The 60,461-nt window shown below is 44.0% G+C and overlaps 2 protein-coding genes across 2 annotated transcripts; one reads left to right on the top strand and one right to left on the bottom strand.

Annotated features, from left to right (window-relative positions):
- Positions 1–6,316: 6,316 nt before the first annotated feature.
- LOC136628503 (myoneurin-like) lies at positions 6,317–48,236 on the bottom strand. Its single transcript, XM_066604459.1, has 6 exons — positions 48,205–48,236; positions 24,050–25,194; positions 21,866–22,035; positions 10,362–10,488; positions 8,966–9,074; positions 6,317–7,901 (listed from the first exon to the last, which is right to left on the bottom strand). The coding sequence occupies exons 2-6, from the start codon at positions 25,120–25,122 to the stop codon at positions 7,551–7,553; spliced, it is 1,830 nt and encodes a 609-aa protein (XP_066460556.1). The 5' UTR covers positions 25,123–25,194; positions 48,205–48,236; the 3' UTR covers positions 6,317–7,550.
- A 157-nt stretch (positions 48,237–48,393) lies between these two features.
- On the top strand, positions 48,394–60,216 carry LOC136628502 (THAP domain-containing protein 1-like). The gene is made up of 5 exons (XM_066604458.1): positions 48,394–48,540; positions 51,536–51,701; positions 52,735–52,825; positions 54,570–54,765; positions 59,547–60,216. The coding sequence occupies exons 3-5, from the start codon at positions 52,758–52,760 to the stop codon at positions 59,898–59,900; spliced, it is 618 nt and encodes a 205-aa protein (XP_066460555.1). The 5' UTR covers positions 48,394–48,540; positions 51,536–51,701; positions 52,735–52,757; the 3' UTR covers positions 59,901–60,216.
- The last annotated feature ends 245 nt before the right edge of the window (positions 60,217–60,461 follow it).

Below are 60,461 nucleotides of genomic sequence, written 5' to 3'. Positions count from 1 at the left end.
AGTGGTCACCACTTTACTAAGACCCCATCCACACCGCAGTATCTTGGTCAGTGTTTTGCATTGGTATTTGTAAGCCAAAACCAGTAGTGGCACCTATAGAGAAGAGATTTGCACCTCTTGTGTATTTCGGAGCCGCTCCTGGTTTAGGCTTGCTGTACAAGTAAAATTGCACATAAAAACTGCAGTCTGAAAACCAGTTTTTTTTTGCTGCGGGACACGGTGGTTTCACAATGCGGTTTTCAGCCGATCAGCACATGGTATTCGCGTTCTTCATCTGTAGAAACCGCAAAGCTGAAAACCACATCGTTAAATTGCTGCGTTTCACGTTAAGTTTTCAGTGCCAATTGGGGGCACAAGCTAAAACCAGTTGGTTCCACTTGACGATGGCGCCAAACTAATGGGGAAAAATAGCTCTACATCCATCCATTAAATGCTAAGTAATTGAAAGTTGTAGATACTTTTTTCAGTTTGGCATTGGAGGGTCTTATTCTGTTGATGAACATGAAAAAGCCCAATTAAATACACAGTTATACAAGGAAATACAAAATACCCTAAAGGCTCCTTCACACGGACATATAAAAATGCATACGCCCGTGTGAAGGAGCGCTACGGGGATTTTTACATGTAATGAGAAATCGTATGCCTGGGGGAACGAACAAACAATGTCACAGTTTGCTCGCTCACTTGGATAATCTAGTCACTGTAGAGAGCCTTCCCAAATAATAAATAAAATATAACTTTTAATTCAAAATTTAAAAATTGGGGGCATCCACTAATATAGATAGAGACGAACAAACATAAATTTTTTGATAGGGGTCTAGTAAGTAAGATAATCGTTGGCCGCGGTCACACCGAACAATCCAGTGATTTTGTTTGAATGATCACCGTTCCGTATAAAAACACATTAAGGGAGTGAAAAACTTTGATCAGATCAGTAAATATGATGAAACACGACTTCCTTTCTGTAGGATCATTTATTATTCACTTAGCACCAAATTCACTGCAACATCTGAAGAAAACGGATACCCATTCATAGTATACGATATTACACGACCGCGCCGGCGGCGCTCCCATGTCCAACAATATACGTTAGTCTGAATCCAATTATACCACTAATGGCAGATTAAAGATAAAAACAGAGATACAATCATCATGGTGGTTTGACCAGAAGACAAGAACGAGAAATTACTAAAATGTGTGACTAAATACTGAAAATGTGACATCACACACACAAAGGGTCAGAAAACTGCGAGAATGGATAAATGAAATTCAGATATTTGATGTAATATATGTTTTATTGCATTAAAGCATATCTGTCCTTCTGCATCAATCAGTAGTATGTGTGAAAACCCGATACGGAGATTTAGACTGTAAGCAGAAAGGGACATCTGTCCAGTCTTCCTGCAGCTTCCCTCTTCCTGCCTGCAGCATCTCTCCAGCGCGAGCGACCTGAACGCCGTCTATCGGGGGAGTATTATAAGACACCCTCCGAAAATAGGACTCTGTGCCTCTTTTGTGGCAAAAATATAATCCAGTGTCTTATTTTCGGGGAAACCCGGTACATGTGCTATTGTCATTCACAAATCTAAGAGTAGGACATGCTGTGATTTCTTTTACTCTTTGTATAGAAGAGCCCATGGGAATACAATGATTCAAATGAATGGGTTTTGTTTCTGTCTGATTTCAAGATCAATTTTTTGGTCCAAAAATTGTATTAAAAAAAGTTGTCCTTGTGCAAGAAGCCTTACAGCAGAAGAAAATCCACCGAGTCAAGATTTGGATTCTGAAAGCCGCAGCATGCTCTCTATGGTGTGGAAACTATGTGGATTTTCACAGTGGAGTTTATGCACTACAATGAGTGGATTCTGCAGTCAAAATCCACACACAGATTTTGGTACGGATTTTAGTATCTAAGGCCGAAAAAAACGACATGTCCATCCAGTTCGGTCCCCTCCCCCAATGTTGATCCAGAGAAAGGCAAAAAAAAAAACCAATGAGGTAGAAGCCAATTTTTCCCATTTAAAGGGAAGAAAATTCCTTCCAGACTCCAGTCTGGCAATGAGAACAATTCCCGATCACCGACCCTTCTGATGTAATCAGTGATATAACATATATATTGTAACGCTCAAGAAAGCCGTACCAGCTTCTTTTAAACTCCTTAATTCTCACACAGGTTTTCACAGTTCTACTTTTTGGACAGATTTGCTTTAAACTAAAACATAATTAAGTGTTTCTCAGTCCAGATCACACTACATGTTGCACCAATTCATCACATAACTTCATTACTGCCCGAACTCAGTAGCCAAATGTAAAAATACAAGAAACACCACAACATTACTGATACAGCATTGTCATTTAATGAAACATTACTCTTTGGTTCTCGTTGACATTATCATAATTACTGCCACATTTAATGCAACGGACCTTAAAGTGAATGTTCAGCCTTTACACTTTTTCCTTTCCTTAATCTACTTCTGTGCCGATTCTTTATAGATCTTCCTATCTTTTTTCCCCCTAAAATTCAGGCCACCTGCAGACTCCACAAGGGGGAGCTAGTGAGCCTACTGCAGACTATTATTGAGTTATTAACATCTTAGCGACCGCTGTTACACCTTTCGAGGGGGCGACCTCTGTTCATACATCCTGGGTGTTGGCTGTTTCTTAAAGCCAACACCTGGCGGCAAGATCGCAGGAAGCCGTGCAAATGTCATGGTAGCCGGAGGCCTTCTGAAAGTTGTACTAAAGAAAAAAAAGGAATAAAAGTTCCAAAAACCCCCCTTTGGCCATATTTGTAATAACAGAATCTCAATCTTAAAACAAAAATACATATTTGGTATCGCTGTGTCCGTAAAAGTTCGATCTATCAAAGTAATGCATTATTTACCGCGCGCAATGAACATTGGTCAGAAAAAAAAATAAAGAACGCCAGAAGTGCGGGTTTTTTTGGTCACCCTGTCTCCAAGAAAAAAATGCAATAAAAAGCGATCAAAAATGCGTATGTATTTCAAATAGTACCAACGGAAACTACAGGACGTCCCGCAAAAAATGAGCCCTCGCACAACTATGTCGACAGGGAAAAAAAAAAAAAGCTATTGCGCACAGATTGATAGCGGCAGAAAATAATTTTAAAAATTTAAATATATCTTTGGAAAGAAAATACGAATAGTACAGCAAAAAAAACAACAAAAAAACCCCTATGCATTTCGGGTGTTCTCTCTGTTTTGGTATCATAGTTATCGTACTGGCCCAAAGAATAAAGGTATCAGGTCATTTTTGTTGCAGTTTGTACGCCGTAGAAACAAGACGCACCGAAAGACGGCGGAATTTCATTTTTTTTTTCACTTCTCCCATTAGAATTTTTTGTACGTTTTTCAGTGTATTATATGGCACAATGGCACATTAAATAGCACCATTAAAAAATACAACTCGTTCCGCAAAAAACAACAAGCCCTCATACAGCGACGTTGATAGATAAGTAAAGGAGTTATAGTTTTTTAAAGGGGGGGGGGACAAAAATTGAAAAACTCAAAGGCTTGGTCACTAAGGGGTTAATGTGTGAAGCGTATGTATTTAGCTCCTGAGATCTCCCTCTGCTTTAGCTTCATGGCTGCGCAGGGAAATTCTGCATCAGAAAAAAACTAAAGCTCAGGTTGTAGCGCGGATATATTTACCAATCCGTCAGTGCCGAACGTTTGTTTCAAACAACATGGTACTACTACGTGAACGGTCACTTCAATATCTGTTGCATTAAAGACGGCACAACTAAAAGAATACTCAATGGAGAAAATATGCCATACAACACACGAGCACGTATATTCACAAAAAATAAACCGCTTCCCCTTCTAAATGTTGAGTTACTTGGAGTACATTTACCACATTTTGCTTTACAGCATGGCAATCTTTGGTAGACCTACTGAGTCCTAATTCGAAACATGTTTAGTACCGATTATCAAGATTTCCTAAAATTGGGACGCCTTAAAAAAAGTCTACATCATCATAGACTTTGTGGCCAGGTGAAAAAGCATATACCAGAATGTGAAAACAGAGTCCTAGAGGGATTAGTGGTCATTTTTGGATAGTCCTATGGCAGCACATGAACGGTTGATAGTGCCTCCACAACTCTATAGACGACTTAAACCAACAGCATGAACTATAAATGATCAATTTACTAATTAGTAGCCCAGCACCCTAAACAACAGAGTGTAATCCTAAATTTGCATCATTTAGCCCTCTATACAGGGCGTTCTCCCAGTCCCCAAGGCGGTCCCTCAGCTCAGCGGGTCTCTTGGTTTGACATCTACCAATCCTGGTGCTGGGATTTCTTGGTAGTCCTCCCCCTGCATAGGTTGCTGAATCACTTTTTTTCAACCTGGTGATCGGCAGATTCTGCTTCCTTTTAGTAGTTTCTTACTGTGGCTACAAAGAGGGATATTATGTCTACTGATTAGTATATTAACCTCCTTCCTACTCGCTGCTAGCTAATCACTGGGATGTGTAAGCAGTCTTAGGGTGAATTCACACGAACGTATATCGGCTCGGTTTTCACGCCGAGCCGATATACGTTGTCCTCGTGTGCAGGGGGGAGGCTGGAAGAGCCTAGGAGCAGGAACTGAGCTCCTTCCCCCTCTCTGCCTCCTCCCCACCCCCTTGCACTATTTGCAATGAGGAGGTGGGACGGGGGCGGGGCTAAGTGCTGTGAATTAGCCCCGCCCCCGTCCCGCCTCTTCCCATTGCAAATAGTGCAGAGGGGTAGAGAGGGGGCGGGAGCTCAGTTCCTGCTTCTGGGCTCTTTCAGCCTCCCCCCCCTGCACACGAGGACAACGTGTATCGGCTCGGCGTGAAAACCGAGCCGATATACATTCGTGTGAATGCACCCTTAGGTGTACCAATATGGCTGCTGCTAAATGAGTGATTAATGTACATGCATGGTAGGTCTTCACGCATGCACAGTAGATCTTGAGTTTCTTACCATTCCATCTACTGAGCATGTGCAAGATGCTGATATTGTGGGATCTTGGCATGTAAATCTCTCATTGCTTTGAGGAGCAGCAGAATCTTCTCTGCTGGTATTGCTTGTCCCCCCTCAGCTAATTATTATGCTTCCCTAGTCTAACTGACTTTTTCTTTCAGATGCCAAGATCCGTATCCCATGGGAAAAGGATAATGGTAGTGCCAGTTGTGAACAGCTTCTTCCTGGTGCGTAGCAGCATTTCGGGTGCTCTCTCTGTCAATCATCTGATGAGTCTTCTCTATATTCTGAACCTTAGGGATTTCTTTCTTAGTTCAAGGAACAACTAACTGATACCTTTCAAGAAGTTAGATCAGTGCAGGTTCAAGAAAGCTAAAATTCAGAGTGCCCTCTTCTGGCACTGATCAGAAGTTATAAAAAATTAGGTTAAAAAAATCCAGAGAGTCTGGCAAAAGTGTTAGGCCCCATTTACATGCAAAGATGATCGATCAAAATTTGTTCAAAAGCTAGGGAGAATGACAGTTTGAGCGTTCATTTTACATAAGATGCTAATGGGCACTAATGCCCATTAGCAGCTTATTAGCTTCATTTGCATGTAAATGAGGCTCGCTTCGCTGCATGCAGATAACAGCGAGTGGTCTCTTGTCTGCATGCAGCTCCACTGTTCTCCTGCAGGACTGCAGCTGAAAACAATGTTATCAGTGCTCCTGTGGAGAACTCAGCATGCAGTCCCTGCTATCAGCTCTCCGGCAGAGCGATGGATTTTAAACTCAACATAAAATCATTGTCGGCTGAAAAGCAAACAATGATACCATTTACACGCATTTTAGGCCCTCGTCCTGTGGTTCAAGAATGACTACAAAAAGATTGGAAGATATCTGGAAAGAAGTTAATCTTGACGCCAGGTCAAAATAACCTGTAAGCTTGACGCCCTGAGCTGGGTGGATTCAGATTCACCGCCTCAAGTAGACCTTGCTCTAGTAAAGCCGTAAATGAAAAACTAACTTTTCCTTCAGCTTTGTGGCCAGAATAAATCCGAAAAAGCCAGCAATCCCTCATTTATTAGCACATCAAATTAAAGCCCTCATCAAAAATGTTCTCTTATGAGTGGTAACAGTTTCCATTCTCTCTACGGGCACATGCCACACGTTCCACTGCAGCTTTGTGGGCAGAGAAAGGTAATGCGGAATCAAATCTGCAGAGCGGCTCAACTTTTATCAAACATAACAAGCTTAATTTATCATCCTTGGAGGGTACAGCCTCTGGCAAACAAATACCAGAAGGCACATCTAATTCCTAATCCCTCTCATGGTATCACTTTCTACTGTAAATACCCCTGCCCACCCCTCCCACTTAACAGCCATTCCATCAATTACCCCTCCAGAGAATGGAGGCAGAGTGTGCAGGAAGTTACTTCGGGCCACCCGGCTCTCTTCACCGCAAGAGGAATGACCCTGTCGGGACGACTATTTCCCAAATTCACTAATTTCAGTGATTATGCAGCCTATAGTCACCCTATCTAAAAGGTACTTTTATCTATGGTGTTGGGCTACGAATTAGTTAATTGCTGATTTATGGTTTACTGCTGTTGATTTGTCTCTTCCATTCAAGCAGTGGAAGTACTACTAAGCACTCGTGTTCTTCCTACGGATACCAGTAAACGACAATTTCAAGTACATTTTTCTCACATTTCTGTATGTAATTATCTACAGTAATTAAAGCGTAAAATGGTAACTTCTCTAGTGGTCTAGGGCAGTAAATTGGTTACTGGTTCAATCTCGGAGGGGGTGGTCTAGGTCAGTGAAGAGGTTGAGGATCAAATCTTTAAAGACCTTGATGGGGTAAATTGTAAAATGCCTGATGGTGTAGGAGTTGAAGTACCAATGTCCAGCAGCGACTCACCATTGGAGGCTCCCACTCGCCCCAGGCTATTCTTGTTCTGCCCTGGACTGACTGTACAGGTATATGTCTCTCTATTTTGGAAAACTCTGTAATAAATTTCCCTGCTGGACTCCTGGAACTAAAAGTGGAGCAGAATATTTTCCCTATGCACTGTCAGGTAAGTTACAGCTGGTTTTCTTACCACTCAGGAAAAAATGGAGACCATGGGAAATTGCCCTAATTGCCACCTCCAATGGCAGCACTGCTAGTGGGTTATAACTGAGCATCTAAGTTACAAAACCTGTGCTAGGCATCAGTCCGATACCACATACCACCAAAAAGTATAGCATCCACACCTTGAAGCATGGTAGTGGCAGCATTATACTGTGGGAATGCTGCTCTGCAGCAAGTACTGAAGGTTCCTGAATGCACAGCCCTGTGCCAATTTTCCTTGTGGAGATCCAGATGGTGTAGGGAATCTTAGGGCAATTCTTCTTAGGAAAGTGATGCAAAATAGCTCTCCTCCAGCAGGAAGAAAAGTTGTGTCCAGTGCTGGCTATAGGTAGCTATCCTGTAAGCCAATCTCCAACACCTTATGGAGCCCTGAGACATGACTAGGGGTATCAGCCAAACCAGAGGCAGCCATCTGTAGACCACACTGTTGCAGAGACATAAAACCCAAAGAGTAATGAGGTCTCTGCTACTGAGTTCTAGGAGTATGAGCGGATGTGTTCTGAGAGTCGCGCAGAGCAAAATCACTGGTTCCAGTTTCATCACCCGTAAACATGGAGATGTAGGAAAGCGATACCGGAGATACTGAGGAGTCTGTCTGGATGCTGTGATCTCCGGCAGGTGCAGGAATTGGTAAGGAGTCATTAGAAGGCAGACCCTGCGGTAGAGCGTGGCCAGAAAACTTAGCGGATGGCCTTCTGTTCTTGAAGAATCGTGGAGATGCGTGCTCTCGGTTGATCTGCACCCGCATGTCCGCTTTGTGCACAGTACGAATATGCTTCTTCATGTTACTTGGATGTCTGCACCCCTTCCCACAGATCTGCAATGAAAAAGGCGCTAGTGTGATAGCTGTAGGGATATACTGCAAGACGGTCTGCAGAACTGGATCTAGGTTATGCATGCCCCGAGTTTACTGCCATAGGCCATTAATTACATAAAACCTACCTTGTTGGCACCCCATCTAGCGCCTACCTTGTTGGCACCCCATATACCAATCGTTTCAGCTGTGGAGCTCCCCATAGAAAATATTTTAACCCCTTCCAAAAATGTGGGTGTGGTCATGGGGCGTGGCTAGGGACATGGCTTATCATAATGTATGATTTTACCTCTGACATGCCAGACCCCAGGTGACCTCTAGTGAGTGCAGCGCCGCTGGCCACTTCTGCATCACCTAACCAGCAGCACTGCGCTCACTAGAGGCTACTAGGTGCCAAGTGAAGGAGGCGCCAACAGCGTAAAGACTTTGCAAATTAGAGGGACCACTCTGATCGGGCTGATTTGCTGTGGAATGTCTGCAGCAGAAAGTCTACCTCAAAATTTGTGCGCATTTGGTGCGGGTTTTATAGCTTTGTGTGGAATTTACCTCCTTATTGAGACTTTTTTCTACAGTCTGGACTAGATTTTCAAAAACTCATGCACTTTGCTGCTACTGTAAATTCCAAGCCTAAAGTGGTTTTCCAAGCAGAGCCCACTGGGATACACCGGGACGAAGTGGAAGCACTGCTCCGACCCTGTTTAAGTTATTAAATTCTTAATATGTCTTTCCAGCTGTTGGAGCTCTGAATTGAAATACCGCTCACTGATAAAATTGTGGTCACCTGCAGCCGCCAGTAGGGGGCGCCGGAGTTTGCTGGTTACCTGCAGCCACCAGTAGGGAGCGCTGGAGCGTGCTGCATAATGTTCACACACTCAACTCAATAAGACGATATGCAGGAAACCCGTGATCGCCTACATTGGTAGCTGAAGGCAGCCAGAATGTAAACACTTCAGATCAGGTGTGAAAGATGCAATTAGAGCTCCATATCAGACAGAGCGCTGAGCACTATAAAGATATATTAAGAGTAATCGGCAGAGAATGTAATCAACGCGCACTACTTAGCTTACTTTACAGCGATATGGAAGTTCTCCCGTATGTGTCCAAGTGTGCCGCTTTAATTCGGAGATCCGATGGAAGGACTGTACACAGAAGTCACACTTAAATTTCTTCACTCCACTTTATGGCATAAAAAGAAAAATAAGTTTACTGTAAGCAATGGCAATCAACAAACTACAAAAGTAACAAAAACTACAAACTTTACATTTGAGGCCCATTTAGACAAAACGAGAATCACTCAAAAATCACTCAAAGGAGTCTTTTGAGCGATTCTCGTTCTGTCTAATGCAGGGACGTTGTGCAGTTTTCATGCTCGAGTCGCTGATCACTGAATTCTAGCTTGCTAGAATTGAGCGATCAGCTGTTATCAGTGGAGCAGGCTGTTATCAGATTAACATTTTTCAGGTATGTACAACTTTTTATTCAATTTGGAATACAGGGTGACCAAAAAAATAAATAAACACGCAAGTTTGGGATTATGTTTTTCTTTTTTTCCACTCACTGTGCGGCATAAATAGTACGTTAATTAGTATCGCCGTAGCCAAAAAAAAAAAACAAGCAAATATTTAAATTATATTATTTCCTTTTATTTTTTATGGGAAAATGGGAAAAGTTTTTTGAATAATTTTTTAGTAAATAAAGAATTGTTTGACCTAATCTTTCAATCTTTCTCCCATCCCCTTAGGGTGCTTTCACACGAGTGGAATATTTCCACAATACACACAAAATGCTGCTTAATCTGCCGTAGCAAACCCACCACGCTACATGTGGATTGTGATGCAGAATAGCAGCAGAGTCCATCCATTTTCTTGCGGTATTTTCGGCAGGCAGCCTGACTTATATAGCGAATAGCTGTTTTTTTTATTAGGGCACCTTATGGAATGTAAATAAGTATATACAAAACTATATAAAGTGAAGGCTCTTAGAGAACAACCATCAGTTTACAGACTGAAGTATTTGCAACTTGAGTTACACCATCATTAACCCTTTCCAATCCAATTTTAGATTCAGGGTTTCCTAGGGGACTTTCTCTTTCTGCCATTATACAATGGCGCCATCTGCTGGCTAGAACTAGTACTGTGATACGTGATATGCTGGAGAGGCCCCCGACAACAGAGCGGCCAGTAATCTGCAGTAAGAATACCCTGCCAGACGTCTTCCGACATCGGAACTGTACAGCCTTTAATCAGAATGTCTTTAGACGTCAGACAGTGGATTGGAAAGTGTTAATAACAAATGTTTCCAGATGCTTCCGATACGACATACTTTGCCTATTTAGCCATCACACTTTTCCTTCATCAAGGTTCATAAAGATTGTGTGGACAGCGAATACTAAATAACCGGTTTCCCATTTCCAGACCCCTAAATATGGGTCATTTTCCTTTTTTTCACCTATTGAATCAGTACCTGCAAAAGATTTTGTGGCTTTTGTAATGCTTCACAGCTTGCCCACAGAATTCGCAAAGTTGAAGCAGAGGTGGTTTTCCTGTTGAGGCCTCTATGTGCTTTACTCGAACATGCTGTGTGAGATCATCTGGAAACGAAAAAAATATAAAAGATAATTTTACCCCAATTACAACTAACTTCTATACAAAAATATAGTTTTTAAAGGGATTATGCCACAACCATCTCTCCTATAATACTAACTTCACTGGCCAGCAGTGGATGAAAAAAAAAAAAATCACTTGAAATGCCCTCTCCTATTCTAATTTCACTCCTTTCTGGAGGTCACGAGATCACAGTCTCCAGATATATGAAGGACAGAGAAAGAATGGAATTGCAGGTCGCAAGTGGCACCCAGGCTGCAAGTTGTGCACTTTGAACCATCATAGCAACAGGAGTAATTTAATGTGGCCAACGCTGGAAGAGGGCATTGACCAATGGTGAATCCCAAGGGCACGATCAGTAGAGCAGTGTGCATTAGCAATGGTTGGCGCATAGACAATGTAGGCTGAAGTCACCAAGTTGTGGTACCAAGGTAGCAAGCAGGAATTGTGTTAACATGATGCACAGGCTTGCAGAGGTTGATCATGGGCAGTATACAGGCAGAGGTCAAAACAGGAATCAAACAGGAAGAATATCAAAAACACAAGCCAGGTCACTACCAAAAACAACAGGAACGAACACACCTTTACAGACGCAGAAACCAAAGAGACTGTATAGCTCAGACACAAAGCAATGGTGGGAGGGTTCTTAAGAAGTCATGGGGCACTTGGGCATTGGCTCAAGTCAAGAGCAAGTAGTATGCATTGGGGCTTTAACTTCTTGCCAACCTATGACATAATCAGATCCATGGGGGGATTTAAATCTAGTTCCCCCTCATTGATATGTAGGACACAGTTGTTGCATTGTCTGATTATAGTGAGGTCTGATATCTGGTAGAATGAGTGAAGGAGGGCCTGATAGACTGCTAGCAACATCTTGTCTATGGCTGATGAATTTAGTAGAATCCCCAGAAAAGGGTTTCTTTTTGAAAGGTTTAAGTTGGATTCCTTGTAATTTATGTTTCAGCCTGGGGAGGACAATGTGGAGCAGACCCTCTGTAAATGCCATGTTAATAGGCAGGGGCAAACTTTAAATGCTCAGAAAGTCATCTAGATAAGATATTGTTAAAACATCCTTCATCCTGATAAATGAAGGATGAAACCCCAAATGGGATGACTTTATTGAAGGTGGATTAGGTGGCCTTGCAGAGTTACCACCGCTGGTTGGGATGGATGAATTGGGATATGGTAAGGCTGGCCGCACAGGGCCGGATTTACATTGAGGAGTCCAAAGCAGGGTTTAGATTCTGCTGCGGGCTCCCGCATGCGGAATCCAACCCGGTCATGTGCAGTCAGCCTTATACACATCTTTTAGATCTATGAATGCCATGTAACAATTTCCAAATCATAAATTTATTGGGAAGGTTAAAAGTATCCATGCAAATTTTTTGTAAAGCAAGAAGCAATTTAGTTTGTTTAAAGTCATGATTGTTCTGAAAGTGCTGTTTGGCTTCCCCACCAGAAAGAGGGCAGTAAAAGCTCCTTTCCTCATCCAGAGACATGTGCACTAATACCCCTTTTGAATGAGTAATTTTTATTTCTGACTTAATTCCTTCCTAAAAGGTCCATTATAGATTTTGTGGGGGAAAATGGGTCTCTTGGTAGAGATATAAATTCCAGGAGGAGGCCCTCCCTTATAGTATTCAAGTTCCAGGGATTTACCGAGATTCTGCTCCAAGCTTGGAAGAATGCGGACAGTCAGTCTTCTACCCTTCCCCTTGCATCATTGCTGAGATTCTGTTTTTGGCTTATTTTGCGGATTGAAAATTAAGCCTTTTGATTTCCTAAGAAATTTGAATTTCTTAGTATCTTGGCCTACTATCTTGGTTCTTGAGTCATTTAGTAAGAAAATCTTTTTTTTTTTACTGTCTGATGGCTTTTCCAGAAGGTCATCTCTTGACCTGAACAAGAGTTCACCTGAACAGGGGTTGGCACACAGTCTACTTTTTGAAAACACATCTCCCTTCCAGGGTTCTAGCCATAAGACTTTCCTCGTGAATTTGAGACAGTGGCCACTCTTGTGGGTAGTCTAATGGAATCTACAGAGGCATCCGCTGGAAAAGAAGTCATTTCAAAGAGGGCTCACAGGAAGGTTAGAATTTGATCCCTACAGGTTTTATCATTTAAATGGACTTCCAGTTGGGATATCACAGAGAGAGAATGTGCAGCACAGGCAGCAGAGATAGTAGTTCTAAAGAATAAAGTTACTGCATCCCAAGCTTTTTTGGGGGAGGTAAAAGTCTGCTTTCCAGTCCATATGGTCAGGAAGGAAATGCAGGTCTTTAAAAACTAAGGTGTTCTTCCCCAACATTTTGGCTACACATGAATCTACTTTTGATGCTTAATTCCAATCTTTAGTACAGTCTTCTGTTAAAGGGTATTTTCTTTTAAACTATTCTAAGAATAAATATAAATTTATCGAGATCTTGCCATTTCCTTTTCAACATGCCTTTCATATTATGAATTGGAAAAGTTCTTTAGTGTCTAGGAGCTAGGTCTTTAAAAACAGTCATAAACAGACTTGGCTCCCGCACCTGTTCTACAGATGGGTCAAATTTTACCCTTATTGTGATAGCAAGGTGCAGAAAGTCATCTTAAAACACATTAAAAACTATAGTTCTCTTAATACAATAATATATATTGTCAACTAATACTAGAAGTGTAAATAAACCACCCTGATAGCACAGTAGACCGTGATATTACATAAAGCCAAAGAGTAAGGCCCGTTTTACACAGGCAGAGAATCTCGCGATTCTCATTTGCTCGATCGAACGAGCTGGTGACATCACAAACTCATCCGCTCTCGGGAAGCTTGTTTAGACTGTACGACTCTCATTAAGATTTGAGCTGTTCTTGTTCAGTGTTTAAGCTGCCCGACAAGTGCATGAGCTGGTGTGATCTTGGCTGAAACTGGACGAACGAGAAACATGCGATTCGCCGGCTAGTGAAGGAAGTTCGTGCCACCATAAATATACAGATGGGTTATGTTGCGTTAACATGGAATGATTATTGTTCAAAGCATTGAAACAGAACAATCCTTTAGTTTAAACCGCGAGCCAACGATGGGACGTTTACCGTTAAAACATTTAATAGCTAGGGATGTCATCTCATACTATACTTATTGAAAAAAATGACCAAATATGGGATTGACAAGGCAACTGTTAGGTGGATTCACAACTGTCTGAGTGATCGTACTCAAAGAGGGGTCATAAATGGCTGCACATCCAAGTAGAAGAATGTATCAAGTGGGGTACCACAAGGCTCTGTCCTAGGCCCAGTGTTGTTCAACATTTTTATCAATGATCTGGAGAAGGGAATTGATGGGAAACTGATCAAATTTGCTGATGACACAAAGCTAGGAGGATTAGCTAACACTAGGGAAGAGAGAGTGAGTATTCAAAAAGATCTAGAAAAGCTTGAACAGTGGGCGGCGACTAACAGAATGATATTTAACCAGGAGAAATGCAAAGTCTCACATCTGGGCAAGAAAAATGAAAAAAGCACATACAAAATGGGAGGAATTGGACTGAACATGAGTCAGCAATGTGATGCAGCAGCCAAAAAGGCAAACACAATTCTGGGATGTATTAAGAGAAGCATAGAGTCTAGATCATGTGAGGTAATTATCCCCCTCTACTCTTCCTTAGTCAAACCTCATCTGGAATACTGTGTCCAGTTCTGGGACCCCACTTTAAAAAAGACAGACAAACTGAGCAAGTTCAGAGAAGAGTTACCATGATAGTGAGCGGTCTGCAAATCATGTCCTATGAGGAACAGTTACAGGATCTAGGAATGTTTAGCTTGCACAAAAGAAGGCTGAGAGGAGACTTAATAGCTGTCTACAAATATCTGAAGGGCTGTCACAGTGCAGAGGGATCAGCCCTATTCTCATCTACAAAAGGAAAGACAAGAAGCAATGGGATGAAACTGAAAGGGAGGAGACACAGATTACATATTAGAAAGAACTTTCTGACAGTGAAAGTGATCAATGAGTGGAACAGGTTACCACTGGAGGTTGAGAGTTCTCCTCCAATGGAAGTGTTCAAAGGCTGGACAAATATCTGTCTGGGATGATTTAGTGATCCTGCACTGAGCAGGGGGTTGTACCCGATGACCCTGGAGGTCCCTTCCAACTCTATGATTCCATGATCACCAGCTAGCTCATGAAGCAGGTTTAGACAGGCAGATTCATAGTTGACTTGTTCAACGAGAATCATTTACTTCCTGTTCAGAGTTTCACATTCCTATGTGAGCTACTGAACGAGAAGGGTTTAACTGAACGATAGGTGCAGGAGCCAATGAGGAGTTCTAGTCTTGCAGAAACTGGCCAACGATTCTCGTTCAGTCATTGGCTTGCGTTTAGACGGAACGATTATCGTTTGTTTGAATGATTATCTGATTGATAATCGTTCCGTCTAAACGGACCTTAAAAGACTCGGATCTTGGTGTTAAATCAAGTGTTAATGGTTCAAAAAGCTGCCATTCTTCCCAGTCTTCTAGTGGTTTTTCAGTAGCGTACCTGGGAAATGCTAAACGAACCCTTTCCACCATTTCATTTGGTTGTAGGTTGGGATGTTCTATCTTCAGCTCCCATTTGTAGTACAGGAAGGGGCTGACACAAAGTGCCATGAGGCGCACATATAAAAGAAAATAGAGGGGGGAATTCATGAGGATTTTACCTCCTTTTACAACTTACACTGAATTTCAGAGGGAACGGATTCTTTCCTATTCCAAAAGTGCAGGTTTAAAAAAAACTGCATTCATGACCAGTGAATATAGCATGCAACTGACAAATGGACTGGGGAGGGGTAGGTGCTTTCTTTGTCTTCGTGACTCTATAATGTCTGTAGCAAAACTCTTTTTTTTTATTTCTAATTAGAATTCACCCTTTCACCTACCAAATGTTCTTCTAAGACATCTGCAGTACTCAGATGAACTCCGACACTAAACATCTTGACAGCCTGTAATTGCCTTTTTTTGCAATGCAAAATGATTATTAACTTCTCAGTTCATTACCAAAGCAAATTTAATTCTTAAATATCAAAAAGCAGTCGGAGTATAACAATGAATTATTGTTTAAATAGGCAAGGAAAAAATAGATTACACTGTGACAGATGTGGGAAAATAAATAGTCTTTAACCTGGACAATATTTGACTGTGTCTAATTGCCCTTTGCCATGTAAAGCTGGACTGCTTTTCCGAAGCAATGTCTAAGAGTTTTTTTGTGTGTGTGTCTCTGCGAATCTATTACAATTCTGCATCCTGGGAATCCTTGAACAGAGAACAAGTACGGAGACATTAAATCAAAAATCACTGTGAGTTTTAGAGGAAGTCTTAACACATTATCACAAATGTTTATTCATTTTCTGTCAAGTCATACATAAGGAAAAAGGGGAACTGAAAAGCTTGGCTGACATATTAGAGATATAGAATTGTATCAGGACAGATACATTTAGATATATATATATATATCATTGTAAAAAATAGCAACTGTAAAAAGAGCCAAGACGACTTTCTCCTGCAGAGATTTCTTGGTGATTGGCATCCGAAGAAGACATCAAAGTTCCTTGTGTTGTTTTTAAAATCTGCCAATAAATAATCGTCGGCGGGGCCAAGGGGCGCACTGTCAGCTAGGAGAAATAACCATCATCTAATAGGGAATTATGTTTTCTAGCCATCTACCCCTCCTAACTACTCTACCTCTAGGCCGCTCCCTAATGGTGCTTTTACACAGGATGATCTATTGGGCACCGGTGCCCGACAGGTTGATTCAGCAATAATCGTTCTTGTGCTCATTACACAGGTACGGGCATAGATAGTGAATGGAGGCGGAGCTGGCCAGGGGATCATTCCGGCCCACCCACCTCCACTCACAGTAAACAGGCAGTCATTTATAAGTGATCAACTGCCTGTTTACACGGAAGAATACACTGTTCAGTTTTTTGCATGCAGAATGATGAATGAGAAGTGAATAAGTTCTCGTTCATTGTTCAGTTGCTTCATGCATCTACACTGAACGCTAGTCATTCAGATTCTGGCTGAAACGCGGTAATCCGAACAATAACTGTTCCGTGTAAAAAGCACCTTAGTAACCCTTATAAAATCTTCAGCAACATTGGGATAGAACAGCCAACAACTGAACACATATTTAGTCAACTGTTTGAAGTTTCAAGATGTTGGGATCTGTAGTGTGAATACAGCTCTGTCAACTGCACCACCTAATACTGGCATAAAAATGGAGTAAATTAACTAATCTTCAGCCAATGAGTATGTCAGTCTACAGGTCTTCTACTGCTACAAGAAGTATTGCAGTGTTCCCTTTTTTGATCAGCTCCTGGATTGATTAAGAAATAGAGATATCTATCTATATGCATACACATACAGGGCAAAGTCAAAAAGACCGATCTAGAGCTATATCTCAGTACTGGTGTCCTATATTGAAATAACCGCCTACTTGAATAGGAAGGCCTGGATGCGCTACATGATGGTATGGTGAATAGGTTCCTGGGGCCCTGGAACATGGATATCAAATTTGAATTGTTGCCTCTGTAAGCGAGAGAGAGTAAAACTGAATTGCATAGTTGCAAAGAGCAGCTTGTGAGAATTAATAATCCGCTTTCCACATCTCTCCAAGTCCCGTGAGACCGCTGCTATGACTAAAGTAAAGAAAGCTGACTTAAAGTGGCCCCCTTCTGCTACGATATATACATGTTGTTGGACCTGTATTCCTTCCAGGGATTCTCCATGTGGATCTTCCCTGAATCTCCTGCAGTCGGTGGACGACCTCCTGCATTATTTGCCCCTATCGTAGCAGAAGGGGGCTAGTTCGAGCATGCTTTCCTTACTTCAGTCATAGCAGCGGCCCCACGGGACGTAGAGAGATGCGGAAAGTGATTTCTGCTTCCCACATGCTACTCTTCAACTTTCCAATTGGGTTTTACTCGCTTTCTTACAGGAGCCACAATTCAAATTTGAAATCTACGTTCCAGGGGTCCCAGGAACCCATTCATCATGTAGCGCATCCAGGCCTTCCTATTCAAGTACACTACTTCAATATTAGGACACCAGGCCTAGGAAATGCAATGCTGGATCCAGCTTTTTGTCTACACCCTGTATATACACATAGACGCCATGTATACATACTTCAATTGAATTGTATTAAGCATTATGTTGTCTCTGGACGGCGCCTGCTAGGTGAGTATTGCTTTTTTTCTTCCTTTAGGTAATGTAGCTAGAGCGTTTAGCGCTGTCAAAAACCCAGCACCAAGTTGTGCCTCGTTTTTAGCAGTGCTGAAAACTCTGCCCATTGATTTCAGTGGGCGACACACAGGGGGGGACTTGTTATTTGTATAGCGCCAACATATTCCGCAGCGCTTTCAGGTAATTTGTTTATTACCCCCCACCAAGCTGGGTACTCATTTTACAGACCTCGGAAGGATGGAAGGCTGAGTCAACCTTGAGTCGGCTACCTGAGCCAAGCACGGATTGAACCTGCAACCTTCAGGTCGTGAGGGTGTAGGACTCCATACTGTGGCCTTAACACTGCGCCACACTTTTAAAAATGCTGAAACTCCCAAAAATAGAAGATGTGCTGCACGAAAATCAAGCGGATGTCTGCGCCTGTGTGAGTGGTCTCATTGAAAACAATGGTAGCCTTGTGCTGTAATTAATGTGGTGCTGAAAGCACCTGTGCTAATCACGGTAAAAAGCGTCCGTGTGAGGGGGCCGAAGGCTTACTTTATATAGTGAAATACGGCATTCTCTATTTTCCTGCATGTTCGCGTGGCAAAAGTACCCAGAGAAGTCAATGGAGAATGTGCAAATGCACACAAAATACGCTAGGAGACTTTTGATGGGCTGCATAATTGTACAACAGAAAGAACACATGTGGACTAATTAGCCATACCAATCTGCAGATTTTTTGCCACATGTAAATGCACATACCTTTGTGTGTACAAAAAGTACAGTAAAATACTCAATGTTCCTCAAATAAACTGCGCTTATGCTCACGCAAATACACATACGCTCATGTGACACCAGCCTAAAAAGTAGGGTAGAACCACCCATGAATGCAGGGGAAGGGGGAGGTGCAGAAATAGTACAGGATTATTATACAGGCCAATCTTTATTAATATACATTATAAATACTAACTAAAGGAAAAATGCCCGCTGTGGCGGCTCTTTCGACCAGCATATGTTGCACTGCAGTAAAAACGAAAAGAAAAAAACTGCAGGCCTTGTTCCCCAACTCCCGTACGTATGTTAGATGTATCTGCAGGGACACACGGAAGTGGATATTTGCCAAAAAAAAAAAAAGAGACCGGTCTTTCAGCATCCATTGGCATACCTTTTCTTCACTATATAGGAAAAGTGTTGACCGCTTCCCTTTCCTATTCAGAGGCATAAAAAATAATTATATCATCCAGTTTCCTCCTCCACCCCCCACGGGACCCTACGGTCTTATGAACATGTGCCACTATACGCCTATACATAGTTCACATACCTTTCGCAGAGATATTACGTTGGCAAACACTCCAGATGTAGACGACCGACACAAGGCAACAATGAAATGCCTCAGCTTATGATAAAAACATAGTGTAAACCTAGCTGTAGGTGGAAGCCATGACCAAAAATGGTTCACAGGACTGCGCCCCCACCAGTTTTTGGTTCCATCTATAAATGGTCCAATATTAAGAGAAAGAGGTCCCTTTACATTTAAAAAAAAAAAAAGCAAAAAAAAGGTAAAACTAGTAATATACATTTTTTTTTAGTTTGCAAGTTTTTTAGTGAAAACTACAACCTTAAGGCTTCTTACCTCCCAAGGTGATTTGAGGACCGTTATTTAACTAGACAAAGACGTTCTAAATAGTCCGATTTCTATGAAGAAACCTTTTACAAAACAATTTATCAACCGGCCCCAGACAAAGCAGATTTCCAACCATGGTCAGGAGCGGCACCATTTCTGGAAAAGTAGCCTAATCCCCGTCTTTTAGTATCTGAAGTATTAGTATATTGCCGGTTAGCATTATATCCCTTCTAAAAGGGAACCGCAGGAACGGCGCTGACTGCCATAGACTTCCTCCTAACATAGCGGAGATGTTCTATAGGGAAGCGTAGAACTAAATTAAACTGCAGTCATTAGAGAATGGAAATGTAATTATAAAATCATTTTAACTAATCCTAAAACTCAGACATCTCCCAAGATTCTCAGGCTTCCAGCCTAATATGCCAGCTTTATGCTCCAGGAGGATATGGCAGATTTATAGCATGTGCAATATATTCTGCAGATTTCTTTAAATTCTTCAAAACGGAAATCCATTATTTCTTCTCCATCTCTTAATTCTTGAGGACAGAATTATAAATACTCATTGACGAAAAAAAAAAATTCTCCAAGGAGGAGGAGTTGGAATCCAATGAAACTTTATAAGTGTGAATGTAATGATGATATAAGAGATTACGATATTAGAGCGAAAGGGTACGCTTATTGGGGAAAATTGTACAATTCTAAAGGAAGTGCTAGTAGCCCGTTAGGCCGCCTCCAGCCTGGATACATGATGAGATACGGTCAACCGTAGAGGCATACAAGATCTGTAGGCCATCCTGCGGGACATTTCTCCACAGATGTGAACCAGACTTCTCTTTTATTGAAACCAGCGAGGCTGACGCCTTTTCCTCAGATACGCTGGGGGCACACAACTGTAGCAGAGGGAGGCCACTTTATGATCAGTGAGGTTCTGACCACCGGGACCCCCACCGAGCCCAAGAAAGGTCCAGATGGTTCTTGCATTAGTAGAGCAGAGTTCGAGCATGTGCGCCACCCTTTAAGTGTCACCCTTAGAGCATGTGTGCAACCATCCAACTGTGTTCCCTGCATTTTGATTGGAGGAACGAAGACTGTCAAGTGCCTATATACTGCAATTTCTGGTGCTCCCATAAAAAATGAATGCACGGCCTCTGCTTCATTCATGCGTGAACCTTTGGGACCCCCATTCTCCTGATGGGCAAAGCTTCCAGTGGTAGGACCTCCGCCAAGGATAGCGTTATATCTTCGCTCAGCCCTGTTAAGTCTATTTTATGTGATTGCAAAGAGATCAGCTTAGATGTGTATTCAGGAGAGCAAAGATAAAAGCTGAAAACTGAGCTGTCAGGGATTTTCTTTACAGACTAAGCACTAAAAAGTATCGAATAGCTTGCATTGTAGTATGAAGGGTGCCGACTGTAGAAGTGAAGGGTCCAAAGGGTTTAATTACAACAAACTGCAAATATTGTTTAATAAAATGCATATAGTGCAGTTAAAAAAAATCTCCCCAAAGTTGAAGAGATTTCTGCAGCAAGATCTGCTGCATGTGAATTTCCCCCAGATTTCCCCATGGGAATGTATACTTTCATTTTCCAACTGCAATCTAAAATATTAATCTGATTTGGTCATGTAATGGTAAAAGCATGTTAGATATATTTTCTATGACTTGATTCTTGTCTCACGCTACTTAATGTAGACGACGTGCCTAAAGTTAGTTATAAATAAAGGCCACTGAATAGTTCTCATCCCTGATCTCTCCCATTAATGCATCACCATAAAGATAGGGTACAGTTTCTCTCTAGAACAAGGACCCTATAGGAATTCAAAAAGAGACAATCTAATTGGCCTATACGTATATAAAAGATATAACACATCTTAGCCTGTGTACAACACAATCTAGAGGTGGGACAACCCTTTAGGAATCTAAATTTTAATTCTATAAATTCACAAACCAGAACCTTTACCATTAGAATAATTACCATACCGGAAATGTCTAAAGGCTCATTTACACGCAATGATTATCGCTCAAAAGTCGTTCAAACTATGGCATATGAGCGATAATCGTTGAGTGTAATTGCTGCCATCATTCACTCTTCGGCTGAACAATGATTTTAAGGTGAGCTTAAAATCCATGGTTTAGCTGGAGAGAGATGACAGGGACCGCACGTTGTTCTGCACGGGAGTTGGAGATTACATTGTATTCTGCCGACAGCCCGTGCGAAAACAATAAAGCTCAGTGCAGAGCTCAGACCACATGCTGTGCTCTGCAAACAGCTCCAGGAGGCCCTAGTGTCCATTAACACTTTATGCAAGACAATTGCTAAAACTGTCAATCTTTCAATCGTTTGAAAAGTTGTCTTTGCATGTAAATGGGCCTTAGGGGCAGGAGAAAATCTAACCAAGAAATTATCCCAACCTCTGAAAAAGATCTACCAGAACAATTTTACCACGATCATCATAATGTATTATTACATATACAATATATCCACCTGATCTGTACATTTCCCCCACATACAAGAAATTAAACCACAAATGCATCAAGTATCTACGACTCATTGTATACATACTTTTTACTTTATACGCCTTGTCACAAAGATTGCATTTATGAGGCCTGGCATCGGAGTGGTAAGCAATGTGGTCGTGCAACTTCTTCTGAGTAGTCAATTCCTTCCCACATTGGTCACATTGGTAAAACTTCTTGTCATGGTGGCTTGATTGGTGCAAAGAAAGCTGACAACTTAAAAGTGATCAAGAAAAGAAACACACATTATAGAAGTGCTTAAAGGTATGCCACATTATAAAAGATATGACAGAGCGCTATATTAACTGCAGCAACACAATTTTATCATCGCCATCCATGTGCCATACAAACGTTCAGCAGCCCAATGTCTATTCTAATCAATCACATTAAAACATCCTCTCATCTTTAACACATCGTTTGGTTAAAGGGAATCTATCACCACCTGTAGGCCTCATATCCATGGGCTTTAAATCCGCAGTGGTTCTCCCGCACGCGGATCCGCGCGCCCATAGGGATGCATTGGACACCCGCAGGTAGTTAAATACCTGCGGAAGTCATTTTTCCCGTCAGGCGCGGATCCGCGTGCGGGAAAAAAAAAATTGACATGCTCCATTTTCGTGCGGATCTCCCGCGGGGACGGCTCCCGCAGGCTTCTATTGAAGCCTATGGAAGCCGTCCGGATCCGCGGGAGACCCTACCAGAATTAAACTCACCTGCTCCGGACGATGCAGTTCTTCCCTTCTTCGCAGCTGGATCTTCTTTCTTCGGCCCGGCGGATGTGCCCGGCGCATGCACGCGGCACGCCGCCGGCGTGCCGAGTACATCCGCCGGGCTGAAGAAAGATCTGGCCGTGAAGGAAGGAAGATCCGCATCATCCGGAGCAGGTGAGTTTATTCTGATTTTTAGGCCTCACGTCCGCGGGGCAGGAGGGACCCGCTACGGATTCTCCATGGAGAATCCGCGGCAGGCCTGATTTTCCCCGTGGACATGAGGCCTTATGCTCTCCACCCTGAGGGCAACATACGGTATCCTACTATAGGTACCCCAGGGAGTCTATGGCAAACAGGGTCTTGCGAGGAGTCACTGTTATGTAACAAGTTTTATCGTGGATATTCTGGTTATGTGGTAAATAAACACTACTGATCCAAAGGATTTCTGAGTGATAATAAATCGCAACCAAGTTGGCATTAAAGGGGTTCTCCAAGCATTTACTATTGATGACCTATCCTCAGGATAAGGCGTTGATCGGTGGGAGTGCGCTTCTCGGGATCTCCGCCAATCAACTGATCCTCTGACTGCTTTCAGTGCAGCTGACCCAGACTTCTGTATCAGTGGCCAGAGCTAGAAGAACAGTAGAAAAGCTTTGCTGCCTCCTGAAAGCCCCCAGGACTGCCATTGCAGATTGCCTATCAAGCCCCCCCCCCCCCAAAAAAAAATGTCTAAATCGCACCTTGTTTTCCATTTCACTGCACTTAAGGTTTTTCAGTCCATTATATAGTAGCATTGAAAAGTAGAACTTGCCTCGCAAAAAACAAGCCCTCAATGTTAATTGAAAATATAAGAGTTATGATTGTGGGAAGGAAAAAACTAAAATGATTAAAAAAAATAAAATAGGCTGCATCCTTATGGGGTTAAGAGAGGCAGGTTACTCAACTCTTAACCCTTTCCAATCCACTCTCTGACATGTTCAGACATTTTGATTGAAGCCTGTACAGCTCCGATGTCAGAAGACGTCTGGCAGGGTATTCTTACTGTATATTGCTGGCCGCTTTGTTGTCGGGGGCCTCTCCAGCATGTCCCTTACCGCAGTCCTGGCTCTAGCCAGCAGATGGCGCCATTGTATAATGGCAGAAAAAGAAACCTCCCTAGGAAACCCTGAATCCAAAATTGGATTACAAAGGGTTAATTTAAAAAGGAAATTCAAAACGGATGATTTTTTTTATCTGATCGGGCTATTCAACTGGAGGAAAGCAATCTGAATCCAGACTCCACACACCTACCATCATAGATGCATTGGGAGAAGACATTGCCTCTTCCAATGCATCAACACATAGGAGCTACCCTGAGGGCTCAACAGGGACATTACCCTATGGGTAACATTTGCTATGATCTATAATGCATTGTAGCCACTGAAATTTACCAAAGAATGCAAAAATAACCCCCTTAGATGTACAGGATACTACATACATTGTCATAACCAGGTCAACATAATTATCAATACGACTCTCACCTGTAATTGAACTGCTTATCACAAAAGCTGCACTGGAGAATGTTCACTCCCGGATCATCCTGGTGATTTAGAAATTCTGTGTAGGACAATAGTAGTTCACATCGGTCACATTTGTGTACTACTTCAGCAAGGTTTTCGCTCCCATCTGTTCTCTCCATAGCATTAGTATTCTCCAACCCAACTATGGTAGAGTAGATCTTCGGTTTGAGAGCCTCTCCATGTAATCTTAGATTATTCATAGGTTCCAAACGATCGGGTGTGTCAGGCTCATCGCATAAATTAATGCAAATATCTGCCGCTTCATCATCTGCTTCTTCTGAAGAACCATCATTGTGAATTGTAATAGGCCCTTGTCTGGAATAACCAGAGTTATTAAAGGAGTTATCATTGCAGTCCTCTACCGGACTTTCTCTCTCCAACCTTCCACTCTTCGAAAGTGGTTTTCTCATAAAGTATCCTGGCTTTCGAACGACATAGGCTTCTTTATAAAACGTAGGCCTTTTGTATAGGTTCGCTTTATCTTTGATATGAGTCATGGTTTCCAACCGTCTTCTTTCCCCTTTATAAAGAGTGTTGCCAAGATTCTGAAGGTTATCCTGTCGGCTTCTCTCTCGTCTTGGTTGACCATCAATTTCTCTCATCTCTGAATCCTGATTTGGTGCATCATAATCGTCATCGTCTGGGATGCAGATTTCTTCTTTGGGACTACCGTTATGTGGACTGCTGGATACATTGACCACTTGAACAGTGAGTGGGAGGCTAACTTGCAGCAGTTGGGCAGCCTGCATAAAGTCTTGGACGTGACAAGTCGGAATTTTGTATGTGTATATAAAATCTAGAAGATGACTGAAGCCCTCCAGGCTCACACTGTCTAGAACCAAGAACTGCTGCTGCTCATTTCTGCTTAGGGCTGCATAAAAATATTCACTACAAGCTGAAAGGACATTTTTATGGGCAAGAAATATTTTACCCTCCACCATCAAGGAAACATCGCAAAAAAGGCCCATTGATTTCTGTTCATTCAGTTTCTGGAGAATAGTCCACCCATGTGCTTCTGGAGACATGGGATCCATCTTGGTTTTTGTCCGATTTCAACGGGATGAGTTGAGTTAGAAGATCAGTCAGTTAAAGTTGAGGTTCTAATCCTATTAAAAATAAATAACTTACATTAATTTAGATATTCTTACACAAACATATTGTATACGTTAGGTTTGGATTACAAAGTATACTTCAGCGTTATCACAAGTTGGTAATAGGGATACACTTTTGCCATACATTTTCCAAATTTACATCTCGAATAGTGCAGTCTGCTGTATGGTTGACAGGAGCAAAAAAGTTATATACGATGGATACTTTTATTACATTGTCAATGAGCAGACAGATCCAAACATATAGCACCCATCTGATTATATTTGAATGCGTATATACATTCCTGTTTCGGGTTCTTTTCTGAATGGAAGCAGAGGGGGGTAATTAATGGTACATATTCTTAGGCACCATTACAAATGGGGTACCACAGGGGTCAGTACTGGACCCTATTAACATATTTATTAACAACCTTGTAGAGGGATTGTACCTTGAGGCTTGGTTCTCACACGCCGGAATCCCGACGGAAATCTCACGGTTTGGCCATAGCGAAAAACGCGAGATTTCCACTGGGAAAGCGCTGCTTCAAAACCTGCAGAACTTAGCCGCGGGTTTTGAAGCGGCCTGGCCGCTCGCTTTTCCGTTGTGGCCGGCGCACCTATAGAGGAGAGCGTTGCCGCAGCGGAATTAGAGAAAAAAATGCACATGCTGCAGCTGGCAAATCCACGCCGGCTTTGCGCAGAAAAGTGGCAAATGAGGTTTAACACTTGAAATGAAAGATTATGCATATGAACAAGGAAAACATTGAACACTAAATGGGAAACTACTGGGTAAAACTGACAAGGAAATGGACTTGAGGATTTTAGTTAAAGGGGTTGTCCCGCGGCAGCAAGTGGGTCTATACACTTCTGTATGGCCATAATAATGCACTTTGTAATGTACATTGTGCATTAATTATGAGCCATACAGAAGTTATAAAAAGTTTTTCACTTACCTGCTCCGCTGCTGGCGTCCTCGTCTCCATGGTTGCCGTCTAATTTTCGCCGTCTAAAATGGCCTAATGGCCAAATTAGACGCGCTTGCGCAGTCCAGGTCTTCTCCTGTTCTCTATGGGGCTCCGTGTAGCTCCGCCCCGTCACGTGCCGATTCCAGCCAATCAAGAGGCTGGAATCGGCAATGGACCGCACAGTAGAGCTGCGGTCCACGGAGGTAGAGGATCCCGGCGGCCATCTTCACCGGTAAGTATAGAAGTCACCGGAGCGCGGGGATTCAGGTAAGCGCTGTGCTGTTCTTTTTTTCAGTCCCTGCATCGGGGTTGTCACGCGCCGAACGGGGGGGGGGTTGAAAAAAAAAACCCGTTTCGGCGCTAGACAACCCCTTTAACTGTAGACTTAACTGAAGCAACCAGTGTCAGGCAGCTGCTGTTAAAGCACATAAGATCATGGACGCATCAAAAGAGGTCTAGGGCCACATGACAAGAACATTGTTCTTTTGTCTTTACAGGTCACTGGTCAGGCCACACATGGAATACTGCCAGACAGTTTTGGGCACCGGTACTCAAGGAGGACATATCAGAGCTTGAGCAGGGTCAAAGTCGAGTAACTAAAGTAATAAATGGAATGAGTGGACTACAATATCCAGAGAGGTTATCAAGACTGGGGTTATTTAGTTTGAAAGACAAGATTAAACATTTCCACTTTTCTTTCAATAGGGAGTTTTATCGGGGAGCTGCAAAAATACTAAAATCTTTAGGAAGGCAAAGTTCAATTAGCTTAGAGATGCTCTGAACCTTATTGATTGGGACCATGTCCTCAGAAATAAGAGTTCAGGCAATAAATAGGACATTTTTAAAACCAGCTTAAACACTCACTGTGAGAAGTTCATACCTTACAGGAATAAAAGGATTAGGAATAAGAGAAAACCGATGTGGCTTAATAAAGATAAAAAGGCGGCAATAAACAACAAAAAGAAAGCGTTTAAACTACTAAAACAAGAAGGTTGCAAAGAAGCGTTCAAAATTTATAAGGAGAAAAATAAAAGCAGCAAAGGTGGAGGCAGAGAGACTCATTGTCACAGAGAGTAAAGCTAACCCTAAATTATTCTTCAATTGTATAAGTAGCAGAAAGATTAAAAAGGAAAGTGTAGGCCCTTTAAAAAGTAATAAGGGGAAAAAGAGAGTGATAAAGGAGAAAACAAATCTGTTAAATAGTTTTTCCGCCAGTGTGTTCATTCAGGAAAGTGAAATGCAGTGTGATAAAGTAAACTCTTCATTAAATGTCACCAGTCTAACCTAGAAAGAAGTACAGAGCCGCCTTAAAAAGATTAAAATAGACAAAATCACTGAGTTCTGGTGGACTACACCTCCGGGCTCTAAGGGAATTAATTAATATGATAGACAGACCATTCTTATATTAAGGCTCTATAGTAGCAGGGTGTGTTCTACTGAATTGACACATAGGAAATGTTATATCAAATATTCAAAAAAGGGTTCGAAAAGTGAACCCTGAACTATAGGCTGGTAAGTCTTACTTCTACTGTGGGTAAAATGTTTGAAGGATTTTTAAGAGATGCTATCCTGGAGCAGCTCAAGGAAAAAAACTGTATAACTCCATATCAGCATGGGTTTATGAAGGGTTACTCCTTTCAAACTAATCTGATTAGCTTCTATGAGGAGGTAAGTTCTGGACTGGCCTGGGGAGAGTCCATTGGCTCTCATAGCTCTTGATTTTTCCAAAGCATTTGATACTGTGCTACAAAAAAGGTTGGTATATAAAATGAGAATGTGTGTTAGTGGCTAACTAACTGGCTCAGTGATAGAAAGCAGTGGTTGGTTATAAATGGTACATACTCCGATTAGGTCACCATTACTAGTGGGGTACCACAGGGGCCAGTATTAGACCCTATTCTTTTTAATATATTTATTACTGTACAATCCTACCAGGTCATTAAAATATCTGCCAGGCGTTCCACCTGCGACCTCCTGTACTCCAAGCAGTAGCCCTTCCTATTCAGCATGCCAAAGTGTTTACTAAATAGGATCTCAGAAGGGCATATGATCTGGTATGGAAGGGGCGTGGCTTGTGAATGGCGGAGTAGGCAGCTCATTCTGAGAGCTTCCGCCACTTCCTCACTTTAACCAGCACCAGAAGCCGCACAACACTTACTAGAGGAGTCATGGGGAAATGAGGTCAGAGGGCGAAAGTCATCAGCGCAGGAAGGAGAATCTGGAAATCTGCAGCGCTTCTTTCCCACGGACCATGCACCGGATCAGGGATCTAAGATGGCACTGGCTGAACAGTCAGCACATTTGGAGGAGACTTCCCTCGGTGGCAGCCCTGGAGGAAAACAGGCTCCACTGCACAACAGCAGACAAGCAGCCCTGACAGGCAAGCTGGTGGAGGATTCTCTTGCCGGTCAACTGTGAGTAGAGGAAAGCCTTCACCCTCAGCCCCACACGACTGCAACCAGGAGCACATTTTACACATGACACCTGAGAGCAGTGATAGTCCAGGGACTTCGTGGAGGAGTGCCCTGCCCCAGCAGACATAGGCATAAATAAGGAAGATAGAAGTGTACATAATGCCAAAGTTAAAGACAAAGCCGGGAAGGACTGTAATCACATCACGCCATGCACATGACACCTGAGGAGTGATATTCCACTGCTAGGAGCCCCCTACCCCAGCAGGCATAGCTCATCTGCAGACACAGATAAGGAAAACAGGATTGCGCATAATGCCAATGCTAAAGATAAAGACAAAGTATGGAAGGACCGCATAATGTCCCTCTCTACCCAAGCAGAGCTGGATACCCCATTTCAAAGATTGGAATCCTCTAATAAGCAGGCTCTCACTACGCTACAGAAAGAAATATACCAAATAGGGCAGTGAGTGATACAGGTTGAGGAAGCTCAGTAAGAAACCTTGACAGTTCTGGATGAGAACAGCCGGGTGGTTCAAGCACACTCAACCCAGATTTCGGATATTATGATGCATAACAGGAGAACAGACACAGACGCAAGAATATCCACATTCGGGGCCTCTCGAAAGATATCACAGGCGAACATCTGGAAGCTTGGGCTCAATCCTTCTTGGGGGAGCTACAATGCTCCTCAGATTAACCACTAGAAATCAACAGGATACACAGATCCCCAGGACCTAAACCGACGGACCCAAAGAGACCGCATGACATAATTTATCATATACACTTTTAGGTCTAATGCCCATGGTCAGATTTCTGCCACGTTTTACGCGGCCGAAATCTGTGGCGTTGCCACACACCTATTATCTTCTGTTGAAACTAATAGCTCAATGTTCACACTACGGAATTCCACCGCGTGAAAGAAATGTCTTATTTGCCGCGGGAATACGTGCGTCCGGCTTCCATTGTAGAAAATGGAAGCCGGCTGTCACGCAATACTTCTGCTGTAGCACAGCTGAATAAGGTGAATACACGTCCCCGCCCACCGCGTCATCTGACACTGCCAGCGCGTCATGTGCTGTACTGCGCCGGCCCTCCATGCAGGATGCGTACGGCTGATCCGAAGTGGCAAGTGTGGGGGTTTTCAGAGGCGCCGTGGTGGACTCCGCTGCGATATTCCGCGGAGGGTAGAAACAGAGCAGATCTCTGCGCCTCACCAAGTGGCCAGCACCTGGTTACCCGGTAGGAGGAGCCCGGGAACTGTAGCGGTCCTCGTTTATGGGGAGTTTCCTTGAGACATGGGGTGGATATGCCTCCAGAATGCACCTGATCTCTAAGCCAGGACCCCTAACACCTGGAGGGAGGGTCACAAGAGGAATCTGACCTATATAAAAGGATGGGAGAAAGACATGGGTCGGGAACTACCGGAGGAGTCTTGGTCCAAAGCTTTTATCCTTACATATAAAATGTCAGAGTTGGGCAAGATTCAGGAACTCAATTTTAAAATTCTCACCTAGTGGTATAGAACCTCAGTGCGATTGGCTAGGATCTTCCCCCAGCACTCAGATAGATGCTGGAGATGTAACGGGGATGTGAGCACTCATATACACTTATGGTGGTTGTGCCCATTGATTTCGGAATGCTGAGAGGTGAACACGCTCTATAATGAGGTTAGCAAGAACACAATTCAGTTCTCACCAGAAACGGCACTCCTCTCAGTGATGCCGGGCTCAATTGCAAAGGCCAAGAGATCAGTCTTAAATTTCTTCCTAATAGCAATGAGACAAATTATCCCCAGAAAATGGAGATCCCCCATGATGTTGATGTGGTTGGAGGCTATGGATACTCTTAAATACATGGAAGAGTTGTGTGCGGGATTTGAAAATAAATTTTCTAAACACTATAGAATCTGGGCAACTTGGGACTCCGTTCTGCTCTTCGCTCAGGGCAGAGTCGTGGCTTCGTAGTGGTGTTTGAACATCATAATTGGCAGTATGGGTTTCAAAGCACCTTTTAAGAAACTTTTTAGATTGTTGTTTGGAGATGGGTTCACACTGGGTATTCCCCCCTTACTCCCCTCCCTCCCATTCCCAGGATATAATTATCCTCGCTCTGTCACATTCATCTGCCTTTTTCTGCTCTCGCCTTAGGCGTTTATTTTTTTTACTTTTCTAATTATTCCCTCCCTTTTACGTAGGGTCTTATTTTTTGGCTTTTGTTTTCCATTCAGAGAGATAGGGCTTAAAACCATTATGCCATCTTGTCTATATGCTACTGACTAGATAAAAACTGGATTTCTTAGTTGTTATATCTCACTTTATCTTATGAGGATTTGTATTACATTGTGTTTGTGAAAGTGTATGATTGAACCAGTGATTTTTGGTGTTTGCTATAATAATCATAATAAAATATTTTTGGACTATAATCTGGTACGGATGTGCCCGGGGATGAATGGAAGACTGAGTTCAGAACAAGATATGGACACTTTGAATATCTAGTCATGCCATTCAGGCTTTGTAACGCTCCTGCCACCTTTCTACATTATATTAACAATGTTTTTCGAGATCTATTGGATCAATTTGTAGTGGCCTACCTCAATGACAATTTGGAACAAAAATGTAATCGGGTCCGATTGGTCTTGGAGTGACTTCAAAAGAACCACCTCTATATCAAACTAGAGAAATGTGAATTTGAACAAAACTGGATGGAGTTTCTGGGGTATATCATCTCTCCAAATGGTTTGAGAATAGACCCCAACAAGATTAGTGCTGTTGTTGATTGGCCTGCTTCCAAGAACTTAAAAGAGGTTCAACGCTTTGTCGGGTTTGCAAATTTTTGACAGGAGATTCATAACGGGCTTTTAAAAAAAAAAAAAAAAACATCCTGCCCATCACCGCTCCCACGAAGACAACGCAAGCGTTTTCATGGTCCCCAGAGGCGCAGGATGCCTATGGGAAATTATAGACCCTCTTTGCGTCAGCACTGGTGCTGGTCCACCCAAATCCAGAATTCCCCTTTGTTGTCGAAGCTGATGCCTCCAAATCGTCAGTGGGTGCTATCCTGTCACAACGAGTCAGAAGCAAAATGCAGCTGCATCCATGTGCATTTCTATCATACATCTTATTGCCTGCAGAAAGAAACTGCCACAATAGGAATAGGGAACTTCTAGCTATCAAGGTAGCTTTCTCTGAATGGAAACACCTTCTGGAGGGAGCTAATCATCCGATGACTATTCTCACAGATCATAGGAATTTAGAGTTTCTTCATGCAGCCAAAAGACTGTCAGTGAGACAAGCACAATGGGCCTTATTCTTTTCAAGATACCACTTTATTGTCTTCTATCGATCAGGTTCCAGAATCCGTAAGGCCAATGCCTTGTTGAGGATTCTGGGTGAATCTGAGGAGGAGGCTGAGATGGACAGTACTATCCTGGTCCAAAAATGTTTTTGGGGAAGTCTTACTCCTAAAGAACTGCTAACAAGGGTTAAAGAAGGGTATGAAAGTAATCCTTTCCTCAAGCAACCTTCCAAGGAAGCACATTCTTCTTACAAAAAGGGGTTCTGGATACAGAAAAACAGACTCTGTACATTTTAGACGTGGGCCGATTCGAAGTCCTAAAACAGATCCATGACTCAAAACTTGCTGTCCATCTCGGGATCACCAAGACCTTGGAGCTCCTGCTTCACTTCTTCTGGTGGCAAAATTCCAAGGATGATGTAAAGCAGTATGTCAAATCCTGTGATACGTGTGCATATAACAAGATAAGATACCAAGAGCCCATCCTCTGAGTCTACTACAGCCACTTCTGGACCTATCTAGACCTTGGGGATCGATTTCTATGGACCTCCCTTCTTCAAAAGAGATGACCACTATTCTCGTGGTGGTAGACAGGCTTATTACTAAGATGGCCCATTTCATCCCCACCAAGAAGATCCCAACAGCTGAGTATATGGCGGAACTGATAATTATAGAAATATTCAGACTGCATGGAATACCAGATGATGTCGTTTCTGACAGGGGGGTGCAATTCACATCAAAATTCTGGAAAAGCTTTTCCCTGGGCATCTTCGTAAATCTATCGTCTGTGTTCCACCCCCCAGGTCCAACGGTCAGACTGAAAGGACAAATTAGACACTAGAACAATACCTGCGATGTTTCATCCCCCACCTCGAAGATGATTGGGTGGACTATCTACCAACAGCGGAATTCACATACAAAATTACCAGTCACAGTTCAACCCCACAGGGTCCATTCTTTGCAAACTATGGGTTACACCCTAGGTTCATTATGATTATGTCAACCACAGACTTTTAAAGCTGCAAAATCTTTGACTCCAGATTTCATACAGACTTGGTACAGTGGCCTGAAGAAAATTCCTGGGAACCAGCCTGCTATGTCCATGCCCCTAGGCTCACCAGTGGCTTCCACCATAGGTACCCTGGGATGTTTACAGGCCATCCTGGAAGGAAGGGGCTGTCAGGATTTAAACCTGCGACCTTCTGTACTCCAAGCAGTAGCCCTTCTTATTGAGCTATTCAGCATACTGGATAGGTCCCCTGAATTCTAGTCCTGTGTTCACAATCCCATGTCTCTTGTTCCATGTTCCTGGCTTTGTATTTCCCTGTCTAAGTCTACCCCGTGTCTTGTACTTTCCCTAATTAGTCTCCTAAATAAACCTGGCCCTGTTCCCTCCTTCCTTGCATGTTTATTGTACCTTGTGCCTCTAACCAAGCCATCTTCCTTCATACCTGCCCCTCTACCGACTGATTGTCCACCTCGTGTACCAGACCCCGGCTATTTCCTCCTGACTTCGCTACTGCTTGAACCTTTTGTACTGCACCAGACCCTGGCTGCCTCCCTGACCATGTTCCCAGCCAGCGGCGGTTACAACAAGTGACTCCAGTCCTGCGCCAGATCGTGACAATATCAATATTTACAGATGTTACAAAACTATGTAAAGTAATTAAAACAAATGAGGACAGAATGTGGTTGTAAATGGATTTGCATAAATTGGGGACCAAGGCAGAAAATGAGGTTTAAGGTCGGTCTCACCCGATCGGATTTGAATTGCGTATTCCATGCTCTCCATCCACGTGGATGATCTGAGGTGAAACGCGGGCATTGAAAGGCATGTACTTTTGATTTTTCCTTTACACTCCTGAATACGAATTGCAGCATGCTCTATTTTATGGTGTAATCTGCGTGGACGGCCTCCATTGAAGTCAATGGAGGCATCCGATCCGCAGTCCATACTAAAATAGCAAATTAATACAGTCGGAAAAAAAAAACCTGTACTGCGCATGACCACCTGCTATCCACTATGGTCATCCGCAATACAGGTTAGTGCCATACGCAGGGTCAACGGCTGGGCTCACAGACTGAATCTGCTGTGTTCATGTGAGCCCGGCCTTAAGGGTGACTACCCACTACAGTTCTTTTTCACTGCGAAATTCGCATTTTTTTTCTCCAGGGGTCTATGGGACTTGTTAGTGTTAAAATCGCATTGCGCAAAATCATGATTTCGCGGTAGATTGCAATTTTGTCGCGATGCGTTTTCAACATTAGAAAGTCCCATAGACACCTGGAAAAAAAAAACGCAGCAAATTCGCAAACGCTAGTGGGTAGTCACCCTAATACTGTAATAGTGTAATGTTCTGCACATGGGCAGGAAAATACATGTCACCATTACACTAAATGGGAAACCACTGGGGAACACTGACATGGAATAGGACTTGAGGATTAAGTTAGTTAATTGTAAATTTTATTAGAACAACCAGTGTCAGGTAGCTTCTGCCAGGGAAGATAGAATCACGGGGTGCATCAGAAGAGGTCTAGGGGCTCACGAAGAGAACATTGTTCTTCCTCTTTACAAGTCACTGGTCAGACCACACACGGGATATTGCTGACAGTTTGGGGCACCGGTACTCAAGGAGGATATATCAGAGCTCGAGCGGGTACAAAGGTGGGCAACTAAAGTAATAAATGGAATGGGCAGACTACAATACCCAGAGAGGTTATTAAAATTGGGGTCATTTAGTTTAGAATAAAGATGGCTGAGGGGCTATTTACACCCAGGACTGTACCAAGGGGCGCCCTAATAACTATGTATAGATATATCAGGGGACAATACAAAGATCTCTCCCATCATCTATTTATACCCAGGACTGTAACAAGGGGGCGCTCTAATAACTATGTCTAGATATATCAGGGGTCAATACAGAGATCTTTGGTATTAGTGTATCTTGACGCCACCAGGAGCTAGGGGTTTGACAGGGGGAACGCCCCTGTCAAACCCCCCCCCCCCCCCCCCCCGCTCCTGATAGGGTCAAGAGACAAAGGTCCTCCAGTGGGCATTGATAACTGGCTGCCATGCTGCCTTTAGGCTGAAGATGTAATAATGAGAATGAACGGTCAGTCTAAGGCAGCAGGGCAGCCAGTCATCAATGCAGACGCTGCAGCCATCAGTCTAAATGGAGCGGCTGTCCCTAGCTCCCAGGCGGCCGCCGCCTCAGCGGTGAGTTGCGGCAGCCAGCACACAGCCTCTGCTCAATGACGCCGGCTTCCCCGCTCAGCGTGCATCTGTTTCTCCGCCTGGATGGCCAGCTGACTGGCGGGTGACTGCCGTAGCCTCTCGGTTCCCTGGATCCAGTGGATCCAGCAGGAAGGAGAATAAGACCTTTATATTCTGATATCTTTTCAAAGCAACAAAACAAATTAAAGGTATTTTTGAGTCATTACTACAAAATTAAGACTAGGAGTGAGACAAGGAAACGCAAATGACAAAAATAACGTTGGCCCTACAACTAGCCACTAAATCCTCATTCACACTTGCAGTCAGTATTTTAAGCCAAAAGCAGGACAGGATCCAATAAACTGTAAGGACAAAGATCAAGCACAATCATTGGGCTGTGGGAATATCACTCATTTATCGGCTGATTGGATCTTTCATATTGCATGAAGATGCTCACTGGTTGGCTGCACCTGTCGCATGTAAACAGGAATATGTGCTACCCCTGCATGTACCCTGTATGAGCACAAACAAAAGTAGTAACGATCATTCGTCCAAACACTAGTGATCAAATGTTTGTAAAATCATTTAACGAGCACTGACTGACATGCTATACTGTAGGTAGGTGCTTACTAAAATGAAGCAGGAAGCAGCCAGCTGGGATTTGGATAAGAAAGAGTTAATGCAAGTAAGATGTTGGCTGTTGTAAAAAGGAGGGCAGATGTATGCCTATTTTAGGTTAGAAGATGAGACAGCAATTGTAAGGTTAAAGAGTTAGTCCTCCAGTCCTTGGGCAATGTTACTGCATTATCTGCTGCGATAATCCTGCCGTGGGTAACACAGTGAACACTTTCCATAGACTTAAAGGGGTTCTGTCAGCAAAAAAAAAAAAAAAATTCTATACTCACCAGACACCACCTCGTCTTCCCATGTCTGTCTTGCAGGCTGTATAAGGCAGTGCAGAATCTGGCAAAGTTTCAGCTCTGCAACTGCCTCGACCACTGCCGCCGGGTGGCAAGTACTTCCACCCAGGTCAGAGGTTGGCACGTGACGCTTCACTCCTACGCCGGCCGCATCTAACCTCTGAAGTCGACGGCGAGTGCGCATGCGTCCCCCATCCAGGCGCAAATGCGCACTCGCCATCGACTCCAGCGGTTAGACGCGGCCGGCGTAGCAGTGACACATCGCGCGCCCCCACGTCACGTGCCAACCACTGACCAGGGCAGAGGTACTTGCCGCCCGGCAGTGGTCAAGGCAGTTGCGGAAGATGGAACTTTGCCAGCTTCTGCACTGCCTTCTACAGCCTGCAGGACGGACATGGGAAGACGAGGTGGTGTCTTGTGATTGGCCCGATGAGGGAGAGGCGAGTATAGAATTTTTTTTTTTTTGCTGACAGAACCCCTTTAACTATGGAAAGCGCAGTCCGACAGCCACAAGCAGAGAATCATAGCGATTCTCCGCTCGTGGGATTCAAATCGCAGCATGCTGCGATTTGCTGTGATTCTTCACGGTGCCAGATAGGCTCCCCGTGAAGATCTGTCACTTCTTCCCCAGTGCTCCCCCGCAGCGGAATATCGCTAGTGATATTCCGCCTCGCCCGTGAACAGGGGGCCTTGAGCTGGGTTCATACTGGGCGGAAAATTCAGTCCGGAAGCCGGCACTATGGTGCGGATTCGCCGGCCGCAGCATGTCCATCCTTTTTTTTCCCGTTGTGGCCGCACTCCAAAACCAGCGGCGCTTCCCGTAACGCAAGCCATCCGATATAGACCACGGCAAGCCTGGTTCAGGCCTCAAACACGATTCATCCGGCGGTGCTCTAGGTGTGCTGAACGGCTGTGGAGAAAGTCTCAAAAGTCCGCAGACTTTCTCCACTTTAAATTCATGCTCAGAACTTACAACCTTGTCTTCCACCACGCCAAACAAGTCTACTTCACCTCTCTCGTCTCCTCACTATCTCACAACCCAAAAAGACTGACACATTCCACTCTCCTCTCAGCCCAAAACTGCAGCCCCCCGTGACAGATCTAGGTGCTGAAGAGCTGGCTGCTTACTTCAAAAAGAAAATTGATGACATCCGGCAGGAAATAACCTCACAATCCCAGACTAGCCCCGACCCTAGTCTCATCAGTACTGCGTCTAGCTCCTGCTCACTGTCTGTACTCAGACCAACGACAGAGGAAGAAGTCTCCAGACTACTTTTCTCCGCTCACCCCACCACTTGCACTAGCGACCCTCTTCCTTTACACCTCCTCCGGTCCCTCTCCCCAGTGGTCATCTCCCACCTCAGTACTATATTCAATCTATCTCTGACCTCTGGCATTTTCCACTTCTCAGTCCAACACGCCATCATATCCCCGCTGCTAAAGAAACCGACTCTTGACTCGACCGATGCTGCCAACTATCGACCAATGTCAAACTTCCCTTTCATCTCCAAACTACTACAACGCCTGGTTTACTCTCACTTTATAAGCCATCTCCCAGAAAATGCTCTTCTTGACCCTCTACAGTCCGGCTTCTGCCCCCTACACTCGACAGAAACTGCCCTGAATAAAGTGTCAAACGACCTCCCGACGGCTTAATCGAGGGGCGACTACTCCTCGACCTCTCTGCAGCATTCGACACTGTTGACCACAAACTCCTCCTCAGTATGCGCTTTGCTCCATTGGACTAAAGGACACTGCCCTCTCCTGGTTCTCCTCCTACCTATCCGACCGCTCCTTCAGTGTCTGCTTTGCTGGCTCTACCTCCCCTCCTCTTCCCCTTGCTATTGGGGTCCCCCAGGGCTCAGTCCTCGGCCCCCTCCTCTTCTCCATCGACACGGCCCCTATTGGACAGACCATCAGGAGATTTGGCTTTCATTACCATCTATACACCTCCTCCCGGGACATTACAGCAACATTCCTCCAGAACGCCACTGACTGTCTATCTGCTGTCTCTAACACTATGTCCTCTCTCTACCTAAAACTGAACCTCTCAAAAACTGACCTACTGGTGTTTCCGCCCTCCACTAACCGACCTTATCCTGACATCTCCATCTCAGTGTGTGGCACCCCCATAACTCCCACTCCAATAGCCCACAGCACACCTCAGGATTTTTAAATCTATTCAAAGGGGACTTACAAGTCCAACAGATGCACGCCAAAGCGAGGGGGTCAGAGCCTCCAGATACCCCCTAGGTATAATCCAATGTTTCAAAGCAGCAATGCAATGGCAGCATTCCAGGCGTGTAAAGTGAAAAAAATACTTTATTCCTCCATACACTGCTACGTTTCGACCCTCTCGGGGTCTTTGTCAAGCATAAAATCATGTTACAGGCACCAACATATAACAACCACCCAAACTGACCACAACCTATCACAACTACAGATTCACATGTGTATCAAATGGTTATTACCTTAGGGTTCAACCTCCCAGTCCTGTATTTTTCCACCTTCAGGAACACAGCACACGATCTCCTCGGCTGTCTCCATGTTCACTGGGTACATTAGCGTTCCCTTTACCCTTCTGCGCATGCGCGAGATGTCTGTAGCGCCGCGAGAATTCCTTCCTCTGACGTCTCTGTAGTGGGATCCTTGTATGTTACTGCTCATGCGCGGGACCGGCTGAGAGTCTTACATCACTGTTTCTCCACAGCTTTCCCTTTGTAACGCTGTCTACCCCTGTCAGTCTGCTGCATGTAGCGCGGTTCTCATATTACTACGTTATGTGGGGTACAATTCCCATCCACATATGTCTATACGCAGTCCGTCAGCATTTCACTATCATATAGCCCGCAGTCATTGATTCACCATGCGGGAAGGGTTACGTGGGTCACACCACTAGAGAGGTCCGTGAAAGGATAAACGAACACAAGAGTACCATTCGGACTCAAAATAAAGAACTCCCCGTTTCGAAACATTTTTCAGAATATAATCATTCTGTCAGTCAACTAAGATTTCGAGTGATAGACTCAGTCCCACCCCTTCAAAAAGGTGGAGACCGTACCCCGTTATTACAAAAATGTGAACTACGTTGGATTTTCCTCCTAGATACGATGTCACCTAAAGGGTTGAATTTAGATTATGACTTTATGCCACATATCTGAAGTGTCGTCTAGCCACAGAGTAATAGTACAGGATAGTATATATTTGAATAACATCTACTACTGTAGCTTTAAAATATTGTTTTAAAATTTGTGATTCTTTTTTATATGTATTTCAGATTTCACGGGATGGATTACCAGGGCTCCCTCCATTTGTCCTGGACACACGGACACAGGCACAAACGTCTGCCACGGCTCTCCCCATGCTCCTCTTCTTAAAATGAAATAATTATAAGTTTTCTGACAAAAAATAAATATCAAAAAGTTAATAAATTTGCATATTAGGGATGATAATGTACATTCCCGCCCTTACTGTGTCATTAGATTGTTGATCTGACTGTCCCTTTTCTAGTAGATTGGTATCAACATTAATTATGTCATATCTGTATTTAGAAGCAATTGTGATTTCCAATTGGGATGATATTGAATGTAAAACAACTTTAAATGAATAAATATAAATGAGCAGTATTGATTTGATTGGCTCCTTCCTGGTATGACTGATAGATATATGGAATATAATATGAAATTAAAACACATAGGAAGGTTGCATCTTTTTCATTATTTCATTTTTTCTGCAGCGTGATAAAATGTGCGTTGGTCCTTTATTTAGTTGGTTGGGATCTGTAGAGTGCAGACGATCCCCGGCATCCCTTGGTGGATCAATGACTGCGGGCTATATGATAGTGAAATGCTGACGGACTGCGTATAGACATATGTGGATGGGAATTGTACCCCACATAACGTAGTGATATGAGAACCGCGCTACATGCAGCAGACTGACAGGGGTAGACAGCGTTACAAAGGGAAAGCTGTGAAGAAACAGTGATGTAAGACTCTCAGCCGGTCCCGCACATGAGCAGTAACATACAAGGATCCCACTACAGAGACGTCAGAGGAAGGGATTCTCGCGGCGCTACAGACATCTCGCGCATGCGCAGAAGGGTAAAGGGAACGCTAATGTACCCAGTGAACATGGAGACAGCCGAGGAGATCGTGTGCTGTGTTCCTGAAGGTGGAAAAATACCGGACTGGGAGGTTGAACCCTAAGGTAATAACCATTTGATACACATGTGAATCTGTAGTTGTGATAGGTTGTGGTCAGTTTGGGTGGTTGTTATATGTTGGTGCCTGTAACATGATTTTATGCTTGACAAAGACCCCGAGAGGGTCGAAACGTAGCAGTGTATGGAGGAATAAAGTATTTTTTTCACTTTACACGCCTGGAATGCTGCCATTGCATTGCTGCTTTGAAACATTGGATTACCCCCATAACTCCCAGACAGCACGCCCGCTGCCTTGGGGTAATATTCAACTCCGATCTCTCCTTCAGCCCCTACATCCAATCTCTTGCCCGAACACGTCAGCTGAACCTCAAGAACATCGCTAGAATACGCCCTTTCCTCACCGTGGACACACTAAAAGCACTCACTGTCGCTCTCATCCACTCTCGGCTCGATTATTGCAACTCGCTGCCGATAGGCTTCCCCTGCTCCAGGCTCTTTCCCCTCCAATCTATCCTGAATGCGGCAGCCAGGCTCATCCTCCTGTCCAGCTGCTACTCAGACACCTCTCCCTTTGCCAGTCACTGCATTGGCTGCCCGTCAAACACAGAATTTAATTTAAACTCAGTACCCTCATCCACAAAGTCCTCCACAGTACCGCCCCGCCATACATTGCTTACCTCATCTCAATTCATCACCCAGCCCGCGCCCTCCGCTCTGCTAATGAAATCAGACTAAGTGCCCCTCTAATTTGAGCCTCTTATTCCCGCCTCCAAGACTTCTCCAGAGCAGCACCAATTCTTTTGGAACGCGCTACCAAAAAATATCTGGGTAATCACTGACACACCTGATAACATGCTCCCTGTCCTACCGACTGCAGCACCTCCTAGCTGTAATCGACCGGTATCTGCAGTCATACCGACTCCGCCACTACACGGCCTGACCATTGTCTGTGTGTATAGCATCCCTCACTCTCCACCTCACCATACCGCGCACATCTCCACCCACTTTACCTTCTGTATCACCCCACCATTTGTAGTATGTAAGCTCATTAGAGCAGGACCCTCACCCCTATTGTATCCATCAACTGATTACTTCATGCAACTGTGGTCTTGTTTTATTTCCCTTGTATTGTTAAGCGCTGCGGAATATGTTGGCGCTATATAAATAAAGATTATTTCCCGGCAGAAATCTTGCGGTTTTTCGCTGCGGCCAAACCGTGAGATTTCTGCCAGGAATACGCAGTGTGGGAACCCAGCCTTACTGCGCCTGTGTAATACTGTAGTGAAACGTAACCAGTTTGGTTCCAGATAAGGAAGGAATGTCTTTGTGTGGATTGTATACCAGAGGATGTTTCCTTCTGTTGTTGGTTCAGTCCTGGGAAATGATTCCACTGAACATATATATGTACCGGACAATAAGGGGGCCTTCAAACTTGCGATTTTTGTGTGATGGGTTTTTAACATTAGAAAGTCCTATTGACATTCGCATAAGACAAACCTGCATCAATATCGCCTTCGCAAGTGAGAAGGCACCCTAAAGTGTCTATGCTTTCTGAAGCTACAGCCTGGGTATCGTTGGACTCCACAATACCTGGATATCTGCATCGACTACCAAAGCAATCTGATTCCTAACCAAGCCCCAATTACAGACAAACACAATCTACACCGAATGGTCACTTTATTTCAGGCCGCTCCTTTCACAATTAGAGCTTCTTTGCATTGAAATTAGACATGTGACCCTGGAGAGCCGCAGGAAATCAAAGAAGCAAGTGGATCAGTTTCAATGTGGATCCCTATTAGAATGGAAAAAAAGAAAGGAAAAGAAAATCAAGCGATCTGAGCAACCTTAAACGAGGTTTGGTCCTGAGCGCTACACTAGCCTGGGCCGATTGTCTCACTGCCAGACGGGTGGGGTTTTCACGAGCAACAGTGTTGGGAGTATAGCGAGAATGGTTGGATCAAGGAAAGACATCTAGCAAAAGTGGATCCTGTGGGCATACACGGGCGCATACACACACACATATACTGTATCTGTTTATTTAATGCTCTGATAGTTCAGCATGCTACACTATCTGCAAAACCATTAAGCAATGTCCGCCCATAGACATGCGGTGTTAAACGATTCTCCCATGCCCACGAGTGGAAATCAACTGCGGGGAGAATCGCAGCATGTTCTATTTTGCTTCCATTGCAGTCGATGGAAGCCATCCGTCCCGCGATACTTCTGCTGTGAGCACTGCAGAAGTATCATGGGAATCCGCGTCCCAGCCCAGCACGTCATGCGCACCAGCCGAGACACTCGCGGCGGATCCAGACAGGCGAGTACAGGGTCTCTGGGGACGCCAGGTCTGATTCCGCATTCGGAATCTGACCCGGCCATGGTCATGAGGCCTAATAGTTAATGACTGATCAGACTACGCAAATAGCGAAGGCACACCGCGATATTCATTCAGTTAACCGTTGCATCTGTAAACAACTCACTGATTAAAGGATCAGAGGAGGTAAAAAACCATCCTGACGGACACATAGTGCAGAGTAAGTGAGCAGCAGAGTCGGCGAGTGAAAACAGTGGATACCGCACAGCAACCCAAAGCAGAGGTCAATAAATGCTCTTAGATCTGCCATTCTGCCGACCTGGAATGGTTGGGTTGTCCGGCAGGAGCAAAGCCTTGTGAATGGCCATCCTCCAATCTATAGTGCCAAGAGAGAACATGTTATTCCACCCTTCTAGGCTGGTTTGAAAAGAGAAAAATTCCTACCTGGATAACGTCTTTAGGCCTCTTCCACATGTGCGACAGCGATATTGCCGCGAGAAAGTCGCGGTGATATCGCAACTGTGTTCCCATGATTTTCATGCGATACCGCAACTTTTCTGCACGATTTTTGGGTAGGTCTTATTTACCCCCAAAATAAGACCAAACCCAAACATAAACCCTACCCTCATGTATTGGGATTTCCGGGGCGGGGAGGGCGGCTTATACAAGCCCCACCACAGAATAAGTTGGCACTGTACAAATAAAGTTTATTAGTAATATTGAGTAGGTGACCCACTAAATAAGTTTTATACTTACCTTCCCCGCCATCCCTAGCTGTCAGAAATTTGAGTGGCACGCTAAGTAGTCCTCTGATCCTAAACTTAGACTTGGGGACTACTTAGCGCGCTGCTCCGTGCACTGCAGGGGAACGGTGGGGAAGGTAAAGTATAGAACTTCCATCCCCAGCCTCGGTGGGTCACCTACTTTCATCCCGTAAGCTCAGCTAATATGGCTAACAGATTCCCTTACATGGAGGTACAAGCCGCTCACATCCATAAAGGTAATCATGATTCTCTCAGACTCTTCTGCAAAGCAAATCAATGCTAGGAACAGAGGCTCAGGTTTAGACATTGTTAGTGGTGGCGAGATATTGAACCTATGTGTCATTGTGGGTCTGTGCAGCCCCCTATAAGCAGAATGGTCCGTGCAGCCCCGTATAAGCAGAATGGTCCCCCTATAAGCAGAATGGTCCGTGCAGCCCCCTATAAGCAGAATGGTCCCCCTATAAGCAGACCCCTATAAGCAGAATGGTCCGTGCAGCCCCCTATAAGCAGAATGGTCCCCCTATAAGCAGAATGGTCCGTGCAGCCCCCTATAAGCAGAATTGTTCCCCTATAAGCAGAATGGTCCGTGCAGACCCCTATAAGCAGAATGGTCTCCCTATAAGCAGAATGGTCCGTGCAGAACCCTATAAGCAGAATGGTCCCCCTATAAGCAGAATGGTCTGTGCAGGGACTGTGCAAAATGTGCTTTTCAGATCACTGATCTAAGAAACCAGAAAGGAAGGATGCTGACTGCAGATAACCATGTATAGTTATTGTGCCCTCTAGTGGTCGGATATAAAAAAAGATATCAATATGGAATATACATTTATGTCAGGCATATAAGAGTTGTGTAGTGGGGGGGGGGGCATGCTGAACTGGAAATGTATCAGAGTAGAGAGAAGAAAATCTAAATTGGGGTTTTTCCTGCAACTTTGATTTTAAGTGCACATTGCACTGCGGAATCTGAGCGGGCGTCCACCTCCGGATTCCATAGCAAATACCTATGCTATCGAAAAGCGCTTTTTCCAGCCCACGAGCGGAAATCAATTGCAATTTTTCGCTCATGGATGGGAAAATAAAATAATCGCAGCATGTTTTATTTGTCAGCGTTTTCCACTTGGATGGCTTCCATTGAAGCCAATAGAAGTCGTCTGATCTGCGGCCCTTCTGCAATTAACATTGCGGAAAGGTCGCAGGATCTGCATCATTGCCTAGCAACGGCGCAGGAAAATCTCTACAGCGCATGTCTAATGGCGAGTCGGCTGGACCATCCACAGTACAAAAAAAGTAGCCAGGTACGTGGGGTCAGATTCAGCTGCGGGGTCCCACATCCGGAATCCGATCCGCCCGTGTGCAGCCGGCCTAACATGGGAGGAAAAGATTCCATAAAGTTCTGCGGTATTTCTAGCCAGAAAGACAACATCTCTTGAATTGAGTTCTCTCACGCCTGCTAGCTAAGTATTGCTTTTTTTTTTCACATAGGGTGGCTAGGGCTTATTTTGGGGGTAGGGCTTATATTTCCAGCCCACCTCCCCGCAAGCTTTTGTATCTGCAGAGGAAAATAGCGATATGTAACATAGTATGTAAGGCTGGAAAAAAAAAGACTTGTGTTCATCCAGTTTAGCCTATTACCCCCAGTGTTGATCCAGAGGAAGGCAAAAAAAAATAAAATAGAGGTAAATGCCAATTTTTCTCATTTCAGGGACCAAAAGTCCCCATAAAGATCAAAGAAGAAGAGGAAACGTGCGCCGGAAGCAGACAGCGCGCCCACATTTCAGCACACTGGGTTAGTAATTTAGTGTGGCTTCGCCCGCATTACCCACCCACCCAGGCCACTTACAGTGGGCCAGATAACAGCTGGAGGTCCTGAGAAGTAGAATCCTGCAGATCAACTAGTGGCGACCTATCCTGAGGTCATCAATACTTCAAGCCCAGAACACCCCTTTAATGACTGCCCTTCCTTGCCATTGTTGTCCAAGTCAAAAAGGAAGAACCCCAGTGGACAAAAGTGCAAAATGCAGAGCAAAAACATCGCCTCGTCAGGTGAGACCAGATTTCTGTTTTCCCAACCTGTTTGGAGGGTCAGAATTTGGCACAAGCAGCATAAATCGCTGAACCCCTTTTGTCAGCACCTCCATCTAATTTGCGGCAATCTACAACAAGCCATCCTGTCCGCAGGGGCCGATGTTGCCTCAGAATGATTTCAGCACCTGGGGAAATCTATGCCACGATGAACCGCTACGGTTCTGATTGCCAAAAGGAGTTCTAAGGTAGCCATCTGTAATACAGTAGATCTTATATAATGGGAAAGGAGATGACAACTTAACGCCTTTTAGTGTTTTGGGCCTTTCTTTTTTAATACAGGGCGTGTCACTCGAAGCGCATCCCTTATTGCAGCTCATGATTTGGTAGAACTGTCCTCGATTTCAGGAGTCTAGTGCTTATTAAGGACTCATGCCCCCCCCCCCCCCCATGGGTGCATGGTTCATCAGGGGGCAGCACCGGCTGGCATGCAGTTTGCATTTTCAAGGACTGTGGGACTTATTTAACAAAACTGTCCAACAGAAATGAATGTTTCTGTTGTTTGCTACCGGCAACAAAGACCGTCACCCATTGGATCTCCACGATGTGATGTCGGGGTAACACTGGGCACCTAGAGGCTTGAATAAGACATTCGGTCTGCCAGCTATGGTGGCCTATGAGGCTCAGCCTCTAGCTGAGCTTCAAGCCTGATAGTACTCTGCTACACTGCAGTACAGCAGTGTATTATAAAAATAAGATGGGGAAGTCCCCCAGCGGGGCAATAATAAAGTATTTAAAAAAATTAGGAAAAATAATTTTAAAAATTGAAACTTAAAAACCCCATCATTCCCACTTTTACTATGTAACAAATGTATAGTTTTTTTAAACAGCTGCCATCACCGCGTTCGGAATGACCGAGAGAAAAATATTAGTACATGATTTAATCCACAGAGTGTTACATCACGGAAAGAAAATATACGAAACAAAATTGCAAAAACAGCTTATTTTGCCCGTCTTGCCTTACAAAAAAAACGGGGGTAAAAAACAAGAAAACCGTCATATTGATCAACAAGCGAAACGATTTAAAAAAAACTCATCTTGCAATAAGAAAACGGCTCCCACGGCACCGTGGGGGGAAAAAAAAAAACACATTTTTTTAGGGGTCTTTGGAAGCAGCATTAAAAAAAAAAATTTAAAAAAAGGTACTTGCGGGTCATCTGTGACGCCATCTTGCTGCCGCCTTTATACCATCTGAATAATATTATAAAATATTAAGGTTTTGAAGAAATAAAAATAATTTACGGCCGGGCTCACACCGGCGGGTTGGATTCAGGGCGCGGATATCCGCAGCGGAAGACCAGCAGATGATTGCGGAAGCAAATTGCATATGGACGGGTATGCGTGGGATTTTCCGTGCAGATGTACGGTGTATGACAGCGCGTCGTCCGCATGGAAGAATGAACACAAGCAGGGAATGACATCGGGTAGCTGCCCAATCCCCTGGAAATACCATTCTATCACGCTGTCGTGGTGAGCGCTGCTCTGAGAGCCTACAGGACGGGACACTGCTCCCTGAGCTGGTTTATACTACTTATTCTGGAAGTAGTATAAACCACTTTAAAAACATTTTCTTGTGGCGGACGAGCGCAGAAGGACAAGCGCAGGCTGCACACAGCAGCGGCGGTTGCACACAGCAGGCTGGATGGGGTGTTCCTCCCCAGACTGTCCTGCATTGTCTGCCCACTAATTCCTGCTTCCTTTATACCATTTGTATCTGGTCTCCTAGCAACGTGCGAACGAATCCGCGGCCATACGCAACGTAATAGCGTAGTCACTGCGGATCAGACGCATCCGTAGAGATGAATGGCGCTCATACGCACGGAGTCTGCAGTAACATAGAGCATGCTGCCATTTTTCTTCTGCTTGCGGAATTTGCAATTCCTGCCTGCAAGCGAGCGCAAAACTTTGAAAGGCACTGCGTATCATGGAATCCGCAATTCAAATCCGATCGTGTGAGACCGGCCTAGGAAATATGTACTGGTGAAACAATTGTGTAATTAGAGTGGTGACCGAGAACCACAAGGGCCAAAAATAAAAAAAAAATACATTTTTTAAGTGTGAAAAATGTGAATGTCAGTAGCGGACGGAGCGCAGATCAGACGCTTTCACTGACTTCAATGGAAGCCCTCAAGAATCCGCGCAAAAATGGAGCCCGCAGCGATGTTTCCGCTCGTGTGCAGGAAGAATCACTTCTCCATTGCATGATATGGGCGGTATTTGCTGCAGGACGCGGCGGCTCACGCCCGCTCCGGATCCCGCAATGCAATCCGTCCGTGTGCAGCCGGCTTATCCTGTACGGCGAACGCCGGTAAAAATAAGAAACATGTCGAAATTGTAGATTTTGCTAACCGAGCCTCTAAAAAAAAAAAAAAAATGGAAGTAATAAAAATTTTATATGTTTCCAAAAATTGGACAAATGAAGACTAGAAAAAAAAAAAAAAAAAAAAAAAGGATAAAAGTTCTACTTTATATTTACCCAAAAACGATGTTATTAAAAAAAATCCAACTCGTCGTGCAAAACGCAATCCTGCGTCGCCGGGTGAAATAAAACGTTGCGGCGCCTGGAATGCGACAATGAAAAAAATATATAATATTAGTTGGTCCTTGCGGCGCAAACAGACTTCGTCACTAAGGGGTTAAACTGAGAAATAATCCGCAGAAGTAAAAAAAATTAAAACCCACATTTGGAGGAATATTACAAAATCCCATGAAATGTCCCCATTGGTTTATCTCTCTGGGGTCTCACCAGCCCCCCCAAAGCATGGAGCGGACCGAGGAGAAGCCTGCACCCCTCCAACACGGCCGACATACTACTGCCCCACAAGGGCACACTCACACCCGCGGTAGGTAGACACAGCCGCCAGTGTCACAGCACAACACATGACGCGGACAGACTCACCTCCGCTCACTGCCCAGTGCAGCCTCGCTCCCACCCCAGACGTCCTGACGTAATCAGGTGGGAGTTGTTCTCGTAGTGTGATTGTCAATAAAGTTTGTTAGAGAAAATAAAAACAGTATATTTTCTTCGTTACGTCACGAGCCGCAGCAGAAGCTGATTGGCTGTCTCCCACAAGTGACGCGGTGACGCGATATGCCGTCTCGTTTGGCTCTTTTTAGTTGATCTCGGGCGCCATTTTGGTACACCCTGACCCTGCTGCGAGGCTCCCCAAAATGTAATCTCTGGTCACACGGGCAGAGGAAGGCGACTGTTAGATATCGAGGTTAAAAGGCAGCGGTGAGTTATGTGGGGCTGGGGACAGCAGGGGTGGGCGCCATAGGAGTGTGTGCACCGTGCAGCGGGGTACATGGGATGTGCTGCTAATAATAGCACAGTGTGAATGAGGAGTGTGATATTGTAACAATGTATCAGTGTGGAAGCAGTTGTGCAGGTCTCCAGGGAGGGGAGGCAGGAGAGCGTTACCTGTGAGGGCGCAGTCACGCGGGCGAGCACCATGGGACATGGTGGTCCCACAAAATCGTACCGATGCCGTGCTTGAAGAATTGAGAATCTAGATGCGATTTTGTTTAAAATTACAACTATCTACCTGGGATTAATCTTTTTTTTTTTCATGCGCTTGAAAAATTACAAGTGCTACCAATAGGTTTTAATGGAAAAAAAATCGCATCGTACACGAATGCGCTTTTTTTAAATTTTATTTTATTTTTGAGATCCCATAGGATATAATTGGTGATTCTTTACAAGTCTATGTGATGGAATCCTTCCTGGCCACAAGTCTATGTGACAGAACAACACCCCCCACCCCCCTTCCCCTCCCGTGACAAGTCTGAGTGCCAGCACCCCCCCCCCCTTTCCAAGTGTCATGTGACAGCACCCCCCCCCCCTTTCCAAGTGTCATGTGACAGCACCCCCCCCCCTTTCCAAAGTGTCATGTGACAGCACCCCCCCCCCTTTCCAAGTGTCATGTGACAGCACCCCCCCCCCTTTCCAAGTGTCATGTGACAGCACCCCCCCCCTTTCCAAGTGTCATGTGACAGCACCCCCCCTTTCCAAGTGTCATGTGACAGCACCCCCCCTTTCCAAGTGTCATGTGACAGCACCCCCCCTTTCCAAGTGTCATGTGACAGCACCCCCCCTTTCCAAGTGTCATGTGACAGCACCCCCCCTTTCCAAGTGTCATGTGACAGCACCCCCCCCTTTCCAAGTGTCATGTGACAGCACCCCACCCCCCTTTCCAAGTGTCATGTGACAGCACCCCACCCCCCTTTCCAAGTGTCATGTGACAGCACCCCCCCCCTTTCCAAGTGTCATGTGACAGCACCCCCCCCTTTCCAAGTGTCATGTGACAGCACCCCCCCCCTTTCCAAGTGTCATGTGACAGCACCCCCCCCTTTCCAAGTGTCATGTGACAGCACCCCCCCCCTTTCCAAGTGTCATGTGACAGCACCCCCCCCTTTCCAAGTGTCATGTGACAGCACCCCCCCCCTTTCCAAGTGTCATGTGACAGCACCCCCCCTTTCCAAGTGTCATGTGACAGCACCCCCCCCTTTCCAAGTGTCATGTGACAGCACCCCCCCCTTTCCAAGTGTCATGTGACAGCACCCCCCCCCTTTCCAAGTGTCATGTGACAGCACCCCCCCCCCTTTCCAAGTGTCATGTGACAGCACCCCCCCCTTTCCAAGTGTCATGTGACAGCACCCCCCCCCTTTCCAAGTGTCATGTGACAGCACCCCCCCCTTTCCAAGTGTCATGTGACAGCACCCCCCCCTTTCCAAGTGTCATGTGACAGCACCCCCCCCTTTCCAAGTGTCATGTGACAGCACCCCCCCCTTTCCAAGTGTTATGTGACAGCACCCCCCCCCCCTTTCCAAGTGTTATGTGACAGCACCCCCCCCCCCTTTCCAAGTGTTATGTGACAGCACCCCCCCCCCCCCTTTCCAAGTGTTATGTGACAGCACACACTCCCCTTTCCAAGTGTTATGTGACAGCATCCCACTCCTGCCAAGTGTTATGTGACAGCACCCCCAAACCGCCTCCCACCCAAGTGTCATGTGACTGTAAACCCCCACCACCCCTCAGGTGTTATACTTACCCTTCTGCTGGATCGGCTTCACAGCAAACTGCCGCGCCAGCAGGTGCTTCTGCGCATGCGCAAAGTAACAGGCGTGCACCCACGGCCCCGAGGAGTGCTACTGCGCATGCACAAAATACTAGAAGCGCATCCACACTCCCGACTAGTTCTGCAAGCCGGCCGACAAGACAAGAAAGAAATTTGTCGTAACCATGGACGACAGGACCATCAACACGGGGGTGGGGGGTGGCACTCCTGTAGGTAAGTATATATCTTCTCTATGGCTCATTTACAATGCGCAATGTATATTACAGAGTGCATTGTAATGGCCATACAGAAGTGCTGACATACACTTGTCATGGCCGGACAACCCCTTTAAGCTCCTCCTCAGTGGGAGGTTGCAGTGAGGAGAAGAAGGGTACACAGGCCCTCTAATCTCAGGAGCAATGGGGGTCTCGCTACTAAGACTCCCACCAATCAGACTTATCACTGAAAATGAGATGCAGAGGGGAGAACTGGTGAAAAATGCCAGATACAAGTCTTATAATGGTCAGAAATAGTTATTTCTATCTACACACAAAGCAGCTTATTCTTAAGTCATGTGAAAGTGTAGATGTGCTTTAACCTTCTTTTTTCTCTTTTTAGTCCCACTACGAGAATTAAACATTTGATCACTTGTGTAATATGTTGTAATACTTTTGCATTGGCAGTGTATTATGCTTGGCAGTGTTGGCCTATTAAGCCCTGCCTCTGGGTAGAGACTAATAGACTTCTCTAAATGGTAGGCCTGGGGACCAGCATTGTACAATCCCGGGACAGAGGCAGCCTTCTCCTTCAGTCTAACCACTTGGGTTCCACAATTGCTATTGATAGTGACATCTAAGAGGTTTTTAGCACCTGCTGTCAGTGCCGGGATATACCTGAGTCAGAGCAGAAGGCACTGCACCGACCCCTGTGTAGTCACCGGTGCTTGTAATTTCCGGCGGGGTCACATTGATTTAAATGAGAGCTGCGCCTGCAATTACAATTGGCGGCCACTACACAGTGGTCGGAACAGTTCCTAAGCCCGCTCCATGCATTCCCCTCTGACCTCCGCAGCACATATACAGAAAGAAGCAATCTGACTGCTTAATTTGGGAAATGCTTCCACTTTTCCTTTTGTATCGGTTTTGATTAATCCGCCCCCTTTTATTTTGGTAGGTACTGTGTAAAATTTGATATTTCCTATTTAATGGATGCAGACTAGATTTCAGTCTTCTAAGAACTCTGTGCTGCCAGACCCATCCGCAAGAGCAGGGGAAGAAGAAAAGATATGATTGGCTTGGGGACGGAGCAGCAGCAGTAGTTCTAAATACCCACATTACAGGTTAGTAACTGGGAAGAAGGCGGTGAGCCTATAACAGCTTCCTGAATACTTCCTACCGGTAGTACTTGGCTTCATTCCTTATAAATTAGACAGGCAGAGGTTTCATGTATCTTCCCCTCCCTTCGTCTTCAAACCCTGTTTGAGGGATGGTATGTGGCTCGAGCGTATGTCTTAACATTATTGGCTTTTTTATTTTTTTTATTTTTTGGGGGGGGGTTTGTTTTTCTTTTTCCTTAACCCATTAAGGACCAAGTGTAAATATATATGGCACTTGGTCCTGGGCTTTAATCCCAGCTGATAGTAAATCTATGGCATAGTATTAAAACGCCTGCAATGAAGCAGGAGCAGGTCAGCTCCTCGGCTGTCCAACCTCGCTGAGGACCCACAGGAAAAGACAGAAGTATTTTTGACTTTCTTCTGCCTTTTTCTTTCCAGGCTGCATAGCGCTCAATGAGCTCTATGTAGTGATGGGAGAAAGTGTTAATTCTGCTAATCAATCTGGTGGTCACATGACCGCTGGGTATTCCCTGTCACAGCAGAGCTACAGGGTCCCAGCAGACCCTGATCAGCTCTGCCAGTGACTATTGTCACTACAGGGGGATGTTTTGCCCTGTAACTGGGGCTCCTATTGATGCTCTAGTTACAGTGGAAACGTGAAATGCCCCCCCCCAAAAAAGTGTGAATGACCCCCAGAGGTCTTATATTACATCATGGGGAACAGAATTGTTAAAAAGGTACAAAATTAAGTAAAACAAATATTACAAAGTAGAAAAAAAGTAAACGCGATATAATAATAAATATATACATCTAAAAGCTACGTGCCACCAGCGCCAATCTTATCCATCTCCATTTCCCTGTAATCTGTGATTAAATAATATATCAAATCGTCCTTATGGGTAAAATTACAAAAACGTGTCTTGTCCTTTAGGACCTAAACACCCTGTCTTTAAGGGGTTAATAGAAAGGGGGTTTCCTCTAGGGTCTCGCAGTTACATGGTGACGAGTATCATCGCATGTTTGCCTTTCCCTGCAGGTTGCATTGTATGGCATCTAACAATGCCCGCATGTGCTGCCATCAACTGCACAAGTCGACAGACGCGAGGATGTGGGAAGTCCTTTCACCGGTAAGTAATACCTACTGAAATTCCCATATATAGATTTAACCAACGGTTTGTTTTTTTTTGTCTGTTGTATGTAATGGTTGCTGTACATTGTGAGACCCAACACGTATTCCCGCACTTACATCCATCACCTATCCGGACAACGTGGAGATTCTGGAATATTGCCAAAGACATGCAAATTGTTCTTTTCTGCCCCCTAGTGGCCAACTACACATGCAGAACTGCTAGTATATTGCACAGCTAGGAGCAGATGAGTACAGCACATTGCACACTGCTGTGTCTGCCTTACCAGCCTTCATCAGTGCAGCAGATAGAAGCCAAGGCTCTATGGAAGCATGGCTAGAGAGATGCTAATTTGGGATGGGTTGCAAAGTTGGCCTTCCTACCCAAGACCTGCGGAGAACATCTCTGTGGAGAGCCTTATCTAAGGGCTCATTGTATTATGCACCAGTATTTCCCATGCATAGCACGCAGTGAACGGGACAATGAATGTCCATGGACTTTCATTCTTCCATTCACACTTGCGTTGGAACTGCGTGGGGACATCCGTATAAAACGCAGGAGAAATAAATGGCAGCGCGCTCTACTTCTCTGCGCTTCATATGTTGCCCTGTACTCATATGGTCATGTGAACGAGCCCTAACATAGGATTTTAGGTCAAACATATGTCTTCCAGTTCACCCTATTCCCTCCACCCCCAATGTTGAAGCAGAGGCAGGCAAAAAAAACAATGAAGTAGAAGCCAATCTTATATATATTCTCTGACAAAGGGGTTTCTGATTTTAATCTGACAATCGGAATAATTCCTGGATCACCAACCATGCTGAAGTAATCAGTTATACAAGGGGCTGCTGATAAGTCTTCGGCTTTACCCAGAAAGAAACGAGATGGGAAGATGAAACGTTACATTTATTCCACATCCTGTCCACTGATCCCAGCACAATTCTTACATCGGTTCCAAGTTCTGTAAGCCTTGCAAAAAGAAGGTTTTCGGTTGTGCATCAAACCAGTCATCCGTAGCAGCCATGGCATCAGAAATGGGGTGAAATTTGGTCCCCTTGGGGTGTCTCTTCAGGTTTGGAAACAGATTATAGTCAGAGGGAGCTAGATCTGGTGAATAAGGTGGGTGGTCAACCAGCTGGAAGCCTAGCTCCACCAGTTTGCCGTGGTTGCTTGTGCAGTGTGAGCGGAGGCGTTGTCTTGCAGGAACAAGATTCCTTTGGACAGCTTGCCGCGCCTTTTGGCCTTCAGAGCTGCCTTCAATTGGTCCAAAAGTTCAGTGTAATACCTTGCATTGATGGTGGAACCATTGTGAAGGTCGTCCACTAGCAGCACGGTCTCCTTATCCCAGAACACAGACGCCATCACCTTAGTGGCTGACCTTCTTCGGGCGAGGAGAACCACTGGGCCTCCACTCTTTTGACTGCTCCTTGGTTTCAGGGTCATACAAATAAATCCGGGTCTCATCCATAGTGACTAGTCGATCCAGGAAGTTCTTATCAGTCCGGAAAGTCTGACAAATGGACCGGGGAGTTTTCACTCTCCTGCTTTTCTGATCTGTTGTCAATCATACAAGCCTTGTAACAATGACTGGGAATTGTAGACCAGACTATCATACACAGACAGCTGTTTCGGGGGTTTTGCCCCTCATCAGTGTGCATGCCGTTGATGCAGTCTTTGAAGCCAATGCCAAGAGAGGGAAAGGAATTATCAGTAAAAATAATTCTTGTCTTTTTACCTTTTTTAGGTTTCCACACGGACGCCCAGAAATTCTGAAAAAATGGGTAACAAACATGCGACGTGATGCCTTTAAGCCATCTTCTAAGGCGGTGCTGTGCTCTGACCATTTTGAGGAATACTGCTTTGACCGGACTGGTCAGACCATTCGGCTGAGGGTGGACGCGGTGCCAACAGTGTTTACGTTTCTGTGGAAAACAAGAAGGGTAAGTAGTTGTGTCTTCATATAGGTTATCGGATCAAACTGTGTAAGTACGAGTCTAGTGCAGACACCTAGAGGAGACAGGAAGGTACTACATCTTTACGACTAATAAGAACATTTACTTACATGGTGGCAGCACGCGCCGCGGGACTTGACACCCAGGGAGTAACACTCGGGTAAAAAGACAAGTAATCACAACAAATGAGAGCAAGGAGAGATGTCTGTCCAGAAGAGCTGACAATCTAATTGTGATGGGAGGAGCGACACAATAGATCTGGACACAGTTGGCACCCAGGGGAGCAGATCTTGTATTTCCATGGGAATTGAAATATAACTGCATGAACTTTGCCAGTATTTGGGCTGACACGCATATAAAGTACAAGGGGGGCTAGTTAAGGACAGGATGAAGTGGCCAGGCCAGGTTGGGAACTGGTCTCTTTCACATGGGAAAATTACAGCAATATCGCAACTGCGCTCTCGTGTTTTTTTGTGAATATCGCTGCGTTTTCTTGCGAAAATATCGCGGCCGCTCACGTTTTTTCTCACAGGCTTTTTGCTGCAATGTTTTTGTGAGAAAGAGAATAGGTACTTTTTAATGTTGAAATCGCATTGCACGAAAACCGCGATTTCGTGAGATGCAACGCAACAAAAAAACGAAGTCTCCATAGAGAAACATGGGCTGCAAAACATCGCAAAACGCAGCAATATAATTTTTCTAGCAAGATAGCAGCAGATAAAACATCGCAAATGTCAAGGAACCCATTAGAAAACATGGGCTTCACATACATGCATTTTGTAGCACTGTCGCACCGCGACAAAATTGCACAATTTAGTCGCTTGTTTGAAAGTGACCTAATGGACTATATGTGACTGTATATTTAATTTTCATTTTTTCCTCCTCACCTTAAAAAAAAACTTTTTTATGTATCCATCCATGTAGATGTCTTCCGTTTTTTGGGGTTTTTTTTTTTGAGGGACAAGTTGCATTTTTCAATGGCACTATGTAATGTGCCGTATAATGTACAGAAAAACTTTTTAAAAAGTTGAGTGAAATGGCAAAAAATCCGAAATGCCGCCATCTTTTGGGAGGGTCTTGTTTCTACGGTGTACACACTGCGGCAAAAATGACATGATAACTTTATTCTATGGGTCGGTACGTTTACTATGATACCAATTTGATAAAGTTTTTGGTTTTTTTTGCTGTTCTACTTTTAAAAAATCTCTTTTGAAAAAAAATTTATTTTCTGCCACCATCTTTTGACAGCCACAATTTTTTTTTTCGGCGACCTAGTTGCACGAGAGCTCATTTTTTTACAGGACGTCCTGCAGTTTCTCTTGGTACCATTTTGCAGTGCATGTGATCCCTTTTCTTGGAGATGGGGGTGCATTGTGTATTTTTTTTTTTTTCTGACATTGTTCACTGTCAGGGAAATAATGCGTTACTTTCATAGAAAAGACTTTTATGGATGCAGCAATACCAAATAAGTTGTTTTTGTTTTTTTTGGATTTTATTATAAACTAGCTTACCCGTCGCGCGTTGCTGCGAAGACAGACATACATACATACATACATTCGTTTTTATATATCTAGTGTAGTAATGCATAAAGGACAGACAGACATACATTCATTTTTATATATATAGATGACATCAGGAAGTGAGAGAATTAGATTCCGTACGTAAAATTTGGATGCTAATGCTTTGGCGCTTAGAATTGAATAATCGAGTTGGGACCCGTTAGCTTTTCCTATTTATGACATAGTCCATGCTCATACCAAATTTCAAGTTTCTATGACATTGGGAAGTGAGAGAATTAGATTCCGTATGTAAAATTTGGACGCTAATTCTTTGGCGCTTAGAATTGAATAATTGGGTTGGGACTCATAACCTTTTCCTATTTATGATATAATCAATGCTCGTGCTAAATTACATTGGGAAGTGAGAAAATTAGATTCCGTACGTAAAATTTGGACGCTAATTCTTTGGCACTTAGAATTGAATAATCAAGTTGGGACCCATTAGCTTTTCCTATTTATGACATAATCCATGCTCGTGCCAAATTTCAAGTTTCTATGACATTGGGAAGTGTAAAAATTAGATTCCGTACGTAAAATTTGGATGCTAATTTTTTGGCGCTTAGAATTGAATAATCGAGTTGCGACCTAATAACTTTTCCTATTTATGACATAATCAATGCTCGTGCCAAATTTCAAGTTTCTATGACATTGGGAAGTGAGAGAATTAGATTCCGTACGTAAAATTTGGATGCTAATTCTTTGGCGCTTAGAATTGAATAATCGAGTTGGGACCTATTAACTTTTCCTATTTATGACATAATCAATGCTTGTGGCAAATTTCATGTTTCTACAACATCGGGAAGTGAGAAAATTAGTGGCAATGATGGAAATCGAACGATCTACGTGGGGGGGCGTAACTGTTGACGACGCTCACACGCGCGCCATTTATCATAGGATAGTTGTACTATGCCTATAATCTTCCCAGGAGTGTACTCAACAACTTCCCAAAGTTTCATGGCGATCGGATGAATGGTGTAGTAGCGCATAAAGGACAGACAGACACACAGACATACATTCAATTTTATATATATATATATATAGATATGGGAAAATGGATTCTATTACCTTCTTTTATTTTTATATTTTTTTATATTTTAAAAATAAAAGTTAAAACTCAGTTTAAATATTTTTTATGAAATCTGAACTTGCGATGGTTTGATCGCTTCTGCAGTATGATGTAATACCATGGTATTACATCATACTGCGATCGGAGCGGCAGTTTATCAAGCCAGGCACAATCCTTGCTTGATGGGTAATCTGCAATGGCAGCCCTGGGGTTTTCAGAATGCTCCAGGCTGAAATAGTAATTGAACGGCACCCCATGACTTCATCGCGGGAGGACAGTTTAGGTCCTTTAAATGCTTTCAGAATTGATAGCGACATTTAACGCGTTAACAGCTGCGATCAATGGGAGTGCTGATCGCAGCTGTTGCGGGCAGGTGTCAGCTGGAAGAAACGGCCAGCAACCGTACTGTATGGAGCGGGATCGCATAAGGCACTACTCGCTCGAGTAGTTTGCCTTAGTGAGTACGCTCGCTCATCTCTAGACAGGAGCTATTATTGCTGTGGAGTCATCTAGTCTTCCATGAATGTGCCAGTTCTGATGCCAATGAAGAAAAAAGTGCTGGTGGGAACACAAACAGCCCTTTTAGTATACCTGAGGGTGCTTTTAGACGGAACGATTATCACTCAAACAAAATGAAAGTGAACGATAAGCGTTCGGTCTAAACGCAAGGTAATAATCGAGAATCGTTCTCTTTTCACTCGTCATTTATTGTATCCAGGCATAAAACTGATCGTTGGCTCATTCACTTATCGTTCAATTTAAACAGTGCTCATGCAGTCTTTCGCATTTGCTTATATAGCGAATGTGAAAGACTGAACGATGCCCTTTAGACAGACACCTCTTTGGCTTGTTTTTGGGGAATTTCAAAGGAATTCCATAGTGTTTCATCAGATTGTATGCGAGAAGCTTATGTGCACACAAATCACTGACACGGGATGCCAACTAGTATCGTACAGCAATGAAAAGTCTGCTGCTTTATTAACATCATCACGGTACAAATATACACTGGATGACGCAGCAACAGAAGTGCATGCCCCCTGAAATCATAGGAACTCATGATTGGCTCCAGGTGCTAATGGTTTATTATATGTTAACGCCTTAAGGTGTGTGTTACTAATAAACACGTAATTCCTATGAAATAAAACTTAGAAGGGAGAATAGGCTTATTCTGTGTTCATTGTTCTAGTAGCTTTTCTCCGAAATGGTGGGGGTCAGAACCCGCTATCTCAGGACATTCCTAAGCTAGGGAAAGATATGTAGGAGTATGCACCAGCATCTTATACATACCATAGTATAACATGGTATAACATGAACAAGTTAATCATTTAGATGCTAGCTATGCACTAAGATAGAAGATATACCAATATCTATATATTTATATACACCAACATGTTTGCACAGGCTGATGTGAGAAACATGAAAATTAAAAAAAAATAATAATAATATACACACGCACAATAGAATACTTATATTATTATTATATTATTACTATAACACTCGTTCTAAACAGGCTGAACAGGAGCGAACGAGCTAGTGGTGATGTCACTCGCTCATTCAAATGAGAATCGGCTTGTCTAAAAGGACCTTAAGGTCTTTGTAACAGTAACCTCATTACCATTTTTGCTTAATTTTTAATTTGGTTTTTACTCTCCTCTCTTCTCTGTTGCTATGTTGAAACTACCAGCCAGCTAATGCTGACAGATCTATATTCTTTACCCATGATAATGCTATTGGTTTAAATGGCCCTTATCAAGCAATGTATGCAGACAGAAGTTCATTTACTAATGTGCTTGTGGGTGCCTTCAGGTAATAAAGTCATAATTTGATCTTTCAGTATCCGTTATCATGCTTTTAAACCGTTTCCTGGTGGGAATCAAACTGTAAAATAAGTGACCATTTGTTAGATACTTTACAACAACTCTCTTGTCTGACTGTATGGCCAATCTTCAAAAAGCATGCCATCATACATAGTATGGTGCACCTAGATACCTGGAAGTAGTCCACCAATGACACCTGGAGCTCCGTTCATGCCTGTATTCTACCACTATTTTGCCTAATGACTTTATGTGTTTTACATGCATTGTAATATGCCTTCTGATTTCAGTACTCGGCACAGGTTCTGTATATTCATTTACTGCTTGCAGGATCGAAAACCACAAATCTCTGCTCCGTTGCTTGAGGATGTTGAGAAGTTTTCCATTCCACCCCTTTCACTTCCAGAGAAGTCTTCTACCCCAGAGTCGGCCGACAAACGTTTTACAGTGGAACATGACTCGGCCGACATACGTGTTACAGTGGAACATGACTCGCCCGACAAACATGTCACAGTGGAGCATGACTATTGTATTACAGACAGTCCTAAAGCTTTAAAAAAGAAGCTTGATGAGGCTTTAAATAGCCTTCATAATGTGAAGAGGAGGCTGAAGATTACCCAGCAAAAGTTCAGGAAGCTGAAATTCAAGGTTCAGTCCCTTGACTTGTCGGATGATCCCGTGTAGAGACGATTCCCTTCTTCTTTCTTTTGTCCTTACAAGGTGTATAAATGCTTTGATACTTCGCTTCAACTGTATCTTTATGCATTTGTTAAAAAGGCTCCTTAGTAAGGCAGTGTATATAAAGAGTTTTATACTTTTTATTCATTTACTTCCCGTGTTATGGATCAAGAATGGTCTATAGTGTATAATTTTCCATGATGCCACCTTTGCTGTTAAGTTGAAATTGTGACCCACGCTGTATGAAGATATGTATTACATCATTAAGGTAACAAGTCATACCGGGCAAAAATATCTTACAAGTAAAGGCATTTTAAACTAATTCTGTTTGCCTCAGCTGTTCCTGATTTAAGCAATAAATTCGATGTCTTACGACAATACTGTCGCGGTTTCCGATATTGGAACCTACACTGAACAACAGAGCCTGCAATGTGAATAGCGGCAGAAGACGCAAAATGGCTTTGATGGCCTAGAGTTTTCACACTTCAAGATTTAGATTTAAAAAATGCAATAAATTTCATGAAAGCCACTCTTGTCCCAAAGGCTCTAAAATGAAAATTGAAGCAA

This window comes from Eleutherodactylus coqui, chromosome 5 (assembly GCF_035609145.1).
Source record: "Eleutherodactylus coqui strain aEleCoq1 chromosome 5, aEleCoq1.hap1, whole genome shotgun sequence".
NCBI lineage: Eukaryota > Metazoa > Chordata > Amphibia > Anura > Eleutherodactylidae > Eleutherodactylus > Eleutherodactylus coqui.
This window is presented reverse-complemented; position numbering and strand designations above follow the sequence as displayed.

Excerpts from the sequence above, each read along its gene's own strand:
- LOC136628503 (XM_066604459.1), bottom strand. The coding sequence starts at position 25,122 with ATGGATCCCATGTCTCCAGAAGCACATGGGTGGACTATTCTCCAGAAA. Across the intron at positions 22,036-24,049 it reads GATAAGCAGTTCAATTACAG|TTGTCAGCTTTCTTTGCACC; the intron begins GTGAGAGTCGTA and ends ATCACTTTTAAG. Across the intron at positions 7,902-8,965 it reads AACTTCCATATCGCTGTAAA|ATCTGTGGGAAGGGGTGCAG; the intron begins GTAAGCTAAGTA and ends TTTTCATTGCAG.
- LOC136628502 (XM_066604458.1), top strand. The coding sequence starts at position 52,758 with ATGCCCGCATGTGCTGCCATCAACTGCACAAGTCGACAGACGCGAGGA. Across the intron at positions 52,826-54,569 it reads TGTGGGAAGTCCTTTCACCG|GTTTCCACACGGACGCCCAG; the intron begins GTAAGTAATACC and ends TACCTTTTTTAG. Across the intron at positions 54,766-59,546 it reads TTCTGTGGAAAACAAGAAGG|GATCGAAAACCACAAATCTC; the intron begins GTAAGTAGTTGT and ends TACTGCTTGCAG.